This window comes from Elgaria multicarinata, chromosome 8, assembly GCF_023053635.1.
Source record: "Elgaria multicarinata webbii isolate HBS135686 ecotype San Diego chromosome 8, rElgMul1.1.pri, whole genome shotgun sequence".
Classification (NCBI taxonomy): domain Eukaryota; kingdom Metazoa; phylum Chordata; class Lepidosauria; order Squamata; family Anguidae; genus Elgaria; species Elgaria multicarinata.
Genome location: NC_086178.1, coordinates 16,639,428 through 16,711,516, shown reverse-complemented (window position 1 = coordinate 16,711,516; position 72,089 = coordinate 16,639,428). Strand labels below are relative to the sequence as shown.

The 72,089-nt window shown below is 44.6% G+C and overlaps 1 protein-coding gene across 1 annotated transcript; it reads left to right on the top strand.

The window, feature by feature from the left end:
* The first annotated feature begins 25,110 nt into the window (after positions 1-25,110).
* On the top strand, positions 25,111-52,576 carry KCNMB2 (potassium calcium-activated channel subfamily M regulatory beta subunit 2). Its single transcript, XM_063131952.1, has 5 exons — positions 25,111-25,210; positions 25,528-25,647; positions 34,647-34,796; positions 42,618-42,813; positions 51,002-52,576. Exons 1-5 carry the CDS (start codon positions 25,194-25,196, stop codon positions 51,284-51,286), a joined length of 768 nt encoding a protein of 255 aa, XP_062988022.1. The 5' UTR covers positions 25,111-25,193; the 3' UTR covers positions 51,287-52,576.
* Positions 52,577-72,089: the final 19,513 nt, after the last annotated feature.

Genomic DNA, 72,089 nt, shown 5'->3' with positions numbered 1-72,089 from the left:
GCAAAAATATTTAAACATATTCAGTCATTTAACTGACCTGTCACTCATAGCCAAATGAGCCAAAGACAGAAAACTCATGAATGTTGACCCTACATTAGACATTCAGTCATAGCCAGAACCATGTGAATATTTCTAGAAGGGTATCGGTTTAGTCTGTGGTGCCAGAACAACAGAGCCTCATGGCACTTCCTATACACACTTTTATAGAAGTAGCTCCCATTGACATAAATAGAACTTACCTCTGAGTTGACATGTATAGGATCACACTGTAATGGATTTCATTGTGGCATACATTTTTGTGGACTTCAGATCCTTAAGGTGTTATCCTCAGTTGGCAGATACAGATACACACACACACGGGGATAGAGCAGTGGTCGACAACCTTTTTGCCCCCAAAGGCCACATGCAGTGGTGGACTGCAGTTCAGGGGGGCCACATGCCAACAGGAAGTGGGAAGGGTCTAGGTTCACTCTCTCCACCCCTTTCTGTCATTCACCCATACAAAAAAGACACACCACTGGAGGTGAAGAAGCCTGTGATGGGATCACAGCGATCCCATTCTGCAACTCCCCACTCTTCACTGCCTAGCTGATTAGTATTGAGAACTGTGGAGGAGCGCACCAATTGGTTCAGGGAAAGGGGAACTGAACAATGAAGATACATGGAAATGCAATGCAGAAAACAGAATTTGCGACAATTGCACTAAAGCTTCAATGTATGTAAAATAAGCAGAGTGGCCATTCACAACAGCAGTCATTGATGAGAACACAAACATCCTAGCATTGAACGTCTTGATAGGCTATAATTGAGTAGTTTCATGTCAAAGTCTCCATATGAAATTCTTTTGTTCAAGAACAGGCACTTCCCAGTCTGCAACCGAGTGCGCTGCATGATTTAAATGTTCTCCTGCTGGTTTCTAAATATTGCCCATTCAGATGTCAGATTGTGTCCCTTTGTAGAGACTTGTCTGTTTCTGCTACATAAAATGCAGATGGGCATTGCTGGCAGATGACAGCATTTATCACAATGGAACACAAACAGGTGAATGGCTGACATTTTCAGGTCCTGTAATAGATATGGGGACAGAGGTGGCCTCGGGGTTTGTTGCAGCTTCTGTTGTCTGACTTTGTGTCACTGTTGGGTGGCCTGTGAGGACTGTCTGTAAGCAAGGAGAAGCCTACCACCTAAGGCCTGTGAGATGGATGTAACATTCTCCAGGATAGATTTTATCCCCTTGAAGTTCAGTGAAAAGCTGGACTTGGGGAGGGGCCACAAGCTTTGTAGGCAGAAGCTCCCAGCTTCAATCCTTGGCATCTCCAGGTATGAAGATCTCCTGAAACTCTGGAGAGATTCTGCCAGTAAGTTTTGATAATAAAGGGTTCAATGGGCTGACTCAGTATAACAACAGAACATAAGAAAAGCCATGCTGGAGCAGACCAAGGCCTCACCTACACCAAGCAGGATATTGCAGTATGAAAGTGGTATGAAAGCGGTATATAAAAGGCAGGAGTCACACTACTGCTTTATAGCGGTACTGAAGTGCACTGACAACTGTTGGGGCCCATGGACACAGACCATGTACCACTTTCATACCACTATATCCTGCTTAGTGTGGCTCCTGCCTCTTATGTACCACTTTCATACTGCAATATCCTGCTTGGTGTAGATGAGGCCCAAGGGTCCATCTAGTCTAGCACTCTGTTACACAGTGGCCAACTAGCTGTCGACCAGGAACCCACAAGCAGGACAAGAGTGCAAAGATGCTCCCACCCATTTTCCTCAGCAACTAATGTATATAGGCTTATTGGCTCTGATATTGTAGGTAGTTCATAGCCATCAGGACTAGGAGCCATTGATAGCCTTCTCCCCAGGAATTTATCCTACCCCTTTTAAAGCCATCAAAATTGATGGCCATCACTACATCTTGTGGTAGCAAATTCCACAGCTTAATTATGTGCTATGTGAAGAAGTACTTTCTTTTATCTGTCCCCTTTGGGTTCTAGTATTATGGGAGAGGGAGAAAAATGTCTCCCAATCTGCATTATCCATGCCACACACAATTTTGTATACCTCTATCAGTATAAGTCAGTACAAGTCAGCTTCCAACGCCCCAAAAAAGACAGAGGTAAACTCCTTGATCTTACCCCATTTCTCAAAGTTCAGTGAAAATGACCTTGTCTGTGGCCAGAGAGAGGAAATGAAATAGATTTTCCCCAGTTGGGTAATGTGTTTTGATCTAAAGACAAGTCCTGCTGTGAACGGAGAACATTACAACAGCAAAGAGGTTGGATGGAACAGGACTCTGATCGCTTAAAAGCTCTGGAAGCAACATTTTCCAATAGCTGGAATGTGTCAATACCAAACCACTTCTGATAGCACAGAACAAATGATCCTAACATCTAGCAGGGAAATCAGAGGGGGATGTACAATGAGAAGGATAAAGACCTGGGAGATCACAGTGCAAGAGTGTTGATTTTTGCTTTTCATTCCCTTGTAACTCTGAGACTCACAAAGTGCTTCACATTAAAATGTAAACATCTGGCAGAGACACTGAAATGAAAAAGCCATAAAATACTAACATTGATGGGCTGTACAGCTTCAGCTCCCATTGTGAGGAACAAAACAAGGAAATAGGGTCTATTTCGCAAAGCACTCTCTCTGGTTCTCTTGATGTCCTTGGCATCATTATGAAGTTATAGCATTCAGTGCTGTTGTTTAGAAAAGCTCTCTTTAGCCCCTAATACCACAGTGGTACATTTTCACTAGCCTTTAAAATCACTCTTGGGCCTCAGCTAGACCTACTGGGTCTAACGCGATGGAGGGATGAGGATCTTGCAATATTTTTATCCCGAGATCTCCCCCTCTGTTTACACGTGGCACGCAATGACCTCAGAGGAAGAGGACGCCATTTTGTTTTGTTTTTTAAAAGAGGAAGGAGCGCACAAGTGCTCGTGCACAAAAGGTAAGGGTTTTTTATCTTTAAAAAAAATTCCCGCTCCCCCCACGGCACCCCCGATGGGCACAGAGCTCCTCAGGAGCTCTGTGCCCCATGCGTGGTTCCCAGCTCCTCATGAGTAACCGCGAGGAGCCGGGACAAACTGTGACAGTGGGCCACACTTTCTGCGGTCTCGGGATCATCCTGAGACCATGGGAAAAGTGGGCCTAAAGTGTAGGACTATATCCTGGGGCAAGGAAGGGATCATCCCTCCCTGTTCCTGGGATCCCCTGTGCATCATGTGAATGCACAGGGACGATCCTGGGGATTGCTCCAGGATAAAGCCCCATCTATCTATGACCCTGATCTTCAGTGTTAAACTGAAATAGAATTTTAAAAAGTGTTTTCTGGCCCCACCCATGACATAGACATGGGTGAAAATTCAGTGTGGTTCATTTTTTATAGGAAAACTGGTAAATGTCAGGATCAGGCCTGTTCTCCCTAGTGTTGGGGAAGCGGTTTCAATCAGAATTTGAAGGAGGAAGAGGAGGACCACCACCAGAAATTTACCAGCTAGCACAGAAAGTGGGGGAGGAGATTGTCTAAGACACTTCAGGAGACAAGGATGAATCTTCCAAGGAGCTTATCAGTAAGAATGCCGATGGCTCAGAGACCATCCTCTCTCTGCCCCTGGAAACTCCACCTGGGAGTTTCATCGGACAACCCTAGAATAGCCACTTACAGGAAGCTTCTCCAAAAACACACTCCCTGAGGTAAAGTAGCTATTGGACTGCGGGGGAAATGTCCAATTTAGTTAGCCCCTTTGCTCTCAACTGGGAACTGAATACCCAAAATGGTATTCTTGTGTTGAGTTTTCCCTCTCCCCTGTGTAACTTGTAGGATCGAATGACCCATGTCATGAGGTCATCATCTTGTGTGTTTCCCTGCTGCCACCAAGAACAGCAATGGTATCAGGCAGGAAACACACGATGTGATGCCATCATGACATGGGTTAAATGATCCTACAAGTCATCACATGGGATAGAAAAGGACGAATCACCACATGGGATGCCCATTTTCAGCAATGGTCGTCCATTGAGCGTAACTTGTAGTTCTGCCTTCAGTGGCAGCAAATCCAGGTTTGCTGTCATGTATTGTATGCAAAAGGCCTGGGTTTTCTTTGCATAAAAATGAGGGGCTGCAGGCCACCTCTGTATGCTGACTGTGGAATGGCCTGCCAGGAGAGATTCGTCAATGTAACAGTCCTTTCAAATCTAAGAAGGCTATAAGGATAGATCTCTTCCAGCAGACCTACCCAGTCGAATTTTAAGATATTTGACTGTTATTTTAATATTGTATCAGTTTTAGATGTTTTAATCAGTTTTATGTATTTTATGATATTTGTATCTAATGTTGTTCCCCGCCTCGATCCAGACGGAGAGGAGGGTAATAAATAAATAAATATATTATTGTTGTTGTTGTTGGACTGCACTCACTGCCACATTTCTGGAGGCATATTTTGACAAGCGCTACTTAAAAAGAAATCATTGACGGTGTGCCCTGAGGAGGGGGAAATCTCTCTCGCTGCCTACCCTCTCTATTCCCCAATTCCCCATCCCCAGTGCTGTTTTCTCATCTTGGATATGGGCTCATATTAGAATTTAAGAGCTCCAATAAAATGTTAAAATATATTAGTCAGAGCAATGCATGAGGGCAGGCAGGCAGAGGGAGCCTGGAACCCCATATGTTTTCTAATGGGGTATCTGGAGGAATTAAGATGGAGTGGGCGGTGGGGGGGGTGATAGCATTGTTCAAATGCTTGAGGGGATGACTCCTAGAAGAGGGCAAAGATGTCTTCTCTGCTGCCCAGGGGGCAGGACTAGATCTAAGGAGCTTAAGTTACAGGAAGGGAGATTTTGCTTAGGACAAATATTTTAATGGTGAGAGCGGTTCAACAAGGGAACCATTTATCTAGGTGGGTGGTGGGCTTTCCTTCATTGAAGGTCTTCAGGCAGAAACTGGACAGCCAGCTGTTGGGAATGCAAGAGGGTGACTAGATCAGCCTTCCCCAATCTGGGACCCTCCAGATGTTTTGGGCTCCAACTCCCATTAGCCCCCTGCATATCAATTGTACACCATTTTGATTTCTCATCACTTGATTACTCTATAGTGCTGCCAAACTTGGAGTTTTATTTATTATTTTTAATATTCAACTCTCCCCAAATTCAACTTCCTGGATGGGAGAGCAAGGTTTAGCAGACAGAGGGAAAGAACAATAGGACCTAGGAAGAAACAAAGTCAGAGGCAAGGCAGCTGCAATGTTTCCACCCACTACAGGGAGAGTTGAAGTCAGAAACTCCATCTTAAAGAGTGTAGGTCAAAGGGAACTCACTATGCCCAACATAGGGTCATATTTTGTCAGTGTTGATATATCCTCTCTCAATCTGTGAGGCCCAGGGAAACTGAACCAGAGCCCTGCTGGATCAGACCAAGGATCCATCTAGTCCAGCATTCTGTTCACACAGTGGCCAACCAGCTGCCTGTGGGAAGCCCACATGTAGGACGTGAATACAATAGTACCATCCCACTCATGTTTCCCAGAAACTGGCATACATGGGCACACTGGCTCTGACACTGGAATTTCCTCTCATCTTCTGTAGGGATGTCAGAGGAATTTGTTTGTGGAGTGAAGCTCATAAGAACATAAGAAGTTGGTCTGATCCATATTGGATCAGACCAAGGGTCCATCTAGTCCAGCACTCTGTTCATACAGTGGCCAACCAATGGGCTTTCTTTTGTTCACCCTCCTTTGGTCCATTTTCTGCTGTGGAGCCCAAGTCAATTTGCATTGAGCCAGTTCAGTTTGTGGATTTTATGCATTTTTTATGGTGCACAAATCACAACTTACTTTTGTGGAAAGTTGCATAATTTGCACGAACTTCTGCCACAATTTGTGCAAATCTCAATTTGCATAAATTATAGGCTGCCACAAAAAATACGCAAAGAGTTCCCAGTGGGAATAGTTTGACCCTGTGGGTTTAGGTCAGAGGTAGGCAAATTGTGGGCCACTAGATGTTTTGGCTACAACACCCATGATCCCTCAGAATTGGTTACATTGGCTAGGGTGGATGGAGTTATAGGACAAAACATCTGGACGGCCGCAAGTAGGATGAGTATTATCCATCTTTCAAGGAAGCTGTGTGTATGATATCATAACAGAAAATATCTTAAAGCTGTATGTCAAACCCATGTCTCAAAGCTATATAAGCTGTGTGGGCAAGGTATAGAGTCAAATTTAGTACAGCTCTTCTTCCTTCTACATCTTGCTGTTATAATCAACAACTTAAGCAGGAAAAGAATATTCACTGATATGTCTAATTGGGAGCATGTGGTTTATACGTGCTAAAGTTTTTATATAAGGATATTGCTCTCAAATCCTTTGAAAGGGCTATGAATAAAAAATGAATCCCTACATTCCAAAAATGTATCAATATTTTCACAATAGACAATTGTGAATAGCTTTGACTAGGAAATATGGTATGATATGGAAGCCATCAGAAGTGGAAATATCGTTGCATGAGTTAGTTCAAAAAGGGATAATTAGTCAGCTATATGCAAACTTTAAGGATTTACCATTTCAAGAACTGCCACATTTATTTATTTATTTATTACATTTTTATACCGCCCAATAGCCGAAGCTCTCTGGGCGGTTCACATGAGAAGAAATGGGAGAAAGATAAAGAATGGCACTCATTGGAAGAAAATGGGGACGAGCTTTTATAAAATGTTACACTAATGGTATTTAATGCCATATAAATCAAAGTTTACCTGTAATTTGCTGTATGATCGTTGTTGTTATTGTAGAAAAGTACATGCAGATTATATTCATGTATTCTGGGACTATGAGGCAATCAAGAAGTACTTGTAATTGATACAACAATCTTTTGAGTAAATTACCGGTTATAATATATCTAAGACTGCTTTGAGAGTCTTAGTAAATCATTTGGAAGTGAGTGTTGAAATGATTGATGTCTAAGTGATTACTAATTTACTAGCCATGGCATTGCCATTGATAATAAATTGGCTTATTTCTGGGGGGAAGGGTTACAGCTCCTCTCTTTCAGATTTTTTTTATTTTAGGATTGGGGCATTGCTATAATGTTGAAATTAACTTATCTTTGTGCATGGCAGAAGTCAGAATATGTTGGTCAGTTTGTTAAGAAATGTTCCTTCTTGATCAGTTTCTGGAATGATAAATTTGGTGATAATATCCACCCCTTCATTATTTATCATGTTTGGAGATGTAACTGTAGCCATATTCAGCCATTCAAGCACAGGCAATGAAATGAAAATGGTACTTGCTGGCCCCACCCCTTCCTCACATCCTTGTCACTCCTTCTGCGTCATTCCCCCGACCACAAAAATGGCAGCTGCCATTAGTGTGGCGAGGTGGAATGACACGTTTTCCAGAGGCCCCGGAAAGTGCACTTTTCCCTCCTCTGCTCCAATCAGGAGCTGCCCCAATTGGAGTGGAGGAGGGGAAATCATCCCCCACTGCTCCAGTCAGGGCCTTTTCTATAATGTCCAGAAATGACATACTTTCCCCTTTAAGACCCCAATTGGAGCAATGGCGGGAATGACACACCTCTGGAAAGTGTGTCATTCCCCTGCCCCTGCCACACTAATGGTTGCCTTAAAGGGGAAAGCCTATAATTCCTTGACATTATAGAAAATTACAGAAAATCCCCCAACACCCAGGATAGAACAAAAGTTCCGACAAATCCAGAGAAATCCTGACGGTCACCCTAAAAAAAATTCCTCTGACCCCAATTTTGAAAGACTAAAAACAAAATGTTTGCAAACATTAGGCCTGTTCAGACAGGCTGCTAATTCTTTTGCAGTAAATGGTTAGTAAGCATCTTTGAACCATGATTATGTAGCCACCCTGGTTAGGAATGGTTCACATGACACACCAAGTTATGGTTCACATCACACACTAAGCTATAGTGTTCACAAGACACCTTAAACCATAGCTTTAACCATGGTGGTTAAGCCAGAAAGCCGGGCTGTGTTTAGAAGACACCTTAAACTTTTAGGGTGACCATATGACCCGGATTTGCCCGGATATGTCCGGATTTTTGTTGTAAACCGGCAGATCCGGGAGGGGGAGGGGAAATCCAGGTTTTTTGCAAAGAGCAGCTCTAATGGGAATTAACAAAAATGCTTATAACTCCGTCATTTTTTAAGATAAAGACATGGAACTTGGCACAATGGTAGCTCTTAGGAAGGGCTTTAGTCATACCAAATTTGAAACAGATCTGTTCATCTACTGATTTTTTAGGAATTTTTTAAAAATTAAGGTTTTAAAATTATTATTTTTTAAATCGTCATTTTTAAAGATAAAGAGATGAAACTTTGCACCATGAAAGGACTTAGGTAGAGCTTTAGCCACACCAAATTTAAAACAGATCGGTTCATCCATTGATTTTTTAGGAATTTTTTAAAAATTGAGGTTTTAAAATTATTATTTTTAAAATCATCATTCTTAAAGGTAAAGCGATGAAACTTTGTACCATGATAGGATTTAGGTAGAGCTTTAGCCACACCAAATTTGAAAGAGATCCGCTCATCCATTGATTTTTTAGGAATTTTTTAAAAAATGACGTTTTAAAATTATTATTTTTAAAATCATCATTCTTAAAGATAAAGCGATGAAACTTTGTACCATGATAGGATTTAGGTAGAGCTTTAGCCACACCAAATTTGAAAGAGATCCGCTCATCCATTGATTTTTTAGGAATTTTTTAAAAAATGATGTTTTAAAATTATTATTTTTAAAATCATCATTCTTAAAGATAAAGTGATGAAACTTTGTACCATGATAGGATTTAGGTAGAGCTTTAGCCACACCAAATTTGAAAGAGATCCGCTCATCCATTGATTTTTTAGGAATTTTTTAAAAAATGACATTTTAAAATTATTATTTTTTAAACTGTCATTTTTAAAGATAAAGAGCTGAAACTTAGCTTTTAGGTAGAGCTTTAGCCATACCAAATTTGAAACAGATCTGGGGCCAGTAGCAAACCCTGTTAACAACAACAGCAGCTTGCAATGAGTGAAGATACAGTCAGAAAAAATATTTGAGGGAAGGGGAGAATGTAACACTTTTTATACTGTTGTTTTTATACTGTTTTTATGTTTTTTAAATTTTTGTATACTTTTAATGTTTACTATTTTTAATTGTTGTAAACCGCCCAGAGAGCTTCGGCTGTGGGGCAGTATATAAATGTAATAAAATAAATAAATAAATAAATAAATAAATAAATAAATAAATAAATAAATAAAATAACACAAAGAGTATAGCAAAAGCTTCAAAGTACAGCAAAACCTACAAAAGTAGGATTGAGTGAAGTTAATTTCAGATACATTGAATCTCTCACTTGTTCTTTATTTCAGTGATTTTAACATTAAGATGTTATGAAGAAGAGATTTGTCTTAAATGTGTGCTGTAAAATCAGACATGTGACCAAGGCTATGTTCGGGTGGGCACGCCCCCTTGGTGCTGGACACGCCCCCTTGGGGACGACCATGTTGTCCTCCTTTTTGTTTTCCAAAATATGGTCACCCTACTTAAACCACGGCTTTAACAATGGTGAATTAAGCAAAAAGCCTTATTCACTGTGGTTAAAGCCATGGTTTAAGGTGTCTTCTGAATACAGTCTGGCTTTCTGGCTTAAGCACCATGGTTAAAGCCATGGTTTAAGGTGTCTTCTGAACATCCAATGTTTAGCTCACACTGCTTAACTACCTGTCAGGTATAGGTACAAGGCCGGCCTTATACCTAGTGGGTAGATTTATTAGGGAATGGTTTGAGAATGTCTCTGCAAGCTTATCTCTGTAAGACGTTCCCATGGGAGTTGTTTGTTCACTCCCTGTCTCCGGCCTTGAAGCTGCTGGTTCTCTGGGAACTTCAGAGTGTTTTGGAAAAGGTGGGGGCCGCTCTTCGAAGTGGGTTGTAACATCCCGCCCTCTTGGCACGTGGGCATGATTTACAGGTCACACAACCTGTCTGTCAAGTGGCTTTGAATAGGACCCAAATGCTGGTGCAAAGTTGAAAAAGCTTTGCTAGGTTTCATCTCTCGGCGCAACGCCTGACCTCCCTCCTGCTTCCGAGTCCATCTCTGCTTGGGACTTTGAAAGCACTCTGCACATGGACGCTTTGCTGTTTGGACTTTGGATAGCTAAGAACTGTGCCATCAAAAGTAGTGAGGCTTTTCATAGACTTAGGACTTGCATATGCTGTGGATTGTGTGTGTGTGCCCAGACTCAGGTGGCAAGGAGTTCCCAGTCCTTAGCAGAAGGATGGGACTCCTGGGCCTGAGGCTTAACCTTTCCTGAAGTCATGGTAACGGGGTCAGCTCGGTAGTGGTAGGCTGAGACTGACAAGTGCATGACGGATCTCTCTGCCCGGCTCTGGTGGCTCAGAACAACCTTTCCTGGGACTTTATTTTAGGAGATTGGCCATGTTCCTTTGAGGTGCCAGTGTATGGGAGGTGTGATTTCCTCAATAAAAGAAGCCTCACTGATGTGAGTGTTTCATGTCAGCTTGCCAGCACGTGTGAATGCGAGAGGGAACAGGCATGAACACGACACTATTAGCATGTTGTCTGAACAGGGTCGGTGCTTTTTGAGGTGAAAGATGAGTGTATATCCGCAGAAGCATTTATATACAGCTTTGGTGTAGGGCCAATTACGAAGCTGGGACCACAGACTGGGCAATGGACCCACGTTGCCCACGTTCATACGCTTTCTATGTTGTGTACAGGAATTCAACCAAGCAAGCTTCTGTCCTTGTTCCACCTCTGGCTGCCGTTTCATGAATGAATGAGTGATTATCCCGGCTCATGCCTCTCTACTATCTTCCAGCCGGCAATGCGCTTCTGTCACAAGATAATCTCTCTCAGATCCGCCCCTTTCTTTCTTCCCTGAAATAACAATGTCCACTCTAATGTCCTTGATGCTGACTTCCTGAAATGGATATTATTTGCACTCTGCATAGCTTGAATTTGTACATCTCTCTGCTGAATGCCAAATGGGGAAAGATAGTGTTTGTCAAACAGTGATGACTGATGGAGGTGGAAGAATCATTGAACAGGAGAAATAAGGTTGTACTTTGGGATTCGCTGCAGTGCCTCAGATGCTGCAGGAGGCACAGTCTAGTTACAAAACTTGAGAACATTCATTCATCTTTAAAAGTCCCCATGTGGCAGGAAACACAGCAGCTACAACTTCACCCTGGCCTTATTCCTCCCCTTCTGCCATGCTATTATTATTATTATTATTTATTTATTTATTTATTTATTTATTTATTTATTTATATAGCACCATCAATGTACATGGTGCTGTATTGGTTACAGCATAGGGAAGGACTGTAAAGCACATATGTTGCACACGGAAAGTCCTAGATTGAATCCCAGCAACTCCAGGTAGGGCTGGGAAAAACATCTACCTATAACCCTGAAGAGCTGCTTTAGGCTGTGTCTATACCAACCCAATAGTCCCGGCTGGTCACAGCCATCCCTGTGTGTCCATATGATGCACAGGGACTCCCAGGGGCAGGGGGCATGAGCACAGGTTTTCCCAGGGACAAAGAAACCCTGGGAAAACCTGATTCTTCCCATGGTCTCGGGACTGACCCAAGTCCATGGGAGGTGTGGGTGCCCATCCCACCTGGTGCCTGCTTACTCAAGAGAAAGTGCAGTATCAGAAATGGGCATGGAGTCACACCATGCAGCTCCATGCCCATTGGTGGTGGGAGGGTGAGCAATTCTGCAATCCCTGCAATGGCGGGGTGGGGTTAAGGGGTGCAAGTTTGGGGATTTTTCCACTTACTTTTTGTTGGAGCAGGGCCTTGCTCTTGCGCGACCGGCCCCGCTCGGGGGGGGGGGAATGGTGGCTGCGACATGCCTCTCCTTCAGGCACATCACGCACCACGTGTGCACCCTAGGGGAGGATCTCACAATCAGGATATTGTGAGTTCCTCCCCCTCCCTCCCAGAAGGCTGGGAGGTGTAGAAAGGGCCTTAGTCACTGTAGAAAACACTGGGCTAGATGGACCAAGGGTCTGACTCAGTAAAAGGCAGCTTCCTACGTTCTTATGAGCACATTGGGGAGGTGGTGCCAATCTGATCTCAAAGAAGTTCAGACTGGCAACAAGAAGACCATCCATAGACTACCAAATAGGGTTACAGACTATCAAATAGTCTGAACAGTAACCTGAAATACATGGATCTTTGGGAATTATTGATGCAGGATTCCTCCAGCCAGTCAGCACCCATAAGATTCAAGTTCTGTTGTTTCTTCCAATGATCAGATTGGAAATAAACCATGTGAGAGTTGCTATTCACTGAATGACTTTGCCAAATCATTGCTTTGATCTAGAAGTGATTGGCTGCTCCATTTTGCAGCTGCTGGGCAACCTTCAGGGGGTCAGCAATGGCAAAATGCAGACCAGAAGCTCAAAGGGCAGGTGTAGCAAGGTCAAAAAGAGTGGCTAACAGGTGGCCTCACAGCATCCCTCACAAGACCATCACACACTGGACAAATATCTCTCTTGCCCCAACATCTGGGCCAGTTCCATTTAAATGAACAGCACATACATTCAGAAAGACAAGAACTTGGATCCTGCCATCTGGATTGGCTGTTGTTGTTGTTGTTGTTGTTGACAATACAGATAAGACCGGGGAGGGGAAATAGAGATTTTCTCAGCCAGCAGTTTACTAAAGCCATTAAAGGTGAATCTCTGCATCTCATTGAGCAAAATGAAATCAAATTAGGTGATAAACGGAGCAGGCCCGGGGCAGCATGCAGGGCTTTTTATTTTGTCGATCATTCTGTGTCTCTCTTCATTTATTTATTTATTTATTTTCATCTCCTTTACATCTGGAACAAAAGCAAATTTATGTTTCAGTGCTTTCTGCTGTGGATGGTGGCAGTTTCCATTCATAAACTCCACATGAGAGCTGTAATTGCCAGCATGCTCCTCTCCTGTGTCTCTTTAAGGCTGATCCAAGCTGTTTTTATGCTCTTCGTGGTTCTAATTTTTGTGAACCGCCCAGAGAGCTTCGGCTATTGGGCGGTATAAAAATGTAATAAATAAATAAATAAATAAATGCTTGTTGAGGTGGACAAGTAATTCTAAACTGTTCAAATCGCCGCCGTGCATCGGCTATGGATCAACTTTGCCAAAGCTTGTCATCTTTGTAGCTCAGCGGCAAGCTTAAAAAGCCGTTTACCCATGCTGCAGAATAAGGTGTGAATGGGACGGCAGGAAGGACTGCACCACTTCCAACTGGAGATAGATGATCACATTTTCAAATGCCCTCTCATGTTAAAATTTGAGGGTGCCCATATGGAAAAGAGGACAGGGCTCCTGTATCCTGTATCTCTCCTGCATAGAAAAGGGATACTTTAACAGTTGCAAAGAAAAGGGAATTTCAGCAGGTGTCATTTGTATATATGCAGAACCTGGTGATATTCCCTCTTCCTCACAATAAAGCTGCAGGAGCCCTGCCCTATTTTGTATCTGGTCAAAACATCCTGAGGAGCTCTGCATCCCGTGCGTGGGTCCCAGAGCAAGATCCCGGGGAAAGGGAGGGATCATCTCTCCCTGATCCCAGGATCCCCTGTGCGTCATGTAGATGCACAGGGACAATCCTGGGTATTGCCCTGGGATAAAGCCCTGTCTAACTAAGGCCTCAGTAACTTAGTTGCTAGACATAGGACTGATGCCACCAATGGAGACAAGATGAACACAATTAAGATATTTATTAAGGGGATTATATACACAGGGAAAGAGTGTTGCTTTTGTTGTTGTTTTAAAAAAATAGGATGGGATTGCTTAAATATACTTCAATTATTAAATATTGTTGGTTACTGTTCCTAATGAGAGAATTTTCCCTATTTAATAAGCTTTCAATAGTTTTCCCTCAGAACAGATTTCCCTAAATCCTACCTCAGCCAATGCCATACAACCAAGAACAAATCCTGTACAGCAGTCATAGAATCATAGAATAGCAGAGTTGGAAGGGGCCTACAAGGCCATCTAGTCCAACCCCCTTCCTGTGCTTCCAGCTCTTCCTGTTGCCTCCGGCTCCTAGGATGATTCTTTTTCAGGGGCTACATGAAATGGTTCCCTCTAGCCAGAGCTCGGCCTGAAACTTCCTGGTACTGGGCTCTGCTGTCTGCTTGAAGCTTCACCACAACCACACAGCTTAGGCTCTTTTCACCTCAGCTACCAGCGCTAATATATTCAGACCTTCCACACAGGTTCTTTCAGACTGAGCTTTCTCCTTTCCACAGCTCTGAGCACTCCCTCTTCAGCCAACAACCATTAACTCCCCTCCGTTCTCAAACAGACTTCTTACTTACTTTTTTCAAATCTTCTGGCCACTCATGTTCCTTATGGAACTTCTAACTACCAATTCGTTGACCCACCTGGCCAACCCAAACAAAGGCAACTTCTCCCCTTAGACATTTTCAAACTAGACTTGAAGCTTCCCTTCCATAGCAACTGCAAACAAGGCAGCGACAACCACTGTTTTAGACCCAATACAGAATAGGAACGCTAGGCCTCTGGTCTACTCAGTTGCAACCCTCAGGGGTTACACAAAGAATATAAATATTACAAAATATAAACAAACAGGTGAAAATGCAGTGTTTCCTCACAAAGAGGCAGGGTATTTATCAACTATAAAGGATATTCCAACAATCCTCCATGAGTATTAACAACTGTTGATATCCAGTTCTGATGTTATGTTATTCTTTTGAGTTTGATGGAAACATTTGACTTTTGTGTATGAAGGGCATAGTAGAACATAAAACCGGCCCATTTTTACATCTGGCCCTGGTCTTCCAGAGCACCAGACAGCATCACAGATGATAAATACAGCATTCAACATGTCAAGTCTTGTGTCACTGGATACTGACAAGGCATGAAGAACTTTGTCTACCAAAACAAATCTGTTGCTATGAGGTGACAGTCAGAAGTGTCAATTATTTCTGGCTGTTTTGAGGGACAGTGATTCCAGTCAAGTGTAGCTTGCCGAAAGAACTGACCTCTACCTTGTGATGCAGTTGCAAAATTCATCAAAGCTGAACAATAATGGTGAAAAGACAAAGAGCACTGTTGGAGCAGACCAAAAACATATCTAGTCTAGCATCCTGATTGCCCCAGTCGCCAACCAAACGCCCCTGGGAAGCCCCCAAGCAGGACAAAGGGCAATAGCCTTCTCCTGCTGTTCTCCCCCAGTAAAAGGTATTCAGAAATATGTTACCTTTAATCTTGGAAGTAGCATTTAGCCACCATGACCAGTAGCAAATTATTACCTTATCTTTCATGAATTTCTCTAATGCCCTTTTAAACGCATCTAACTTGGTGACCATCACCACGTACTGTGGCAGCAAATGCCATAGTTTCACTTTACACTGTATGAGGAAGTAGTTCCTTTTCTTTGTCCAGAATCTCCCACTATTCAGCTTCATAGGATGACCCCAGGTTCTTAGAATAGGAGAGAGGGAGAAAAACCCACCCTCAACTAGGGATGCTAGAGTAATGCACCACAGATGCAAATGAGGCCGGATTCCAAAGAATCTGACCTCTGGAGTCCACAGTGGCCTGGCTGCCCTCACCTCTGCATCCACAAGTGTCCCCATGGGGGTGGCTCTCCAGCTTTCGAAAAGGCGCAATAGGCTAATAGCGACTGACATTAGCCTATCACAGGAAAATAACAGCTGGAAATGGTGTATTTCACACCATTTGTGGCTGTAAAGGACTTACTTTTATGTAAATACAGCCGTAAGGACCTTTTTATTTTCTCAGTATTTTAACACCTAATTTAACTTACATTTAAACTTTGCTGTTTTAATTCCATATTTTAACCTATATCGATTTTTGCTGTGTGGTTTTATCCTGGTTGTGCTTTTTATATCGTATTTTGTATTTGTGTTTTTAGATTGTTGGTTGGTTTTATGCTCTTCGTGATTTTAATTTTCGGGAACCGCCCAGAGAGCTTCTGCTATTGGGTGGTATAGAAATGAAATGAAATGAAATGAAATGAAATAAATAAATAAATAAATAAATAAATAAATGGCTGCAATTTATATAGAAGTAAGTGGTTTGTGGCCGCAAATGGCGTGAAATATGCCCCTTACTGCTGTAATTTTCCCATGATAGGCGAATGGTGACTGCCATTAGGCTGACAGCATCTTTTAGCAAGCCAGAAAGCTGCACCATGAAATCCAGTGGCTACGGCAGGGCTATGGGGAAATCAGCAGCGCCCCAAGGAGCCTGCATTTCCCTGTGGTGGACCATACACTGCCCAGACCAGACGTCGGGGGTTGATCCATTCCTACCCTCCCCCCCCCGCCCCCCGGATTTAGCTCCTAGCATGTAAAGCTTTTGCTCTGTCCTTGTTTCACTTCAGCTGATGATAAATGAATTATATTATTATTATTATTATTATTTATTTATTTATTTATATAGCACCATCAATGTACATGGTGCTGTACAGAGTAAAACAGTAAATAGCAAGACTCTGCCGCATAGGCTTACAATCTAATAAAATCATAGTAAAACAATAAGGAGGGGAAGAGAATGCCAACAGGCACAGGGAAGGGTAAGCAGGCACAGGGTAGGGTAAAACTAACAGTATAAATATATAAATAAATATATAATAAATAGTACTTATTTTTTTCCTTGCACATCCAATTAACTGTTTACCTCAATGCTCTGTCACTGGGGATGAATCACTTCCTCTTTTTTGATGATGCAATTCCTGTGTTGTTGGTTTTTGTCAATGCATAAGTGATCACCCTAACTGTGGCCAAGCTATCTCCATCCAGGTACGGTCACGGCTGGCATACCATCTGTTGCTACCTGTTCCTTTTAAGTGAAAATTCCAAGGATCGAACCAGGGACGTTCCATGTGCAAAGCATGTGCTATACTACCTTGGGTCTCCTCATCTCAGTTAGTTCAATGTAGAGTGGCCATATGAAAAGGAGGACAAGATTCCTGTATCTTTAACAGTTGTATAGAAAAGGGAATTTTGGCAGGTGTCATTTGTATGCATGCAACACCTGGTGAAATTCCCTCTTCATGCCAACAAATGACACCTGCTGAAATTCCCTTTTCTATGCAACTGTTAAAGATACAAGAACCCTGTACTCCTTTCCACATGGCCACCCTAGTTCAATGGGATGCCTAATTATGGAAATCAGAGTCTTGAACTCTGGAGGATTATTTTTCGTCTGCTTGCTTTGCAATATATGCTGACATTAAGGTAGTGTCGCACTTATGACATTGCTTGGGCCACTACAGAATTTAGTGCTCCACTACTACTTGCTAAACATTCCCAAAGTGGTTGCTGTCATCCACTAATGTAGAAGCATCGACTTCTGTGGCTGACCTTGTAACTGCTCCTCTTTTATCAAAATGAGCTTTTCTTAACCCCATTCCTCATCGTTTTTCTGATTTACTGGAGCGTTTTCTTGAAGTTATTTTTCCTGACTGTACAGAATGCAATATTGTTGCTATGACCCAATCCTATGCATGTTATTCAGTTTAATGGGACTCCTTCTGAGTAGGTGTGCATAGAATTGCAGCTTTGGTTGGCCACAATCTGGAAAAGGATTTTGCCTCACGCAGGTTGAAGGGCTTGTTCTTTTGAGCCTAGAAATTCTGGTCACTCCTGTGCTCTTAAGCAGCTCATATTCATTTTAATGAGATTTCCATAGAAAACTAATTCTGGTCACTTCTGTGCTCTTGAGCAGCTCATATTTGTTTCAATGAGATTTGTGTAGAAAACTTTCCTAGTGGATCACGCCCAGTGCCTTCTGAAGGCACTCTCTTCAGGGGATCACAACTAAGACAGTCATGATTAATTGGGTGATTTGCAGCAAATTGGCAAAGATTTCTGACTCCAATTTTTTCATCATAGCGACAGCAAAACGCCACTTTTGCCAACATCTACATTTTACTGCTAAGATGAAGGAAACTGGGATGGAAGTGGAGGTAACCAGGAGTGGATTTTTGTGTGCGGAAGGACTATGACCTCTGTTCAGTTCTGGTATTTAAAAGAAATTCCTGGGCTCTAAATTCTTTAATTCTAAGGGCATGTGTTTTGCACCTGGCTCTAATTGGTGAATCTCAAAGTTCCAGTAGATTTTGCAACCCTAAATTTAGCCTTCCTGCCCCAAGAGGTGCATGCTTTACAGCTGGCTGCACCTTGGGGTCTGACCTTCGTGTTTTTCCAGAAGAAGAGTGTTCTACAATTGCAGCTCAGCCGCAAAGCATGCCTCTAACCAGGCCTTACCTGTCCAAGCTTGGCACACAAATGCTGGGTTCACACAACATGCTAAACCACACTCATTGGTTGAGTGTTGGTTGTTTTGAACCATAGATTGTTTGTTCAACCATGGATTAGCGTGTTTTCTGGAAACAGGTCATTTTCTGCAGGGTAACTTGTTAACCATGCAGTGTGGCTTATTTTTCTTGAACAAGCCACCTTGAGAACACATTATTTGTTTTGGGGTTGCTCAGGGTGGCTAACAAGCCATACTGCATAGTTAAATCATCCTGCAGAAAATGTCCTGGGTTCGGATGACATGCTGACCCACAGTTAAACAACCCATGGTTCAAAACATCCCACACTCAACCACAGAGTGTGGGGTAGTGTGTTGTGTGAACCAAAAGTTATAATGCAAATCCAGCTTGATATTCATATTGTGATAGAGTAAAAGGGAAGAGACAGTCTTTAATATACATTGGGCCAAAAGGATTTTAAATATATAAAATATATATTCTTCTCTCTCACTCTCTTTTTCTCTTTCTCTCTTAGAAAAATAAAATAAACACACACACACAAATTCTAGTCCTCCTACTGTTATCTAGACAGTGATGTCTGAAGGCTCACAAAATAAAAAGGAGCCAGGATAGGAGTACAAAGCCCTCAAAGGAGATAGAGAAAATTGGCTCATTTGCTTGCTTAGATGCAGAAATTTGGGACCATTTACTATTTTGCAGAAAAGAGAAAAATCACTGCATTTTGGCAAGGTATAATTTATATTTTATTATACTTTATCAGGGTTTATGCTTTTCTTTATAGGTGTTTTAATGCATGATAGAGCTATTGATAGTGTCGATTTAAAACAAGGGTACAGTTTTTCTGCCACCCAGGGAGTGAAATGCCACTCAGAAAGAGCTGTCATTATCATTCAATAGTAAAATGCCTGTCATTATGACGGACATGGGCCTTGTATATTACATAGGCTCTTGGGGAGCGCAATACTGCCTCTCAATGTGATCTACACACAGAGATGCATTGCTGCTCCCTGCAGGATTTGCCTCAGTGAAGGCCAAGCTGTTTAGTATCAGTGGTGACAGGTATGTTTTGCCCTCTTTACTATAGTAGTTGAGTTTTCTCTGTAGGGTTGAAAGGGTGTTACAGAAGAGCCCAAGTGCACAGTTGTTTTTGAAATATGCCTTTCACACCTTGACTCTGGAATCTCCATTTTCTCCAGAAGGCTGGTTAAACAAGAGCTCAGGATCAGCCTGAAGAAGAAAGGTGTCATTTACTAAGGATGTCCGTGGCTGTGAAATCCAGTTCTTTTTTGGCCCAACGGATTTCCGCAGTGTATACAACTTGATTTCCATTTGCGAGATGAGCTGCATACTTTCCCCCCAAACTCCAGGAACTGGTTTTGCGCTTTGGGGTGGGTGGGTGTCAAGCCCATAATTTGTGCAAATTGTTCAGAAATTTTGCGAAAACTGCTGAGAAATTTGCACAAACTGCTGAGAAATCTGTGCAAACTGCAGAAGCTGTGAAAAATGCATCAAATTCCCAGAAAACGTGACTCACTGTAGACCAAGGCCTTAGCTAGACGGGGCGATTGTCCCTGTGCATCCACATGACGTACAGGGGATCCCAGGATCAGGGAGGGATGATCCCTCCCTTGCCCCAGAATCTCGCCCTACACTTTAGGCCCGCTTGTGTGCGGGTGTCGCAGTTTGTCCCAGTTCCCCACGGTTCCTCATGAGGAGCCAGGACACGCGCACAGAGCGCAGAACTCCTCAGGAGCTCTCCGCCCAGCGGTGGTGGGGTGGGGGGAGCGGGGAAAATTATTTTTTTTTAAAAAAAACTTACCTTTTGCGCACGAGCGCTTGTGCGCATCTTGTTTCTTAAAAAAAAAAGGCGGCCACGACATCCTCTCCTTCCAAGGCCATCCCGCGCCACGTGTAAACAGAGGAGGGATCTTGCGATAAAAACATTGTGAGATCTTCACCCCTCCGTCGCGCAATAACCGGTAGGTCTAGCTGAGGCCCAAGTCTGCTCCCGCAACAGGAACCAGAACAAAGAACCAGAACTCAGAAATCCCATCAACTCCACCCCGCAAATGGATTTCTCCAACATCCCTATTATTTACACTTGCTTACAAATTGCCAAGAGCCACCCTCATTGATATGGGAACTCCGGATCTTGCAAATGTCTCTCTGATTGGTGTGTGACAACTGGCTGCTCTAGATGAATTATGAATTGGCCAATCTCGAACCCTGGCAGGAACACAGGAGAGCGGGGGTGGGGGCTAATTTTAAGAGGAAAGAGTTAAACATCCTCTGCTACTTTCTGTGCTAAAATGCAGCCTCCCAAGTTGGCTTTTACGTGTGAGTTGATGATTTGATAAGATTAGTTTAAAATGTGTATATAAATGCATGGTAGTGGACACTGTTTTCCTCAAACCCTTGAGTCCAACACAGTTCATAGTTGAGAATTTTTGAAAATGTTGGGAGAATATGGAAGAATTGGCTAATAAATTCCCCACACACCCCTGCTCCTCACCCACATGAACTAGGGTGCTGTCTCAGTGAGTATATTAACCAGTTCACTGAGTTAATCCTATCGTTTCTGGCTGTTTGTAAATGTTTCAAGCCACAACTGGGTAAGCCCCAGTATGCCATGCAGTCTTCTTTACAGACCACACAGAATGCAAAGAACAGATAGCTGAGTTAATGATTGATATCTCAGATAAAAATGTGACAAACAAGTATGAAGTCTATTATAGATCACCCCGTGGTAAATCAATGGAACTAAATCTACCTTCAATCCAGGCAGCTTTCCATAATTGATTCGTGCTTCATAGCTTTCATGCATAAACATTATCATGTTGTAGCAGGAATATACTTCAGTTTCTCCCACCCAAGCTGGGTTAAAAGGGCATCTCAACAAGTAAAGCATCTCCCACAGATCAGGTGTTTTGGGACTTGTCCATTAGACGCTTGATGGGGTGGAGTGATGGAGAACTACTATTTAAGTTTTCCTCTTCTCTCCTCAACCCTTTTTCCTCTTGTGTTGTGTGTTTGAAATTGTAAGGCTGCAGACAGAGAGAGAGAGAGAAGGCTATGCTCACTCAAAGGCTACTGCAAAGTGCCCCTGGTGAGTAGCAAGCAACAAGCCTGATTCAATGGCTGTTAAGGCCTGTCTACATATGCATGCAGAAAAAGTAGAGTCTTTTCCAGCAGGACTTGGTTTTAGCCAGCAGTAATCGTATTACACACGGCCGGGGAAGGCAACGGCAAACCACCCCACTATAAAGCCTGCCAAGAAAACGTCAGCGAAAGCTGGCGTCCCTCCAAGAGTCAGTAATGACTCAGTGCTTTCACAAGAGGTTCCTTTCCTTTCCAATCGTATTACAATCCCAGCAGGGTGAAGTGGTAAGAATGAGCTGTTATCACTTCAGTCTGCAGCAGGCAAGTGATACAGTTTTTGAATGATGCCCAATTTAGTTGTTTTATTTTATTTAAAGTATATTTTTCTTCCCCCACTTCAGCCCAAAAAGGACTCCCAGAGCAGTATCCAATCCAGAGCAGTATCCAATTAATAAAACAGCCCGCCTGCAGACTTGCAATTTTAAAAAGGCACAACACACAAGAAAAAGGAGATGGGAAGGGAAGAAGAAAAATTAAGCAGACTTTCATCAGGGCTGGTGGAATGGCCCTGCTGCATCTCTCATGTCGGTCTTGGGGGGGAGGGCAGTTCAACCATAGCAAGCCCTGATGTTCCCTTTGCCTGCTCCTGTCTCCTTCGCGCCTTCTTTCACACAGGGCAGTTGACATCAGTTAGCCCAGGAAGCGGGATCCAACTGGAGCAGGCTCTGATGTTTCCTTTGCCTGTTCCTGCCTATACAGAAAATCAGTAAAGCTCGCAAAGGGCACGGATGGAAACTTTCTCCCTGCTGGGCTAGTTGCCTATTTGCAAGGAGGGGTGTGGTTTTAGTCCTCCCATCAGCCTCAGTCAGCATGAGTTGTACTCCAAAAACATCTGGAGGGCACCAGGTTGGGGAAGGCTGGTTTAGAATGTGACTCTTAAGCTCAAAGAAAATACTGTCGAGAGAGGGCCATACTCCTGACCTCTGGGCATGGCTGCATGGCTGCCATTAGCATTATGATTTTACACGAGATTAGGCACGAAATTGTGTCTTTAATGACGAAGTTCGCCGTTGCTCACCCTGCTAATGAAGCAGGCAGCATTAATGACATCGCAGATGGACAGCTCGATGGCACTGGGGTTGTGAGATGTAACAAAGTCCTTCACTTTCATAAAGAACTCACCTTAAACACTTGCTCTCGTCTTTGTACTGGCTTGGCCATTTAGTAAGGAACTGGGAACACAAGGATGATCCCAGCAATCTTCCATCGCTATAGAACACCCTTTCAGGGATGGAATACAGATGGGTGGGGGCAGGATCCAGAAGACATGGAACATGTTTTCTTTGTGGCAACTCTTTTCCAGTCGAAAGAAAGCTAATAGTATCTAACCTTCACCAACTCAACCATTGACAAAGGTAGTGGTTTTAAGACCATCGTTGCACTATCACTTCCAGCAGACGAACACAGAGAATCAAGGGATCCCATGCCTATGTTCTGAAATGGTACATGTATCACGATTTTCCTACCTCTAAACCTTCCAAGGAGAATGGTTTAAGGACACACACAACTCCAATCCCACCACTGTCCTATTTCGGGCTATAGTGGATCCGGGTGCTCAAAGGGGAGAAGGAGAACAAGTAAAGCGTAACATTGTTGGAGGCATCTTCTTAGGGATAGGGGAGATGACATTTTCTCTAGGCTTTTGTTTTGCTGAATAGTTGAAGATGCTTCTCGAACGGTCACTGATTGATAGGGTGACCATATGAAAAGGAGGACAGGGCTCCTGTATCTTCAACAATTGTATAGAAAAGGGAATTTCAGCAGGTGTCATTTGTATGCATGAAGCACCTGGTGAAATTCCCTCTGCATCACAACAGTTAAAGCTGCAGGAGCCCTGCCCTCTCTTGTATCTGGTCACTCTAGTATAGCTCCGTGTGGCAATGAAACTTGTTTTCCTAAGCTTCATTGCCACATGGAGGGGGGATCTGGGGGAACACAGTGCACAGGGAGGGGATAATTAAACTTCCCCTCCCCAACCATGATACACCTGACACACACACACCCAGCAATTAAGCTTAGAAAAAGAAACTCCCACTGGCTGTAATGAGAAGTATTTTTTTAAGTTTAATTGTTATACTTGGAGATGGGGGGAGAGTTAACCCTTCCCTCCGCAACTGCAATCCCCCTTGAAAATTGCCCCTTTCATGGCAACTAGGCCATTTCTACACCAGCCCGAGGCTGATCATGGCTTAGTCCCTGTGTGTCCAAATGATGCACAGGGACTCACGGAGGGATAGATTTTCCCAGGAATAAAAAAAACCTGGGAAAACCTGATTCTTCCCATGGTCTTGGGATCGTCCCGAGCCCGCAGGAGGTGTGGGCACCTGTCCTGGCTTCTTCCCTCCTCCCCACAAGTAGCGGGGGTCAGTAGAGGGAAGGAACCACGCTGGGGGCTGTCCAGGGACATTGGGGGTGGGGTGGGGAGCAGGGTCGGAGCTTTTTTTAAAAAAAACAACTTTTTTTTTTTTTTTGCTGGAGTGCAAGTGCACTCCAGCTCCTATTCCTTTAAAAAAAAAAGTGGTGGGCACGACGGGCGCGACGTCCCTCTTCACTTCCAGGAAGTTGCACGGCCGTCGGAACGGAGGGCGACAATCCCGGGAGCTGGAAATCCCAGGATCGTCAACTCTGTGTCCCTCTTTTCCCTGTAGGTGTAGAAAGGGCCTCAGCTGAAAACTTAAGAGGACTGGGGAATAGATCCAGGGCCCAAGGAAATAAATTGGGAGGGAGGCTCCCCAGACCCAGACCCAGTAACACATGCGCCACTTGGCCATGAAGCTCTCTGGATGACCTTGAGCCAGTCCCAAACGCTCACCCTAACCTACCACACAGAGTTTTTGTGTGGATAAAATGAGAGAAGAGCCTTATACCCCCCCATCTTGAGCTCCTGGGAGGATAGGCAAGATATAAATTAAGTAAATAAATAAAATAAAATCAGACTTCTGAGCCTGCTTTTAGTTTTTTTTTAAAAAAAAAAACTAAAGATGAAAAGGTATGTGCAGCTGTTTAAATAAATAGCCACGCGTACCTTTTCCTCTACAGGTTTTTGTGTTGTTTTAACCAGACGCAGACTCAGAAGACTGAATTAATTTTATTTACTATATTGTACAGTTTTAACTATCTTCAGTTGTAATTAGAAGTTGGAGTCGGTTTATGTCAGTGCCTTTTGCTGCAGGAGCTGCGGCAAAAGAAGCAACTGGGGCGCAAAAGGACAGCTGGCCAAGAAGGAAGGCCCCAGGAGGGATTAGGCAGTGATCCTGCGTGAGAGAGTAGGAGACTTACAAGGACACAGGCGTGTCCTTCTTTTCCTTTGTGAAATGTCAGAACGTTCGGAGATGTGGTTAGGGAGAGACCGAGGAGAGCAAACGGCCTTTAACGTTTGCCTAGCAGGCATCACAGGCGACATCTCCCTCCAGTAGTCATGGAGCACCTGGTCAAGTTGCTATGACCTGCCCGCCCCGCCCTCCCCACAAAGCCGGGCCAATCAGAGGGACCTCCAGAAGGTGGACTTTAACCGCGGTTTAAAATTAACCACAGGTCTGGTAACGGCTGAGCGCATTCGAAATACACAGCCGTCCCAGCGTAATTGTTGGAAAGCGTTTGGTTGCTTGGTGCAAACAGAGGCGTCTGTCGGGAAGCTGCAGGGAGAGGAAAGGCCTGCAAAGACTAGTGGAGAAGCGAAATGTTCAGCAGGGTTATTTAACCGTGACTGGGCTCGCAATGCCAAAAAATAAAAAGTAAAACACCGCACTTGAGAAGGCAGCGAAATGAGGTTTTGTTAAGTCTGATAGAAGTTGGGGCAGAGGGGAGGGGAGAAAGGAAACAAGAGAAGAATAAGGGCTGGGGATCACTTAGTGTCAAGTGAACCTCCTGGAAGGGAAGAGAAAGGTCATCACCATTGGCTTGCACATCATCTGAACGCCACCTTCCAATGGAGCATGGCCCGCCATGTGTTTGATGAGGCAATCGGGATTAGGCCCTTGGGTTGCACTGCTGCCATGCGGTCTGGCAGGTTTCCAACACATCGTGACGAAGACTATCTGTTTCCTCTTAGGTCCTACCGGCATCCCTCCAAGACCTCCACGGTAAGGAGAGGCAGTGGAGACCAATCCTCTAAGATGTTCATTTGGACCAGCGGGAGGAGTTCCACATCCTACAGACATGACGAGAGAAGGTACGTGGCGTCTGTGTTGCTGTAAAAGCCTGCTCAGACCTATTTGCATAACAGCAGTAATACACTGGCTGCCCTTGAAGGCGGGCCGGGAGCATGGAGGCCAAGGAGAAACTACGCTGCTTTTTTGTCCTGCAATTATGAAAGTGATTTCGTAACCAGCACCTATTGGCTAGTACTGGTGACGTCAGTGCTGACTAGCAAGACACTCCTTCCCTTCTTCCATGCCCACACCATTTTGAAAAGTCATTTTTAAAGTTTATTTTGTTAGTTTTAAATTTCAGCTCACTTTTTAAGAGGCAGAAGATCCCTGCTCTATAACTGCTTAATAAGTTAAACTGATCTGCTGTCTATCGCCACAGTAATCCACATCCATGCACAGCCATTTCAGAAGTGTTTTCTTCAAGGGGGATTTTGTTTTGCTTTGTTGTTGATGGGAGGGGCTGTTCATGCCCTCTCTTTCTCCAACACTGCAAACCATCTGTTAAGATGTAATTGTAACGGTATTTGCATGATAACAGAACTGAGTCTCACCCAGAAGAGGCATGGAAGCCCACTAGGGATCTGCCTGACTATTTTGCCACATTGGAAAAGGTCTAAGTTGGTCTGATCCACACCAAGCTATATTTCGGGAGGAACATGCGCTTCTGTTAATAATTGCATTATTTATTATTATTTACTAGTAGGGGTCCAAAAATGCAGTCAGCAACTTGCCAGTGAGAAACATAAATCTCTTTCTAGTAGCACTGGAATGGCTGAGAGAGCTCCTTCTCAGAGTTTTCTTGTCACTGGACTTGGAGGAAGGAGGTGTCTTTCTCTTTACTCCGGGGGTGGGTGGCAGAGACAGAACACACACACACACACACACACACACACACACACACACACACACACACCTTTTCTGACAGCAACAGGAGGTCAATCCCTCATTTCACACCAGACTCTGGAGTATCCTTCCCCAACCTGGTGCCCTCCAGATGGCCATGCTGCCTGGGGATGATGGGAGTTGTAGTCCAAGACATCTGCACGGCGCCAGGTTGGAGAAGGCTGTTTTGGAAACTCTCTGAAACAGCAGGAGTCTTGCAGCACAAAGTAAGGGACTGTGCCCCCTCCCATTGGCCAAGTCTTCTGCACATGCCAGAGGACATTGGTGGCGCCAGTGCTGGTGCCAGTAGCGCATGGATGAGGCCTACCAAGGCTGACCAAAATGCATGGACCCTTGTTCACTGACAAAAGGGCCAGCACATTTGACAAGTGGCAGATGAGACAAGAGTTCCAGCCCTTCCCAGCTCTGCTCCCCACTCTAGTGATGGATGAGAACTTCATTTCTCTTCACATATCATGCAAATGCATCCCATTCGCAATGCCAAGGGGCAGGTGCGAGCACGAGCGCTTTTTGTGGGGGGGGGAGAAATGTTCGCAAATTCTCAAATTTGCAGTTGTGTTCAAAAAATGCATTTGTTTCTTTTAACGCGCACTCCAAAACAAGCATTTTTAAACAAAAACAAAGCAAATCAGCGTGTTTTCAAGCTATGGTCAAATGTAGGGGGAAATGGGCACTTTTGAAAACTGCGCACAAACAGGTGCACTTCTCCCATTAGAATGAGCTGGAAAAACAGGTCAAAAACAGGAGTTTGATGAAAAGAACTTCCAAGTGATTTCCAGAGAATTTAGGTGAGCTCCAACATTGCTGGTTCTCCAATGCCTGCCTCCCTCCGCACACTCTCATCTCCCAGTGCAGCCATCCCTGCAGACTGTGAGGGTAAAGGGATATAAATGCAATAATAAATAAAAATAAAGACTGAGTCATTTTGCTATCTAAGGCAGAGTAGCAAACATCTCCCAACACCATTGGGGCATAGTATCAAAGGCCAGTCACGTTATTTTGGCATCTGACCCTGGAAATCCCTCAAGCACTTCTTCCCCTCCACGGCAGTAAAAACTGCAATAATAATAATAATAATAATAATAATAATAATAATAATAATAATTTAAATAACCAATAATTTGCTGCCCTTTCATGACACCCCAAATCAGCTGCCTGCAGCAGCTTCCCTGCTCTGCCAAATAGTAGGGCCGGCCCATCTCAGGCACTAAGAATTCAGTTCGTTCCTGCCTGCCTTGCCCTCATGTGTACATACCCGTTCTGGGCTTTATTGCTCATGTGGGACTGCGAGAGGAAGACGGGAACTGGCATTCGTCTATATAAATGCTGTCTATTCGCCCTGGCAGGATGCTTCCGGGAGGTTACAATCAAAATCCCATTGAAGTCACATGACTAATTAAACAGCTACATCCAGCAAAAGGCAGTTCATAAAACAGCAGACGGACAGCAGCTTTCCTGAATGGGATCTACACTAGTATATGAAACGTTGTTTTTACTGTCATTGAACGTTTTGTTTTTGAACGATTTAAAACATAGCAGTTTTTAAAACATTTACTTACTTTTCTCTTTCCGTGGGAATGCATTCCTTTTGGCCACACTAAGAAAAGAAATCTGTTTGTTCTTTTTCCCCGGCTGCCAATTTCCCCTCCCACTTCCTCTTCTCTCCGAGAATCCCCCACTTACAAACGATCCCGCAGCCTCTCAAAAGTGAAACTGGAAGTGGCTTGAAAGAAGAGGCTTGAAAGAAAAAAACAGCTCCAACTTTGGGCGCGGAAATTACATAAACATGCCCCCCCCGCCCCCGGAATGCGATTGGCTAATTAAGAACCACAGGAAACCCATTTAATACGATGAAATCAGCCACATCATACCAAATAGAACGACTTATTTCAGAGAAGTTCAAAATAAAAACCAGAGAACAGACAACAATAAAACGTCACAAACTGAACATCAGGTGGCAAAATACTACCAAACGCACACTTAAAAATGGTAAGACACGTTCTAACTTGACTAGTGTAGATCCCCTCCTGGTCCGCTGCATCAAAGGCCGCTTCAAATAATGAAGTCGTATGACCCACCTTCTAAAGCTAAAAGGGAACAAGGTGAGCCTCCCTGATCTGCTAATGGAGCCATCACTGAAAAAGCCCTGTTCCTTGTAAGTATTAGCCTGCTGTTGGCCCCAGAACAAGGCCTCATCAGATGACTTGAGCACACAGGGATATTCCTTCAGAGGAAAACAATACTACCTCTGGGCTTTTGATACCTTATGTATTTCCACTTTCTTTTCTTCCCCCACCCCCAAATACAAAGCCGGCTTTAGGAGTTCAGTTTGAAGATTACTGCAGCTTTTTCACAGGAAACCCACCTTGCAAAGCCTGCCTTAGAGTTCTTTTCCATATTCATTCACACCTTCCTTTCCAATTTAATCAACTAGCTCAATTTACTCTGGTTGCCATTAATCCTTTTCACACCTGCACCATAGAAAACGCAACTCTGCTGGAATGACACGATATAATGCACTACAAAAATTCCAATACAGTGTATAATGCTAGACTATAAGCCAAAAATCAATCGCGCCATCATTTTGAATGACAGATACAGTAAACTAAGTGAGCCTCGACAGCCACAGAAGTGACAATTTTGTTTAATTTCATTCAGTCATTGATTTTATTGCACTTAGCAGTTGCATAGCAGATGAAAATGAGAGGATTCTGTTTTGTTGTGTTTTTAACAGTACCAAGCCAAATTTGGCATGGCGGGCTTCTCAGAAAACTAAACTCAAAATTAAATTCTTTCTGTGAGATTCACCAGGGTTTTGGAGGCTTCCTATTCCTAACACCTGGCAAAAAGCTAATGGAAAGTCACATAATCCTCGAAACCCAACTCTGGTGGTGCAGCTTGCGGTTCTGTGGCAGGAAGAGATGTGCGCAGTAATGCGCTCGTGTGGCTTTTTTGGATCCAAGATGTAGCACGGTGCAGAATTGATCTGTGGAATTCACTGCTATAAGACATAATAAATGGCCACTAGGTTCGGCACCTTTAAAAGGGACTAAAGTACAAACTCAGAGCGATGAGGTCTATGATTCATCCATGTCTATTAGTCAGAAGAAGTCAGCCATGGAATACCGGGTGCAGGGGAACAACTGCAATAAAGGGCTATTGCCATGATGCCCTGGCTGTGGGCTTCCCAAAGGCCTCTGATTGGCCGCAGTGGTAAAGAGGATGCTGACATGGATGGACCATTTTCCAGCAGGGCTGCAATTATGTCCTTATGAATTGGAAGGGCAAACACATTCTGGTAACTTTTGTTGCCATACATAGGTGTCAGGAGTGCTTGATTTAGGGTCCGGTCCTATCAATCGCACCCTCGATAGGAAGCCTCCAAATCTGGGAGTCTTCTGATCATCCAGCACAGTACAACAGAGGCAATCTTCACCTTCCTGCGTCCTGCCATGCATATTTTTGCTAGATGGACTTTTTTAGCCCATCTAGCAATAGTGCTTCAGAGGGGGAGGTAACGAGGCTGGCAGAGGCTCAGGATAACTTGTTTCCTGGCCTCTCCAGTTTCTCCCCTCCCTGCCACCAGAACATCCCCTTTTTCTCCTCTTTGAGGTTGAGTTTCCAACCTTGGAGGGCAGCTTTCACAGTTCTTTCTGCGCTGGCTGTGACGGGGAGGGGGCAGTTCTCTGACTCCCCCTTCCAAGGTCGGAGCTCAGTGGCAGAATCCCCAGTATCCTATGGCCCCTCAAACACTGCCCATGGGCCACAGGATTGCTCCCTCTGACTACTAAACGCAGGGCTAATGTACACACTATGTTAAATATGTAGTATGCAGTCAACAATCCTAACCCTTTTTTTTTTACCTTCAAGTAAACGTGGAGGGCCCCAATCAGGATCAGGACAAGAATGCACAAGTAGGGGAGGTTTAAACTTCCCACCCAGCTGGTTGTTCCTCCTGACTTCACACACACACACACACACACTGCATGGGGGCTAAGAATGGAATCCAAAGGGAAAGGCAGGCAAGAAATAAATTTTTTATTATTATTATTATTATTATTATTATTATTATTATTATTATTATTGCAAGAAACAAATTAATTAAAGGCTCTTGGGAGCTCCCAGTCCCCATCCCCAGAGGAGGCTGCTCCCTTGGCATCCCTGATAATAGCTGAAATCCTCCCCTATTTATAGGGTGGTCACTTGTGAATTGCCCCAAAAGAGGAGATGTATCACCCAAAGAGAGAACCAAACAGGATGCCAATTTGCATAAAATTTGCCTAGGCTAATTTACATATATAAATGCAAATTTACAAAGGGTTATTATGGTTTAAATAGAAGTACAGTACATCTCACCAGAGACCGGAAGACTAGGGCCGCATCTACACCAAGCAGGATACTGCACTGTGAAAGCGATATATAAAAGGCAGGAGCCACAGGACTGCTTTATAATGGTATTGAAGTGCACTGACAACTGTTGGGGCCCATTGAGGGATTCCTGCATTGAGCAGGGGGTTGGACTCGATGGCCTTGTAGGCCCCTTCCAACTCTGCTATTCTATGATTCTATGATGCATACCATATGCCACTTTCATACCACTCTATCCTGCTTGGTGTGGCTCCTGCCTTTTAGATACCGCTTTCATAGCGCAATATCCTGCTTGGTGTAGATGAACTGTAGGACCAGAGGAACTGTGAGAGGACAGCTCAGTCTGCTGCTGTCCAGGTGATGTCGATGGGCAGCTTTAAGGCCCTTTAGCTCTTCCTTCTGACGGTCCTTTATCTTTAAACCAGACTTGGGCTGGACAGCCCTTCAAATGGAGGAGGCTTTCAAACGGAGGACTGTCCTCAGCCCTTCAAACAGAGGACTGTCCTCCGTAAAAGCGGACATATGGCCACCCTACGCCTGCAAATGAGGTGCAGAAATGGAGCAGGGGCATTTTGCCCTAACCCTACACACATTCTCATAGAGGAGTATGGTGGAAACTCGCGTCCCCTAGTTATCAACTCGGTGTTCCAAAGACCTCCTCCTACAGCTATTTTGATTAAATGCTTTTCTTTCATTTATGTATTTGTTAATTCAAACGTATAGCTTGCCCAATCCAGAGCGCCCACGGTGAGTATCAGTAGATCAAATACTAATAGATCCTACTAAAACAGATTTCAAGCAGCTACAGCCTAATGACCACTAGATCCCAATCCTTTCTGACCCCAATCCTCTTCTGGCTTCCTGCTTCTCCAGCAACAAGGCAAAGCCCATCTCCCTCCAATCCCACAGCCAGAGCCCTTGCTCCCTCTGTGCATGTTTCCTGCTCTTTGCCAACCGGGTGGCCAAACCGTATGTTTCGGGGTGGGGTAGGTTTGGCTGAGGAGCTGCCAGTTGCAGACCCCTATGTAGACACTCAGCCCATAGGCTTCAGCTTTGCTTCTAAGGCGTTTCATTTCTGAGATAACCAATCAACAGGTTACTTATAGAGACCGCTCGGCTCCACAGGGCCAAACCAGACATAACTGTAGCACAGGCATCTCTTTAAACACGGGTCTTGTCAACAGATGGTTTCTTGCCTGTTAGTTCATCTTTTCATTACCGTTTCTCTGTTCGTTTCATGGCTCATAGACTCCCGTAGAAGGACGCTGGCAACCCCTTTTCAATTAGCAATCTTATTTCTCGATCTTCCATTTGAACCACATTTGCGTCCTGGTGACACTGCTGACTGATTGCGTCGTGCCCATTTTATGTCTACAGAATGACACAACTTATGTCGCGCGATGGGCTAATGTTCCAGAAACAGCGTGTCAGCTGCTGCCTTTCCTGCCTGCTCTCCTTTGGCGATGATGCGCGTTCCGATAGTGAGCCATCACAGTTAAATACATTTTGATAAATAGCCAGCGCCAAGTGATGCTTGCTTATTCTTTCACATCATTTCTCTGAACGCAATTAAGCTTGCCTCACACCGTCCAACATAGGTTGCAACAACAAGAACAACAACAAAATAAATTCCCACGTAGCCAGTGGAAATAAACAATCTTGAAAGGATTTTGTTTTTTTCCTTTCCACCAGGGAAAATATCAGCAATTTTTTAAAGACTCTGGTATTTTGTTTTTAAATGAATTCCAAGACATCCCTAGTAACTAGCAGTAAATTGGAAATGAAATACACCAGTCTGGTGGAGATAAGGGAAGGGAAAATGTGATGAAAACTAATTATCATAAAAACACGAATCACCCAAATAATCATAAATATCTTGGCCACAGTCCTATGTCAATAAAAGCTGCAATCCAATGTGTACTCTCCTGGAAAGAAATCAACGAAAGACTTATTTCCAAGTAAACAACTTGGGGCCAGGATATCTAGCGGATCGCCTTCCCCTATATACACCAAATCTGCCTGAAGTCTTCCAAGGAAGTCTTGTTGATCATTCCATGACAAACAGTGTGATGTCAGACAACAGCACATAAGCAGTTCTTTTCGGTAGTGGCACCCACTCGCTGGAACACTCTCCCATGTGTGGTTCAAGAGGCAGAAACTGTAGTTCCCTTCAAACACCCCCTGAAAATGCATTTGTTCATCCCAAGAGCTGTATTCCGGACCCTGGCATGATATTATTCCTGTAATCTATGTCCTGCCTTCTGTATCAATATAAACTCAGGGCAGCTCACAAGGATTTAAACTACAACAAAATAGAATAACAGAACTAATCAGAGCAGTAAAATAGGAATCATTAGAACGCTTCTGTCAGTTTTAAAATGCACTAAGAGCCGGAACCAGAAACAAAACAAAAAATCCCCACTGTAATAAAATTGCTTTCAACGCTCACCTAAATGTGGGCAACAAAGGGAGAAGCTGTACCGCTTTCAGAAGATCACTCTGCAATATGGGTACCACTACTGAAAAGACTCTAACCCTTATCACTAGGACAAAGAGAAGAGTCTTCAGATGTGGAGAGATGTTTCCTGTTGTATTTGCTTGGGAAGAGTTGAATCCTAATATTCTGATCCCAAACCACTGCAAGCTTTAAAGGCAAAACCCAGCACCTGGAATTGAGCCCAGAAATAGATTGGCAACCAGTGAAGTTGCCAAAGGACCAATGGAATATGAGTCAATTGGTTGGCATCATACAAAACCCCAAGAGCTGCATTCTGGAGCATTTGAAGCTTCCAAACTTTCTTCAAGGGCAGTTCAAGGTAAAGCACAATACAGTAATCCCATCAGGACATTCCTAAAGCACTGACAACTCAAGCCAACTTTTGAGGATTGTAACGTCAATCGTGTAACGAAGTTTACTGGATACTCCCATAAAGTTCCCCTGGTGTGGATGATTTAAGGTAGGGTGACCATATGGGAAGGAGGACAGGGCTCCTGTATCTTTAACAGTTGCATAGAAAAGGGAATTTCAGCAGGTGTCATTCCTATGCATGCAGCGCCTGGTGAAATCCCCTCATCATCACAACAGTTAAAAGTGCAGGAGCTACGCTAGAGTGACCAGATTTAAAAGTGGGCAGGGCACCTGCAGCTTGAACTGTTGTGATGAAGAGGAAAATTTCCCTAGGTTCTCCATATATACAAATGACACTTGCTGAAATTTCCTTTTCAATACAACTGTTAAAGATACAGGAGCCCTGTCCTCCTTTTCATATGGTCACCCTATTTAAGGCAAGGGTGGTCAATTTGTGGCCCTTCTAAGGTTTTGGCCTTCAACTCCCATCAGACTTGCCGGTATATAGCCAATGGTGAGGGATCATGGGAGTTGTTGGCCAAAAACATGTTACCCACCTCTAATATAAGGATTGCAACCTACAGTCTACTTCAGGTTTTGCAGATCTATTCCTCTAAAGCTGAAATATTTCCAGGCATACACACACACACAAAAGTCCTCCGAAAACATTTCACGCTATTCATCCTCTTGTGTATTTTGGATGTCAGTGGTTTTTCCCTACCAGGTCCGAGGAAATTGTTTAGAAAAACATCAGCTGTGGAAAACTCAAAGCCCTGATCTCCCATGAGACAGGCCTTGGCAGTGGAGCAGTCAATCCTTTCAGAGGGTTTATTGATTAAGTGTGAACTCCACATAAGAATGTATTGTTTTCAACCTCAGAAATATTTACCAAAAAATCAGGGATCATGATCTACTGGACAAAAGGAAAACAGTCACCGCTCTCAAAGCAGGAGAGGACCGGGCGATACTCCTTGGACTGACAATGATGGTGTGCTCCATTATGATGTACTTCCTCCTGGGAATCACGCTGCTGAGGTCATACATGCAAAGGTAATTCTTCTTTTCCCCGTGTATAATATTGTTCTAAGCGCAGCTGAATCGAAATGCAAAAAGAAAACACTGGACCTTCGGGCCTAGAAAGGAAGAGGCTGCCAGAAATATTTATTCCTTTCATTATTCCATTCAGTCTTATTATCCAAAATGTTATTCATTTTACTATTCATTTGTTAACATGACCTCTCTTTTTTTGGTTATTCATATTCAGGGTGGGTGTTTTTGTTTTTGTTTCATTTTATCTGTTGGGTGTATGAATGGCAGAAGAGGGGCTGGTTTGAGAGGCCTCCTTCTCAAAGCAGCCATTTTGTTTTCTTAGAATGGCTTGGATGCTGCATCCTTCCGGAACATTCTGAGCTGGGAGGGACTGACAACTACCACCCCCCAAAAAATCACATTTTCCCAATTGTCAGCCACCATTTCCCCCTAGAATTCCCTGGGAAGACACAATGTCTAGGACAGTGTTTCTCAAACTGTGGGTCAGGACCTTGGCCAATATTTAGGTGGGTCTCAGTAATGTGTGCATTATCACACCATACACCCTGCAAGGCAGATGTGACAACATGGGTTGGTTAGAGAACAAGGCTAATATTTTAAAATAATAATCTATATAAAAATACATTAGTGTAATGGTTATTACTAGAAATCCACCAGGCTGATTTTGCAAATTTTTGTTTTAAACTGAAGCATGAGCAGTGTAGAGGTGCAGAAAATTTTGAAAGTTCAAAGAAGTTCAAAGCTTGAGCTTTAATAGCAAAACAATAAGTTTATTTGCTCCATGCCAAATGGTTCAGTGCTGGTTTATTTGCTCCGTACCAAACACCACCTCATTTGACATCATGTGTTTTCACTCCGGTTACAAGGAAAACGGCCAAACATACTTTCATCCAATCATTTTCAGACTACTAGTGCCATGGCAACACAGGATTTACAACAACAACAACAACAACAATAATAATTTTAAAAACTGGGAATAAAGAGGAAGGGGTTAAGAAAGGAGGAAGTGAAAGTAAAAGCGAAAGAAGAGGAGGAAAGAATCTGACAGTTGAGAATAGGGTACAAGTTAAGTGTGAAAGAAGAAGGGGAGAAGTAATGATAGAAGATGGGTAAAAAAAAACTTTGAGAGCAATATGGGGGTAGGGAAAAATATAAAATAAATAGTTTTCTCTACTTACAGCAGGGGTCCATAACCTTTTTGTGTTGGAAGGCATTCTTGGAGTTCTGAGAGAGAGTTAGACGTCATTCAGAAGACACCTTAAACCACAGCTTTAAACATGGTGGTTAAGCCAGAAAGCCGTGGGCACCATGTTGGAAACCTCTGGAGCCTCTAGATCAGCAAATTCTGCCCAAATGGGAAGCCTGAGTAATGATACCTCCAAAACCACTGTGTGAATTTAACTTGAGTAAAGCTGAATTATGGAACTCCCTGCTACATTTTCAGAGAGAGATTAGATATCAATATAAATGATATCAGCAATTGCCAGCTGATTATGGCGAACTCTGCTTCCATCTTTACCCCTTTGTGACTGGTGGGCCTGTTATTTTCAGCTTTCTCAAGCGGGCCCTGGGAGTAAACTTTGAGGACCCTTGGTCTAGGATATCCTAGGAAAATACGAAAATAAATTCAGTTCCTGTATCAATGAAAGAAAAGCCACCCCATCCACAAATCAACCGTGAATGGGCAGGAAAAAGATAACAAAACCAAACGCAGTTGTATGCAAGACATTTGATGTGTAACAAATGAAAGTTGAACTGAATGAGTTCCATTTAAAATGAATGCACACCCTGTTATCCATTTCACACAGTTTTATAGGGCCAAGCTTTAATCAGCTTCACTGTAAATTAATCATCTAAACTTTGGGTGAATTTCTTTCAGACAAAGGGATGGATTCAGTTTCGAAGAAGTGCGTGAGGGATGCATTCCAGTGATGGGTGGAGTCAAAGGCAAAAGGGGGCAGGACCAAAAATACAAGCATATTTTAGCTTAAAGCTTTTAATGCCAGTTATTTATTTATTATTACATTTATATCCTGCCTTTTTTCCTCCAAGGAATCCAACATAACATAATCCTCCTCTCCATTTTATCCTCACAACAACTATATATAAAAAAATGGAAAGTGCAATACAAAATCCAGTGGTGGGGGGAAAGGGAAGGAAAAGGGGAGTAACCAGGGTTACCATACTGGCATCCAGTTGTACTCTTTGTTGAGTCCCTGAGGCAGTATTGTCCTTAGGATGTAAATCCAGAATATTTCCCTCCTTCTCAGTTGATGGTGTAGCCTGGTCCCACGTCCCTGAATTTTTTCAGTTATCCAAAAAGTCAAGTCCTTATCCTCATGCCCCATGTCAAAAAGTTCTTTAACAGAGGCACTTGAAGACCTGAAGATGCTGCTTTTATGTTCACAAATTCAAGTTAATAACATAAGAAGAACCACGCTGGATCAGACCAAGGGTCCATTTAGACTAGCATTCTGTTCGCACAGTGGCCAACCAGTTGTTGACCTGGGACCTTCTCACCAGAATGGTTGTCTGGGACAGGCTGAGAGGCAGCATGTTCAAGAGAAGAAAGGAACTCCAAAGAGCTCTTGTCAGTGAGCCCGTGCTGGGATGTGGGCCCTCACCATGCCTATCCTTAATGTCAGCCCTGTTGCCATTTGGGGGTCCGTTTTTCTCTTCAGTTTCCACCCTAAATTTATACCAGACCTGAATGACTCAGGAGGACCCATCTATTGTGTCTTTTTAAGTGGCACAAGAAGCAAACCAAGCAGCTTGCTACAGAAACAGTACTGAGCTCCTCGTGAGGGGATTTAGTGTTCCGGGCCTAGCTTCATATATATGATCGCCTACTCTTGTCGTTGTTGAGCCTTGGATTAATCGGAGCAGCAGAGAAATGAAAAGATTTTGCAGCCTTTTCCCTTCGCAGTATGGGTTTCTGACTAATATCCATATCGGCTAATCTGCGAAGTCCATAAAATACTGAGCATCTATCACTGCAAAACACTGCCACCGCCTAATTCAGCAGGGAGCAGCAGCAATAAGCAGCAGCCTAAAGAAAACATAAGCTTTCAAATGAGTAAGATAACATAAAAATGAATGGAAGTTTAATTTGTGCAAGAGACCAAGCTATTTTACAGCACTTTGAGGTGTTATTTTTCCTTTCCTTCTTGCGTAGAGCTAATACCTTCCTCCTCACAAGTGGAAACCCTGCTGATCTATCTAATAACATTGCTAGGAGTGAGATATTATCAATTGTATTTCTTGTAGCTACTTCGTGTAATTTTTCCCCAAACTTTTGGTGCTTCCCTTTTCAGTGAAAGAGCAGAAGGCTTGGTCTGTGGCCTGTGATTCATTACATGTGCTCTAAGCATCTCTTCCGCCTCAGCCAGGCTGCGCAGGCCCTGCTGTGTATTCCTGGGCCTAATTTACACCTGGGCCTAATCTACACCAAGCAGGATATTGCACTATGAAAGCTGTATATAAAAGGCAGGAGCCACACCAAGCAGGATAAAGTGGTATGAAAGCGGTATATGGTATGTGTCAGTGGGCCCATTCCGCTATAAAGCAGTAGTGTGGCTCCTGCCTTTTATATACCACTTTCATACCGCTTTCATAATGCAATGTCCTGCTTGGTGTAGATTAGGCCCTACAGACCATTCGCAATGGAAGAGGCATGCTCCCGAAGTTTCCTTGCTTCCAGGATTGCCCTTCACGAGGCACACAGGACTATTCCCTCCTGCAATTAGAGGAGTGCCATTGTGTGCCCCGTTACTGGGGTTCTGCGTGTGTATTGGTAGAAGTGGGTGGGGCTAGGCAGATGGCTATTGGGCACAGGATATTTTTTTAATTACTCATGAGGGATGCGCATGAGCGCAGATATGCAGCAACACATGGGGGGATAGGAACTCTGTTGAATACATGCTCCTGTGCACAGATTTGTTTGTATTTTTTTAAAAAAAACACTCGGTGGTTAAACATGCAGATACCCATGCACACGCCCCTCACAGCTAATTGGCTGTTCACTGAACCCAGAACTCATGACGAACACCAATGACCTCGCAAAGGGGGGACACACTGCAAACGTTCTTTGCAATGGAAGTGAGAAAGCCGGAAAAAACGTGACAAAAGCAGCCAGGGATATTCCGGTAAAAGTGAAAGTTGGAGACAAGATCACCGCGGGAGCAGCTGAACATCATGTGGCCCATAAGTGACGACTACAATACAATCCTGCAATAAATGGCTGGTGTAGACTCCCCCCTAGAGTTGCGCTGAGGCTAAAGGGAGAAATTATAAAACCATAATCAGTTTTGGAGATGCATCCCATACTGAGTCAGTTTAAGTCAGCCTTTCCCAACTTGCTGCTCTCCAGATATATTGGACTTCATATGGGGGTCCCCAGATTTGGGGGTGGGAGGGTTAATGGGCACATTGGGAATTTTGAGAGAATGTCATCAGTGCTCTCACAAAATGGCTGCCATGGTGAGCATGGCCATTCACAAAACACTCCTTTCCCTAAAGTGAAACTGATGAGCCCAAAGAAAAGTAACTTGCCCTGAATAACCTGACAGAAGTGGGGTCTGAGGTAGAAAATACAAAACCACTCTTTTGAACTCAAATAAAACCACTCTTTTGAACCCAAATCAAGATGGCACTTCAAATTTGCAGCATACCAGCCACCCAACTTAAAAAAATAAAATAAACAAAAATACCTTCAGAAATAAAATGAAAGTCAAGGGAGGCAGAGAGCATGGTGGGCACCAAGGGAGGTATCCCCAGGCACAATGGTGCCTGTGGGCACCATGTTGGAGATGCCAGAACTAAAGCATTGATTTGCTTACTTGCTGTGGCTTCCAGATCCCGGTGCACATGAATGATGTCATACAGGAGGCCCATGTCGCAAATGACAAGTCCAAGCCTAAAGGTTTTCCCCTCATCCTCCTGCCCCATAACTAGAGTAAGGTTTCTTTATTTATTTCTGCAATGGTTAGTAGGAATCATTGTTTGCCTCAGAAAGAGTTAATTCTTTGGCGAGAAGCCGGATTAGAAAGCCAGCGTGGGGTATTTCTTTACATTTCAGAATCTCTATCTTGTCAGGCACTCTTAATTATACATCCCCTCCAATTACAGTTAAGGTCAAATTACTCTTCTGGAATCACTGGCGATGTTGCAGCCCACACACCGACCATGAATATCAAAGCAACGAAGTAACCTGAAATTAATTGAGCCTGACAACACTCTAGAGAGATAGAATATTGCAGGCAACATGTTTTGATGGCTTTAACAAGGGAGGGGGGCATTAGATAAATTTGTGGCCTATCAATCAATATTACCTTTGCCCACTCAATAGAGCTTCCATGTTCAGAAGCAACGTACCAGTGAATTCCAGATGATGAGGTCATGCAACAGGAGAGAGCTTGTATCTTCATATTGCTGCTCAGGTGAACTAGAGAAGCCTGTTTCGCAAACATGTTTGCTGTGTAAATGGACCCTCTTTTTGGCAACTTTTCATACATTTGAGAGAAAGAGTGCTAAACTACACACAAATGGCGGTGGGTGGGGAGAGTGGGTACTCCTGTTGCCAAGACATCAGTGCCGTAGGCCATAGCTAGATGGGGCGAATCGCGGGGCAATCCCCGGGATCGTCCCTGTACGTCTACATGACGCACAAGAGATCCCAGGATCAGGGAGAGATGATCCCTCCCTTGCCCCGGGATCTCACCCTCCCCTTTAGGCCCGGTTTTTCTGTGGTCTCGGACTGAACCCAAGACCACGGAATGTGTGGCCGGGCGCCACGGTTTGTCCCGGCTCCTCGCGGTTCCTCGCAAGGAGCCGGGACCTGCACACGGGGTACAGAGCTCCTCAGGAGCTCTGCGCCCATTGGGGGTGGGGTGGGGGGCGCAGGGGAAATAAGTTTTTTTTTAAAAAAAAACTACCTTCTGCGCACGAGCGTTCGTGTGCATCTTCCCCTTTAACAAACAACAAAATGGTGGGTGCGACGCCTCTCCGTCTGAGGTGAACGCCACGTGTGAACAGAGGGGGAGATCTTGCAATAAAAAAATTGTGAGATTTTCACCCCTCCGTCCCGCTAGACCAGTAGGTCTAGCTAAGGCGTTAGTTACATCCAGACTAGACTACTGTAATACAATGTGGGGATGCTTTTAAAGACAGGTCATCTTCAACCAATGCAGAATGTAGCCACCTGGTTGCTTGCAGAGGTGACCACAGCACATAACCCTGATTCCATACCAGCTACACCAGCTGCCAATGACCTCCCGGGCCCAATTTCAAGTGCTGTTGGCCATGCTTAAAGCTTTGAGCCAGGTTTTTTTTAATAACGAGCTACATTTATATGAACCTGCCTGGGCCCTAAGATCAGCCATAGAGGAGGATCACATGCCTACCAGTGAGATCTATTGGGGTGGTGGGCACATGAAACAGGGCCTTTTTTGTGATGGCACCATCTTTGTGGAATGGTAGTCTGCAGGTTGTGCATATAGCTCCCTCTGTGACTGTTTTAAGCAGGACTTAAAGACCTAGATGTTCCAGTCTGCTTTTAAATGATTTTCTATTTTAAAAATTTGCAAATTGGAGTTGTTATTTCAAATGTTTTATGCAGCAGTTTTAGTTCATTGTATTTTATATTTTATTGTGGTGTGTGTGTTTTAAACATATCCTTCTGAAACCACCTTCAGGAGACTTTGCCTCAAAAGGCGGTAGAAAAACTTTTAAAATAAATGTATTCTTGTTGTTGTTGTTTGTTAGGCATTCTTCAGCCATAGTTCTCAGAATGGCTTTCAGAACAAAAGCATAAAAATACATTTCAATAACAATGCAAACAAATCACACCAGTTTAAAAAGCCCTCAACAAATCCAAGAGGCCTGGGCACATTAAAACAAAAACTTTCATCAGCATCCAAAAGGAAGATAAAGACAGGGTCATGTGACCTTCCTTCAGAAGGAAATTCTAAAATTGGGGTGCCAAAACTAAAAAGTCCCTGTCCCAGGCACAACCCCTTATATCAGATGGTGGGCTGGGAAGAACTCAGAGCAGGGTTTCTGAGGCTGAACTTCAAGTTTGGGCAGGTGATCCCTCCCTCAGGTACACAGGCCCCTCAGGTACACAGGTTAGGTACCCAGGGCTTTAAAGATTAGAACCTGCACTCCAAAGTGTACTCAGAAAAGGACTAGAAACCAGAGGACCTGTTCCAAAACTGGCAAGGTGTGCTCCTTCGCGTCCAGTCCCGGTTAATACACACGCAGCTGATTTTGTTTGTGAATAGCTTGTTTGTGAATAGCTTGTTTGTGAATAGTCTTCAAAGGCAACCCAAACTTACAACATATCGCAAGATCCTACTCCATTCTTCCTCAATCTGGGGTCTTCCAACATGTTGGACTATAACCCCATCAACCCCAGCCATGCTGGCTGGGAATAATGGGAGTTATAGTCCAATGCCTCTGGAGAGCTCCAGGTTGGGGAAAGACAGCCATGATGACTGGGGGGGAATCTACACTACTGCTTTAAAGCGCTTTATAACAGTTTTGACAACTGTTGGGGCCCAGGACACACTGCATATACAGGTTTCAAAACGTTTTCAAAGTGCTTTAAAGCACTTTAAAAGCAGTAGTGTAGATCCCCCCTGGGAGTGGTCCAGCCTGCTGCCACAGTTTTAGCAGGAAGGGCTCTTGCTAAGATTGGACAATTCTGAAAAAGACCAGTGTCTGGAACCCTCCGCTAAAAATGGCGTCCCAGTCCTTTTAGTCCTTTCTCTGAGCGTCCAAACTCTCATGCTTTCACTCTCTTTCTCTCTGTTTCCTCGCCAGTGTTTGGACGGAAGAGGCACAGTGCACGTTGCTCAACGCCTCCATCACAGAAACCTTTAACTGCTCCTTCAGCTGCGGCCCAGACTGCTGGAAGAACTCTCAGTACCCTTGCTTGCAGGTGTACGTCAATGTATCATCTTCGGGGCAAAAGTTCTTACTGTACCACACAGAAGAGACAATTAAAAGTAATCCTGAGGTAAGGACAAATTCCATAGCAAATCCATTTTCAAAGCAAATGGACCGTGTGTTGGTGGATAATTCTCAGAGCTGCTCTGTATCTCCAGATACAGCCTTTTAGATCTTAAACCCCATGCAGATGGGATCAGTTTATCTTTCACACATTTTGATTCCTGGGAACGTTGGGTTTTATTTATTTATTTTAAGGGACGTTTCTAGCCCTCATCGTTATAAATATGGAGTGGAAGGTGAAGAGCGTGGCTGAGAAAGGGCCCTGATGGCCAAGAGCACCCTACTTCTGTGTTTTGCACAGTGATTTGCCCCTCGGTCAAGACCTCCCTTAACATCCCCTCTGCCATTACACCCTGTGATTCCTCATTGCCTTTTCCCGCCATGGCATTTTTATTTTTATTTTTTTGCTAAAATGAATAAGTACTCAAGATTCTGAAAATGCTCCACTATCAGATACAGGCTAAAGCAGAGTACTTGTGCAACTTTATGCATCGCCAGCACATTTGCTTGAACATATTTTCACTGGGCAAAGTTTCCCATTTTCATCTTGTCCACACGGATTGGCAGGAGCTCTCTGGGATTTCTGGCAAGGTTTTTGCAGTGGAGGCTGGTGGCTCTGATGTCAGTGGGGCAGTGAATCTGCTCCAGGTGTAGAGGAGCTGCCCCAGGCACTGAACCTATTGCCAAAATGTTTTCCAGCACCTTGGGTAGCTGCATTAGAGTTCTGATTGGTTCTGACTGAAACCCAGAGCGGATTTATCGCCCCGCTGTCATCGGAGCCACCAGCCTCCACTGGGTCTTTCCCATCTCCATCTGGAAATACCAGGATGGAGCCTAGGACCTTCCGCCTGTTGAGCTGCAGCCCTGTTTCCTTTCATACTGAAAATGAAATGATTATTACAAATGGAGAGAGAGGGAGGGAGAAAGAGCTTGTGACCCGTCCTCCCAAGCTGTGCCTGCAAGTACATCTGTGCCAACTCTGCATCGTTGCCGGGCGCATCACACCTGCATCCTGTAACGTGCAGTTTTTTCTCCGGACGGCTGTTTGTCTTTCTTTATGTAAAGGGGCACTGGAGGTCTCTCGACTTTGCATGGATGACATTCAGGCAAATATGTCTGTTCATTATCAGGCTTCAGTCACTCAGTGATACAACAGTCCTCGTTACGTAGGGAATTTAATTGCCTGAGATAAGTCGTAATCAGATAGCGGAGCCCAGATCCCAGTGATTGCCATCAGATGTGCCGTTGCAAATTGCCAAGCAGAACAAACGTGCATAACGTCCCGTTTCATGATGTTGTACTGGCACACAGCAGGTCGTCTGCCCCACGAAAAGCACGTATGAAGGCCGGAGGTCATTTTTAGGGCCTTTCCAAGCAGTTGGATGGTTATGCAGTAATAGGTCAGTTGTCATACCATGGTTGCAGCAGCTTCAATATCTAGGGACAGTGTGGTGTAGTGGTTAAAGTGTTAGAATAGGACCAGGGTTCAAATCTCTGCTTCACCATGAAGGTCTCTGAGTGACTTTTATAGAATCCTAGAATAGTAGAGTTGGAAGGGGCCTATAAGGCCATCGAGTCCAACCCCCTGCTCAATGCAGGAATCCACCTTAAAGCATCCCTGACAGATGGTTGTCCAGCTGCCTCTTGAATGCCTCTAGACCTCCCTAGGTAATTGGTTCCATTGTTGTACTGCTCTAACAGGAAGTTTTTCATGGTATCCAAACGGAATCTGGCTTCCTGTAACTTGAGCCCATTATTTCGTGTTCTGCACTCTGGGAGGATCGAGAAGAGATACTGGCCCTCCTCTGTGTGAGAACCTTTCAAGTACTTGAAAAGTGTGATCATGTCTCCCCTCAGTCTTCTCTTCTCCAGGTCTAACATGCCCAGTTCTTTCCGTCTCTCCTCATAAGGCTTTGTTACCAGACCCCTGATCATCCTCGTTGCCCTCCTCTGGACCCCCTCCAGCTTGTCTGCATCCTTCTTGAGGTGTTGTGCCCCAAACTGGACACAATACTCAAGATGAGGCCTGACCAGTGCAAATAGAGGGAAACCAGTGCCTTGCATGATTTGGAAGCTATACTTCTATTAATGCATCCCAAAATAGCATTTGCTCTCTTTATTTTTTTGCCAGTCACTACCTCTCAGCCTAGCCGAACTCACAAGATAGTTGTGAGGATAGAATTTGGGAGTGGGAGAACTCCCTGGAGGGTGGGTGGGATAAGAGCCTTCAGTGTGGTGGCCCCCTTTCTATGGAACTCCCTGCCTCTGGAGGGCAGGGAGGCGTCAACACCGTGCTGTTTCCGGCACCTCCTGAAACTTCTTTGTCCCAGGAACCCTTCCTTAACTGCCCAACCACGATTTTTATTGGTATTTTATTTTTGTTTAAAGTGTCTGAATCTTTTCCCCCACTAGTGGCAAACCAACTGGGGGCAATTTTGAGTGAGAAAAAATGCCAGGCACGAAGTATTTAAGACGCAGTTTCTTCCTCTCACACTTCCTCGACTTACATTTGTAGCCCCCCAATACAAAGCCTTCCGGTATAGAGGCTGCTTTAAAACAGTGTCCAAGAAAAGAGGACACCCGGCTGTGTGAAATGTCTTGTTTGGCCCTTAGCTACAATGCTACATTAGCTCTGCAGATCTGGAAGAGTTTTGCCTGTTTTATATTCACACTTAAAGCCTCCCGTGCGGCACTTCCTCTTAATCTAATGCAGGTACAGTTAATGCTTGCTTGACTCAAGGCTGTTTTACAGGTTATGATTGCCTCTCTGGGGTTTTCTGTATATATATTTTCTCTCCTGCATACTGTTGTGCAGACTGAATCCCCAATCAGTTGTATTAAACGCAATGGCCCTTGATGGTAATACTTTTGTTTCTGACCGAGAATGGAATTGAAATAGTTGGACCTTAAAGACCTCTCAGTTTACCAAAGCAGAGCCGTTCCAAGGCAGAGCTGGTTTGTAGCCTTCTCCCAGATGAGAATCTTCATACCGAGGAAGTGGCTGGCAACAACCAGTATGGACTAATGCTGCCATTGGTTCCCACCCCTTCTGGGCCCTGCCTACTAGCCAATTTCCAGGGGTGGAGACTTTGCTGTAGGACGACGCCCACAATTCCCAGCCAAGCATGGCCATTGGTCACAAAACTACAGCCCCATCCTTTCCGGCCTTCTTCTCCTCACTCAGGCATTTTTCTTATATTGACCATGCTGGCTGGGGATGATGGGAGTTGAAGTCGAACACAGCTGCAGAGCCTCCAATTGGGGCAGGATGCTGCAGAGCCTAATGTGACAACGCACAGCTGACAAACACACAGCCCATCGTTGCTTGTGATCATCGCATAATCATATGATCATGGGATTATAATCATAATCATAATCACGTGATCATCGTTGCTTGTGATCATCGCATAATCATGGGGGCCTGGTAGAGATTTGAATCCAGTACCACATCACATTGATCCATAAAAATATGGGAGGTGTCCAAGTAAAAACAGAAGTCCTCCAAAGCAGACTGAGACCTTCGTTAGATGGGGTGAAATCCCAGTGCGATCCCCGAGATCATCCCTGTGTGTTCACATGATGCACAGGGGATCCCGGAATCAGGGAGGGATGTTCCCTGCCTTGCCCCGGGATCTCGCCCTACCCTTTGAGCCCGTTTTTTCCACAGTCCCGGGCTGAGCCCGAGACCGTGGAATGTGTGGCAGGGGGTCGCAGTTTGTCCTGGTTCCTTGAAGTTACTCACGAGGAGACAGGACCCACGCATGGGCCACAGAGCTCCTCAGGAGCACTGCGCCCATCGGGGGTGGAGTGGGAGGAGCGGGGAAAATACTTTTTAAAAAAAAAAACCTTACCTTTTGTGCACGAGCGCTCATGAGCATCTTCCCCTTTAAGAAAAAACAAAACAGCAGGCACGACACCTCTCCCTCTGAGGTCGTTGCATGCCGTGTGTAAACAGAGCGGGGATCTCACGATAAAAACATTGCGAGATCTTCACTCCTCCGTCGCGCAATAACAGGTAGGTCTAGCTAAGGCCCAAATCTAATTTGAACCTTTCCAAAGCTTCATCAGTGATTTGGGGAAGACAGAGACACAGACAAGTGAGCCTGTCTTCATGACGCCACTTTGCCGCTCCTTCCCCCTGAAACCCTGCAGTATTGCTGCTGTGAGGTGGGGGCAGGAAATCCCTATGGCAAGAGGGAGTGCAGGGTTTCCCAGCAGTCATCCGAGTACTGGAGCGCACCTCCCACCCACTTCCTGGCTTCCAGCAAACAATCACCGGTCGCCATCTCCCAGTAATGCCCCCGGAGCAAGGTCACATGGCAGAAGGGCCGTGGTGACCTTGCTTCTTTGAAAAAAGTCGGACAAAGTCCCCGACCTTTCCAATGCACAGCTTTGAAGGAAAGCCCCCACAGTGGCTGTGAATGGTTGGCTGTGTCGTATAACTGATGCAGCGCTGATTCACAGCCACCGTGGGGCTTAGAAGACATTTAGACAGCCCCAGTGTGTCTGAAAAAAATAATAATGATCCATTTCTCCCCAAGCTCTCCATATAAGAAAACGCCCTAGGTGGGGAGAAGAAGGGGCAGGGTTTTGTGGCTCTGTCTTTTAATCCTAGTGAATTATTTTGCCAAGGCTTCAGGAGAGGGATGTTGAAGTAATGCATCAAGAGAGATTGTTCCAGTGTTCCATGTACTTTGCTAGTTCTCTCTCTCGCAGAAGCAAGAATGTAGAAGAGTTTTTTTGGTGGAGGCGGTGGAGGTTCTTCTTGGCTTGTGTGTTCTTCCTAAAGTTTTCATTCCTTACCAATTCATAACCTAACCATTCCACAAAATGTAAAGGCTGCTCTTGTAAGGGTCCCTCTCTACAGCTATCATTCAGAAACTTTGCAGGCTTCATGAACTCACAAAGGACAACTATGCCTTCAAAATTTTATCCGTCTTAACAAGGAGTTTAAAACTTTGTCAGCAGTTCCCTTTAAAAAAGAAAGAAATGTAAAGGCCCCTGATCTTTTCCTCTGAACTTTGCAGCTCCTCAAACGAAGCTGCTATGCCTTCAAATGTCTTCAAATTCTGTCAAAACACAAAGACAATTGTGGATTTCCAATGACAGTCAGTGGGAGGAATGAAGCAAAATCCAGATTTGAACCCAAGTCTAATCAGGTGGGCACATGGCGGGGCGGGGGGAGCTTTTAAACCATCCCACAACCTATGGCTTGTTGCAAGGGTTGTGGGGTGGTTTAGAAGCCACCCCTGCTGCACACCTCAGCGGGTTCGTATAACATCCAAACCCGCACCACGTCATGGGTAATTAAGGGAAATGGCGGTCACACAAGCAGCATGCGTAGGGTGGGGAAAAGAAGCCACGGTGGCTTGTTTTTTCCCCCTGTGATTGTCTGAACCTGGCCTGTGTGGGACCCCCTTTCTCAGTGGGCTGCCCTCTTTCTCACCAGCTCTTGCTGCTGCTCCTCCTCCTCGCTGTTGCTACTACCCACTTACTTGCTGGACAGTGAGCAAGCTGCTGTTTTCATGCTGCTGTTATTCACTTCTCTGTCCGTCCGTCCGTCCCCTAGGCCAGACAGAGAAAGCAGATGAGAAAGGAAGTGGTGACGAGGAGGAGGAGGAGGAGGAGGAGGAGGAAGGGGGGGGGCTTTTGACAGCCAGGCCCCTGCTGGCCTGTGGGCCTTGGCAGGTGCCCTGTCATACCAACCCTGATTACCCCAGAGAGTGAGTTCTTGCCATGTGTTCCAGGGCTTCCATTTAAGCCGACAGCAGCACAGAAAGACATGGCACTATAGTGACTCCCATGCAAATTTTGAAAATGCAGCATGAAAACATGTTGCCCTAAGTTTTAAAGGTATTCCCTTTTTTCCTCTAATAGCAAGGTAAACAGAAAGAGTAAAATGTTCTTGTCAGAGGCAGGCAAGAGCAGCTGATGGGTACATCCTGCTGTTCAACTTGACAAGCTGCCATCCATTCTGCCAGCTGGAAATACAGCCCCAAAGGAAAGCAAGCATGAACCCAGAGCCAGGGACTTAGCATGGGCCCCCTGGGATCCCGGTTGTCACATTCCTCTCACCTCCGAGTGAGCAGCCGTCTCAGTGCCGGTGATGTTACTGACACTGCTGGGGAGAGGGTGGCACTCCCATCCCAGAAGGTCAGTGCTAGCAACCCTCAAGAGGTCAACAGAGAACTGGTGTGACTGTTCCGGCTCACTGGTCACACCACCCTCGTGGAACTGGGCACCGATGTCTCCCACTGACTTCTGCCTCTCACGATCGTGGATGCAAGAGAACGCACTTTGATTTTCAGCACTAATTGGACAAAGACCTGCTAATCGAAAAGAGCTGTCCCCACCCCCATGTTGCCCAATTAGAGAGGGTTGTATTCATTTACCCTGAGATACCTCTATGACAAACACCTGTCGGAACCAGAGAAAAATAGGTGCCCAGTTTGATCTGATCGGAACCATCTCAGAAGGGTTCTATACGGCCTGTTCTTGGGCATAGCTCATCTCCAGGTTTTAAGACCTTTGCTCAGATTCTTGTCTGTACTATAACTCTAGTTGTTATACCTCTACTTTAAACTCCTACATTTGCTCTTCCCTGCTGCTATGCTGACTGATCAGGACTCGGGGAGATGTAAGGAGATCGAATTTGTCTTGCTTTCAAACTACCAAGCCAATCTTGTTGAAATATTTGCTTTGCATGCCACAAGGAAGTGAGAGCTTCCTGTTTTCATACTTCTTCTGTAATGTCTGGAGAAAGAACTTGTAAATCTTCCCAGGGGAGAGCGGTATGTGCCTCCAATATGGGAAGAGCCTGCATATCTCCCCACAGGTTTACTGAAGGTAAGCAGGTATGGACCTGGGCCCTTTCTACACCGGCCTTTTCCCCCAGGATCATCCCTGTGCTTCCAAATGATGGACAGGGGATCCCAGGAGCAGGAACGGATGATTCCTTCCATTTCCCTGGGATAAATGAGACCTCAGTTATGCTGGTTTTACCCACGGTCCCGGGACGATCCTGAGGACTGCGGGTGGTGTGGGCTTCCATCCCAGCTTCTTCCCTTCTCCCCGCAAGTAGTGGGGGTCAGCAGAGGGAAGGAGCCATGCTAGGGGGCGGGGAGTCTAGGGCCATCAGAAGTGGGGTGGGGAGCAAGATAGGGCCTTTTTTTTTGTACTTACTTTTGCACTGGAGTGCAAGTGCGCTCTGGCTCCTGGGTTTTTTTTTTTAAATGATGGGCACAACATGCGCAACATCCCTCCTCTTATACAGGATGTCGCGCTTCCATTTAGACACCCAGGAACTATCCCGGAAGCAGGTAAGTCCTGGATCGCCCCCTCCCTCTTCACCCTTAGGTGTAGAAAGGGCCCTGGTCAATAAGCTCCTAGACTTCCATTTGTAACAGTGATATTGTAGAACAAGAATATGGGGACCAGAATTCCAGCTGTGGGTATTTTTGGACTGTCCTTGAGGGTATGGTTATGGAGGCTGTAATGATGAGACACTGCACTTCAAAATTTACCACTACACCACACACACACACACACACACACACACACACAGTTAGCACTGTATGCTAACAATATTCTGAAGAGAAGCAGGTGTTCCTTTGAGCACAGACATGCTAAAAATCCTCCTCACCCAAAACAATCTCACAAAGTTGGGCTTGCTCATCTCCCCTGTAAGAAAAAGGGGGTGTTTTCCCCACTTCAAAAAAACCCAAAAAACTATTTAAACAGCATGATGTCTTTCAAGGAACTCTTGAAAGATTTTGTAGGGCACCAAACATTTTATTAGAGCAGTGGTCTTCAACTGGTCCAGACCTGAGACCCTTCTTGGACTCCCATCCTGCAACATGAGATCCACTCATGACCCACCAGTTGAAGACCATTGTGTTAGAGCAACCTTCCTCAACCTAGTGGCCTCCAGATGTTTTGGACATGAAGTTCCATCAGCCACAGCCAGCATAGCTAATGATCAGGGATCCTGAGAGTTCTACTGCAAAACATTTGAATGGGGAAGGCTGTACCAGAGATTTTTCTTCACAAAACTACCATTCCCAGGCATACATCAGGAGAAAAGCCATAACAGTTAAAGTGGTAGCCTTCTGCATCACTTTCGGAAACACCTTGAGCCTTCGGTTCAGCTGGAGATGCACTGTCTTTCCTTTTTCATCTGTCTTTTCCCCCCACAGTGTTCCTATATACCTAAGTGTGGCAAGAACTTTGAAGAGTCACTGTCCCTTGTGAATGTCGTCATGGAGAACTTCAAGAAGTATCAGCACTTCTCCTGTTTTTACGACCCAGAAGGCGTTCAAAAGAATGTGCTGCTAACCAAACTATACAGTTCTAATGTGCTGTTCCACTCACTCTTTTGGCCAACGTGCATGATGATAGGAGGGCTTGCTATTGTTGCCATGGTCAAGTTGACCCAGTACCTGTCCCTTCTCTGTGAGAGGATCCAACGGATCAACAGATAGAACTGGCAGTTCGCTTTGGGGATTGATTTACAGCTGAAATACTGTTGTTGTTGTTTTCATTCTTCACCAAAGAACCTTAAGTTTGTAATGTGTACGTCTGTTCTAAGTTCCTTATATTTTTATGAAGTAGAGCAATAACGAAAAAGGCTGTTCTATATGCAAACGGGATGCTATTATTATGCAGGTGATGAAAGAAGGATTTACCGTTTGCGTTGGCCGTCTACATGATCTTGATTTATGCTGCAAATTAGTACTTCTTTTCTTCTTCTTCTTCTTCTTCTTCTTCTTCTTCTTCTTCTTCTTCTTCTTCTTCATCTCCTTCTTTTTCTACAGCCAAAATAGGGCTCAGTGTGACCATTTGCCAAGCCTTGTCAATGAATGCATCAACATTTCTGCACAAATCCATTTTGGAGGGATGTATTACATTGCCACATGTGTTTTCATATGAATCATTTAAGTTCCACTTAAGCCAAGAGGTGGAGGGAAAAGGGGTGCAGAATGGAAGGAAATTAGGAGACAGGTAAGAGCATCAATTTGGTCGGCTGAAGTGAAACCAAGATGGTTGCCTTTATCCAGAAATCTCTTGCAGGCCTGGAATTCCCAGCTGCCTCCTCCCCTAAGACCAAAGGGTAAACACACAACATCAAGATGTGCATTGCTGCACATTCAGGCCCCAATCCAGAAAACATTCATCACACTTAAATCCCATTGAAAGCTTTAGGATAATTTTGTCATGGCTGATTTTAATGGGATGTAAGCTAAACTTGTTTTCTTTGGATTGGGGGTGCGGAGGCTCAAAATTCTGGATTGGGGCAATAGTCTTTATGTTGTCCTCATGCTCGGGTAAGTTTTCCCTTTTGGCATTTTAGATATCTAGCAAAACATTTATTTACCATATTTTTTACTCATGGATCCTTATTTACCACAGCTACAGCCAAAAAAGAAAGAAAAAAATTCCCACAAATCTAAAGAATTTGTCAACTACTTTTCATTTTCTACTCCAACCTGAGCCCTGTTGGCAGCGATGGGACCAGAAAACACCTTAAGTACAAGTTTATTATGTGCATTCTTTCTTGTATTTGCTACCATATCACTGTAAAGAAGAACTAAAAACACACACACAGTCAGCTATTTTTTCATTTTTTACTTCCAACTATTTTAGATTTTTTTACTGGATATTTAAAAAAAAGAATACTAGACAAGAAGACAAAAATGCCTATTATACCTAGTGGTGTATTGTAATACGAATATGTTATATTTTATTATTTCTTTTATTAACTGGAAAGTAAGCAGTACCCTTCTTGTATTTTGCTATGTCCAAACCTGGATATAATCGTAAGTAAGAAGAGCAGTACCGTGGGCAGGGGGGCAGGGGAGTCTTAGATACCATTCATAATAGTATTTCAACTCAAATAAACTTAGTTGATACTTAGCTTGGAATGCATCTTCCAATTTTAGAGGCCAAGATGGGTAAAATATAATAATAATATTCCTAGAGAGGATCTTTTAAAACCAGTACACAGCAAATTTTATTCCAAAAGCATTGGAGGCATGGTGGGGGGGGGAGTTCAGATGAGTCTCTACATATGCTGAAATCCATGAAGTGAATTGGAAGCATTAAGAGCATACATGTTTTATGTGTGCCCTATGGGACCTGTATAAGCCCTAGAGAATCCTAGGTGGCTATCTAGGACAGCATCTTGAAAGTGGTTTCAATGCCCCACTAGGGTGCATGCACTGCTTGCTACTCAAGAACAGTAGGAGGCAAAGAAAAGATGGAAGTCATGATGGTACAGAGAATTGGGAGAACCGTGAAGTCCCCATTGCCCAAGGAGAGTCCAAAATTGTCGCCAGCTATGTTGAACCATACCAACAAACCAGTTCTAGCAGTCCATCTCCAACAGGACCAGGTCTTTTGTAAAGCCAATGGGTCTTCATTGCCCATTCAAGACCAGGCCACCCAAAAATACTTTGCATTATGATAATAGACAGTTCCTGGGAAAACCCAGTTCCAGCAAAAGTTACTGTGAGGACTGCAGCTAAGCTCAGAGGGAACAGGGAAAGCCCAGGAATGTTAACACACCCTCCACTACGCCACTGAGAACCATGCAACACGTGAAAGACCCAAACAACTTTATGAAGGGTAGAGGGAAGCTGAGTAAAGTGTGAGTAGCTGGCATGTCAACGGGACTTGGGGTTGGGTGCAGGATCATTGGGAAGAATCAAGTAGAAGGAAAGAAAGAGGAATATCAGTAGTCTGGCATTTGACTATGCCAATGGACAATGAGTGAAAAGCACTTTCGAAGCCCAACCCGCCATTAGGATAAAAAGAACAGATGAGGAGGGGCACAAATTATTGCATTTTTCTACCCCTCCTCTGCATAATCATGAATAGTATTTGCAACTTTCTTAGGTCATAACTACAAAGACAATCTTAACAGGTTCTGATACTGGACTTTTCTCAAAAGGCAAAATGTAAGGTACTTGCTGATCACCCCTTAGTATTACCATAGAATTTTCTGAATGGGTTATTTGAAGGCGTATTGGAAGTAAAGGTTATTACTTCTTCTTTTGCCAAAAGGAGAAAGCACATCGGAACGGTCCTGTTCATCCATTATCTGAGTACTTCTCTACTCCCCACAGTGTAATGTTGGGAAAAAAAATCTTTATGGCGTTACAAGATTCCATGAACTGTGCAAGTGTCGTCTGAGCTGTACAAATGAAGTCTGCAGCAGTGAAATTAATCTTTGATCTTGTAATCCATAATGCACCTTTTTTTTTCTCAGGCAAATAAATTCCTGGGGTGTGTAATCAGGACTTCAAAACTGTGTGATTTGGTACAAAAAATATTCAATTAAACCTTTGAGATTTCAATATGCCTGGCAGTCAGAAATGGCTTTTTTCTCCACAAACACACACCAAAAAAAAACAATTTAGTGGGATTCATTTTTCAAGGTTATTTTTTTAAAAAAAAAAAAAATCTTGAAAAATTCAGTGTTTTATTACTCTGTTATGTGCATACCTAGAGAACTTATTTATTTATTTGTTATATTTATATCCCACCTTTCCTCCAAGAAGCCCAAGGTGGTGCATATTATCTACCTGCTCCTTTTCATTCAATCCTCACAACAACCCTGTGAGGTGGACTCGGCTGAGAGTCAATGAATGGCCCAAAGTCACCCAGCAAGCTTCATGGTGAGTGGGGAATGAACCCAGGACTCCTGAGCCCCAGGCCAAATCTCTAACCACTTCACAACACTTGGAGTCAGTGGGCCAGTTCACACATCGTGACAAGCCACAGTGGGTTAATTAACCCTTGGGGTGCTGCAGCATGTGCCAGCCACCATTTTGAATATGCAAAACTCAGCCAGTAATTGCTATGGCTTGTCATCTCATATGAACCCAGTCATCAGGGGTTGTCTGAGGACTTGTTTTAGGGTTATTTGAGGGTTGTCTAACCCTCAAACAACTCGGCTGCCCAGGGTCAAACAATTCAGCACACCTGGTGCCCATGGACATCATGTAAAAATGATGCCCATGGGCACCTGGCATGACACGAGAGCCCCCATGAGTAAATTAAGCCACGGTGGGATGTTATGCTATGTGAACCAAGTCAAAGGGTGCTTCCAGACGGACAGCCTTTAATAGTCAAGGCATTGTACCGCTAGCCCCTTCCTTAACCGATTTTCCATGGAAAGAAAAAAGATGGAAGAAGTGGTAGGAAAGCACAGGAGGGTTATGATCAGAAGACACTGGACACGGACACACACACACACACCACTAAAGTTCTGTGAACGAGGCAGCACAACAATAGCATGATAAATGCCTTGTCTGGAAGCACCCTGACTTCAAAGCAAGGGACAAAATGCACATTCACATATAGCCTGCAGCTCTATCTCCACTTTCCCCTTAATTGGACGTGTACGGGGCTGCAGTTCTTGTCAGGATTGCAGCATGTGAAGAGGAAAGTTTTATCTCTTCCCATTTGACCACCCACCTCCAAATAAACTCAGAGCCTTCATGCTGCTCAGGACGTTAGAAAAAAAAACTCCCAGGGGTGTCACTGGGAGAGTTTTCTTCTTCTAATGTTCCTAGCTACAGTGGGTGGTCAGGGGGAGTTCTGGGAGATGGTCACAGCTGGGGGGGGGGATGGAGAAGCCTCCTGTCCCTTCATGCTGCAGTCCTGACAATAATGGGGTACCACAAGGATGGCACCTTGTAGTACGCCATATAACAGCTCCTTCTTTGAAGAGCAGCTATCCCCAAGCATCGTCATCTGGAACCTCCCTGAGAGATAGGACCGGAACCACTGAAGCACAGTGCCCCCGATTCCCAAACCTCCCAGGTGTTCCAGAAGGATATGGTTGATAGTATCGAAAGCCGCTGAGAGGTCCAAAAGCACCAGCAGGGACACACTCCCCCTGTCAATACTCTTGTGAAGATCATCCACTAAGGCAACCATAGCTGTCTCAACTCCGTATCCTGCCCTGAAGCTAGTTTGAAATGGATCTAGAAAATCTGTATCATCCAAGACCGCTTGGAGTTGGAAGGCAACTGACCTCTCAATCACCTTGCTCAAAAATGGAAGATTTGACACTGGTCTGTAGTTATTAAAGTCCAGGGGGTCCAGGGAGGGCTTTTTTAGAAGCGCTTTTATATATTAAGCAGTATATAACTATTACAAATAAATAAACCTATAATGGCTTTCTCTGGAATGGCTGGGGTTTTTGCCCAAGTAATCTTAGTTCCAGAAAAGTGTAAAAAGGGTCAAAAAGGCAGGAAGGATGGAATGGTGGCCATGATTTAAAAAAAGAAAAGCTGTTTTTCTGACCAGGATCTAAGTCTTGTTTGTGAGGTAGCAAAGCTTCTGTAATACTCAACAGAAGTCGAAATGCTAACACTCCAGTCGGGATAAGGAGGGGGCGACGGAGGTGAAGGACTTAACTGTTCCAGTGCTCAGGCTGGTAATTCAGTTTAAATTATTGTTTTACCTCACTCAATCCAATTACTCCGAGTTATTTTGCTGTCCCACCGTTCTCCGTGTTAATGGCAACAAAATGATTACAGGCTGCAAACGTGGCGAGATGTTTCACCCACAGGAGCGCCGGTAAAAATGTTTATGGCCCTACATATTGGAAACAGCATTTGATGTGTAAATGTCAGGCATAATCAGCTCTCCTGTCACTAACAAACAAACAAAAGCCGGAAATATGCAGCCGCTAAAATGTCATCCGTGGAACTTAAAACGCTGCGTTCTTGTCAGCCGCGTAAATCCTCGAGCAAATGGGCAGTGGTTTTGTCAATCATTTTCCGGAGGGTTATATATGATGAGAGCCATTTCCTTTCTTAATGGATCTCAGAAATGTAATCGAGATTTCCAGTGTAGGCTGGTGGCTCCGATGCCAGTGCAGCCATGAATCCACTCTGGGTTTCAGTCAGAACTCTAAAGGAGGTGTTTTGCAGGCCCTCCGTGGGCTGGACGAAATCAAGAGGCATGGCCATGATCACTAGAGATGACAGTGGAAATCAGAGATATTACTACGGGTTCCCCCTGGGGGGTATTCCTCCAGGGGTGGAGCTTGGAGGCCAAAACTCACTTTCTGAAGGGGCCCCAGGAGGCTTAGGGCCAAATTGGGGAAGCTTCCACCCTGAAAGACTAGTAGGGGACCAAACAAGATGTTATATATCTGGTAACCTCCAAGTTAGACTACTGCAATGCGCTCTACGTAGGGCTGCCTTTGAAGACGGTTCGGAAGCTGCAGCTCGTGCAAAATGCAGCAGCCAGATTGATTTCGGGAACCAGAAGGTTCGACCATATAACACCTGCTCTGGTCCGCTTGCACTGGCTGCCTGTATGTTTCCGAGCCCAATTCAAGGTGCTGGTTTTGACCTATAAAGCCTTACACAGCTTGGGACCACAATACCTGACGGAACGTCTTTCCCGACGTGAATATACCCGGTCACTACGTTCAACATCTAAGGTCCTCCTCCGGGTGCCTACTCCGAGAGAGGCTCGGAGTGTGGCAACAAGGGATAGGGCCTTTTCGGTGGTGGCCCCCAGACTGTGGAACGATCTCCCTGATGAGGCTCGCCTGTCGCCAACGCTGCTATCCTTTCGGCGCCAGGTTAAGACTTTCCTCTTTGCCCAGGCATATGGCGGCACATCCTAATTACCCACATGTTTAGTTTTTAATCGGTTTTTAATGCTTTATGTGTGTAAGTTCTGTGTTTTAGAGTTTTAAATTTTGTATACTTGCTTTTACCTCAATTTTAGAATTTCTGTAAACCGCCCAGAGAGCCCTGGCTATGGGAGCGGTATATAAGTTTAATAAATAAATAAATAAATAAAAATAATATAATACTTGCAGCTACCACTGAAAAAGAGCAACTCTGCCTTGGCCCCCAGCCAGTAGCAGCTAACAGGGCCAGCCCTATTATAATATGGTGTGAGGCAGTGCTTCAGGTGGCAGGTGCTGTGGAGTGTGGAAGAGGCAGCTGTGGCAGCCTCCTGGTTGTTGCCCTCTGTGAGAGAAGAGAGCTGTCTGTTCCAGGCACCCTGCCCTGCATTCCTAAGCCAGCCTGTTCCCTCAGGTGAGATGGAGGGTATTGTCACCAGTGTTGAAGTAAGATTCAACTGCCAGTCCAGTTGGCTTCAATAAGTGGAATAGGGGACACCATCTTGTGCTTTGCCTCAGGTGGCAAAATATCTTGGGCCAGCCCTGGCAGCCAATGATGTGTTGGGAAGTGGAAAATTACAGCGCCTCATGATGGCAACACAAAGGTAAGTTCTTCTACTAGATATTACAATGAGGGAGGAGGGAAGTAAGGACATGGCTCGTACTTTCAGCAGCCATTATGTGTTGAGCACAAAGACATGTTTGGCCCTAAGTCTTGGGTTCTCTTTTTCCTCCTTGAGCTCAAAATTCACAAATCATGCTTCTGTCAACTTAACTAGATGTAGCTTTTCTTGTAGGCCGGACTGTACAATGTCCATCCCAATTCTGTCCAATATTTGTGGATGGAAATGAGAGTACACCTCCCTGCTTCCATCCCATCTAGCAAGCCTGCCCCACCTTGAGCATTCCTGCACATCCATGTGAGAGTTCAGGGTTCCAGTGAGTCTCTTACTGAATTGACTCCTCTTAGGTATGTGTACAAAAATGCCGACATGCTACAAGATAAACTTCTGCTGAAATAATGGACCTTCAGACATTGGTTATGGGTTGTCTATGGCAAAAGAGGCAAGCCAAAGTGATACATACACACACACACTTCACGCCTATCCCTAGTGTTCAGTAGCTAGCAGCCACCAGACAGCATTGTCCATCAATAACCATTAACGAAGCATCATTAACTGCATCATTAGCTAACAGGATAGAAAAAAAGGTAATCTCCTCCTCCTTTAACAGCAGTAACACTATGTTTACAGGGGGAAATATCCCAAATATCTGATATATTTTCATGTCAGAGCTGGACCCCAACAGTCTAGGAGAATAAGATGGCAATTCGGAAGTTGTCCTGTACCAAATCAGCCCAGTGGTCCATTTAGCCCAGTATTGCCTATTTTGGTCAGCAGTGGTTCCGTAAGGTCTCGGTCAGGAGCTTTTCCCAATTCTACCCGGAGATGCTGGGAATTGAACCTGTGACCTTCTGCATGTAAAGCAGTTGCTCTGCTGCTGAGCTACAGCCCTTCCCACTGCAAATTCTCTTTTTCCAGCAGCAGCAAGCCATCCCCCCATTGGGTTAAGCATCACGATAGGGCCCAGACTGCTGCTTTTTGCTTTGTGTGCTGCGAATGTGCTTGGAGATTTCTCTGGGACTCCCCATAATCATTGGAGGCGCCTCACAGTACCCTCTTCATTAAACAAAGGCGGCAGCCTTTCAGTATCTTTGATCGCTGGGACAACAAGGCATTAATTAATTCCACTTCATGTCCAAATATGGGGGTGGGGAGTTCCAACATAAGCACAAAAGAAGAGGTGCATGCTGGTTAAAAGACAAACAAAGCAAAATCATAAAACATTCCCTGTCAATTGGGAAACGTCTTCCAGCATTTCTAAATGGCTCTTCAGCCAGGATCTGAGGATGTCAGCACCATTAGCACAGCACAGCTGAAAGGCGTAAATGCGCTTCACAGCTCTTGTCTTCCGTTGCGATCAGCCTGTGAAATAGATCACTGCTTCCCCCATCTTACAGACAGGAAGCAGAAATGGAGAGGTTCCTTGGAAGCAGCTCTTTCACGGTGCCCCTTAGCAGTAGAGAATTTCTGGAGGCCCCACCTTTTACACACACACAGTTGCCTCGTAAGTACTGGAGACTTAATGGCACTGTTGTGTAGGGTGACCAACTGTCAGGATTTCCCCGGATTTGTCCTGGGTTTTGTTCTTTCCATGGTGTCAGGGGGGATTTTCTATAATTTTCAATAATGTCCTGGAATGACACACCTTCCCCTTTAAGGCTGCCATTAGCATGGCAGGAGGGAGTGACATGCTTTCTTGAGGCACATCATTCCCCCACCCCGAGCTCCAATTGAGGTCTTAAAGGGGAAAGTGGGTCATTCGTGGACATTATAGAAAAGGCCCCAATTGGAGTGGATGGTGGTGGTGCAGAATGAAATCTTTTCCCCTCCTCCACTCCAATCGGGTTCTTTAAGGTGGCGGGGGAGTAACGTACTTTCTGCAGGACTCAGAAAGCTGCTTCCCCACACACACAATAGGTGTCCTCTCTTTTGGTTTCCCAAATATGGTCACCCTACTGTTGTGCAGCTTCTTTATTGACAAATATATACAATGAGCAGAGGAGGTGTCTATAGAGCCTATTAACACCGTAGTGGCTACGCAGTGGCACTGCGTTGTTTATATGATGCAACTGCCAAAGCACAGCCACATCGGGCTTCTACCCCCAAAACTGCGCTTTTTTGTGGTATCCCTTTACTGCAATATTTTTGTGGTTGCTCTGAAGTCATCGGTCTGTCAATAGTGGCCTTGGTTTGGGTTGAGCCAGTGAGCATTGCTGGAGGCAGATGCAAGTCCCAGGGTACATCGAGGTGAGCACGGGAAGGCAGGGCAAGGGGTAGAGGCGGGCTTGATGAGCCAAGTGGCCACTGGGGCTGCAGTTCTTCTGGCCAGGTAGCCCACATTCCCTCCTGCCACCTGAATTTATCATTCCCGCCTCACACCCCCTAGGAGTAGGTAGACACGCATTCAGAAAGCGCTAGTTGTCGCAATGTTAGATCAATGTTCTTTTCACCCAAGGATGAAATCCAAACAGCCCTTAAGCACGACTCCACCATTCCAGCGACAGAGGGTTCAAAAGCGCTTTATTGATTAGTAATCAAGGCCTGGTCTCTTCAAAGGGAGCAATCAGACCAAAGACATAGGGAATACAGTACAGTATTTGAGCTTGCAAGGGGCAGGGCCCTGTTGCAGCATTAACCAATCAGAACATAACACTGGGGCATAGCTAATTATGCTAAACAATTCTCTCTGTTCTGTAAACAATACCTTTGGCCTGACAGTAAGTTACAGAAGTTAACTTTGACACAGCAGCACTGGAGCCAGCTGGAGCCAGAGCTCTTGTTTATGTTAGATAAGAAGGATGCAGTCAAGGAGACATTCTTGCATACAGGACATCATGACATTTTGCCTGCAATATGATGGCTACTTTGCAGTTTCCTGTTAAAAATGGAGGTGGTTGTGCTAACAGCAATGCACCAGAACCTCCCGAAACAAACAGTATACCCTCCCCCAGCCACCTACAAAACTCAGGCCTGTGACTCTTCTGATGGCTGTATTCTAACTGCTAACCCAGTCAGGTAGGTTGCACTGAGGTGAGTGTGTTGTTCTAGCTAGTAGCTACCAGCCATCAAGAAACGTATTTTCACCAATTTGTGAGCACTGGTAGTAACCATAGATAGTGTTCACTCCGAAACATGGAGGGTCTTCAAGGGGAGGGTTCAGGCAACCCCATGAACCCTCGTAATCTGAAAGGGGTGGCATCTGCAAACAGAAACTTCTCCCACACTGCCTCTGGCTTTGAGTGCTCCAAGCAAAGTAAGAATTTGGGAGAAGGGCCATAGCTGAGTAGTAGAGCCCATGCTTTGCAGAAGATCTCAGGGGAAAGCACCCCTCTCTGTAGGGCAGAAGGTGCATCTCCAGATGTTTGGGACTTCAACTCCCAGGAGCCCCAGCTAGTATGGCCAATGGTCACGAATGCTGGGAGTTGAAGTCTGAAACGTCTGAAGATCTTCTTTCTGTCCACCCCTGCTGCAGATAATCCTGAGATACATGGACTAATGGTTGGATTTGGAGTAAGGCAGCTTCAAGTGTCCCTTTGCCTAAGATAGATGTCACTGTTGAGGTAGCAAACCCTTTGCCAGTTTTGGGCCCTGAGAAAAGTCATACCTTGCCGTTCTCCAGAGCTTGTCCTAATCAAACCACCACCAAGAAAGGACCCTGTTCAAAGATAACCATATTGAAATGAAATAAGATACCTATGGACTGATCATGTAGCCACAACTGCAAATAAAATTAAGGACTTAGCGTGGCCATCTGCCCTACTTTCCAGAGGACAATATTCAAAGGGCTATCCAAAGGCCATCCTCTTTTTACAGGCATCCTCTATTTGAAGGGCTGCCCAGTCCAAGTCCAGTCTGAAGATAAAGAACCACCAGAAGGAAGAGCTAAAGGGCCTTGAAGTTGGCCATCAACAGCTAGCACCTGGAGAGAAGACTGAATACGCACATGGGTCACCTGGTCACAATCTTCTCCACTATGCTGAGATGGATTATATTTCTATCAATTAGCAGGTGTGCTTTTTATGCAAAACTGTGTCCTCTTTTGGAGCTGTCTGTAAGTGGCCACTCTAATCAGACCAACATCCAATCTCATCCAACACTCTGTGTCCACGGTGGCCAACTAGATGCCTATGGGAGCCCACAAGCAAGGACTGTCTCCCAATGTTGCTCCTAAGTACCGGTATTCAGTATCATACTGGCTGTGAACCTAGAACATCCATAAAGCTTTTCTAACTAGTAACCATTGCTGGATTTATCTTCTATGAACTTGTCCAATTCTATAAATTAATAACCAAATCTATTACCAGCTGGAAATACTCATGCCTTTTTGATTCTGAGGTTCATTGGACAAGCATTTTATCACACTCTCACTACTGTCCACTTACAGATGTGTGGACAGTAGTGTCCACGTCCACTTTAGACGATGACGTCCACATCCCGCGCACCTCCCACTCCTTCTGCTCATTTTTCCATAGCAAAATAGACCCCTTTTAATCTGACTTTTTAATAATTATTAATAATAATAATAATAATAATAATAATAATAATAATAATAATAATAATTTATTTATTTATTTATTTATTACCTGCCTCTCCCTCTGGATCAAGGCAGGGAACAACATCAAATACAAAAATACTATAAAATACATAAAACTGATTAAAACATATAAAACTAATACATTATTCAAATAACAGCCAGACATCTTAAAATTCGACTGGGTAGGCCTGCCGGAAGAGATCAGTCTTTATGGCTTTCTTAAATTCCAGAAGACTGTTAAGTTGACGAATCTCTCCTGGCAAGCCATTCCACAGTCTGGGAGTGGCAGAAGAAAAGGTCCTCTGGGTAATAGTTGTCAGCCTTGTTTTCACTGACTGAAGTAAATTCTTCCCAGAGGACCTGAGAGTCCAGGGCAGATGGTATGGGAGAAGGCAATCCCGCAGATAACCTGGACACAAACAATGTAGGGCTTTAAAGGTAATAACCAACACTTTATACTTCACCCGGAAACTAATTGGCAGCCGGTGAAGTGATTTTAAAATTGGTGTAATATGGTCACCCCTATGTGCAGCCAGACCAACCTGGCTGCCATATTTTGAACTAGTTGAAGTTTCCAGACTAGGCACAAAGGTAGCCCTGTGTAGAGTGCATTGCAGAAGTCAAGCCTCGGAGTTACCAGTGCATGCACTACCATCTTTAGGTCTTCCAACTCTAGGAATGTGACACCATTTCTTGCTGTGTGCAGGAAAAGCAGCACAATAAAAACAGCTCCTGAATGGGTCACGTGGTCTTTGTTTACTTCCTCTCTCCCCTCCAGGTAGAAAGAGGAAGTAATGAGGGACATTCCCCCTGTGTGATGATGCTCATAGTCTTCATGTTCAGGCACTTACATAGAGATGCATTTGAGACAACACACAGCCATTCCCTAGGGAACAACCTGTCAGACAACTTGACCCAGTTTGCATAGCATAGCAGGACAACTCACTGTAGCTTAATTTAGTTGCAGGGGCTGCCATGTCATGCCAGGCACCCACTGGCACCCTTTTTGCATGGTGCCTACAGGCATCCCTGCTTGCTATAGTTTGCCATGTTGTCCAAATCCAACATTGTACATTCTTCCAGGGGGCAGGCAACCCTCAAATAACCCTAAGACAAATTATGGGTTATTTGAGGGTTGTTTACCCCCTCAAACATTCCATGATGCCAGATTCACATGCTATGGCAAGCTATGACCTCACTGCCACTTGCATATTCAAAATGGCAGCTGGCACAGTCTGCTAAGCCCAATGGGGAAATTAACCCATGGTAGCTTAGTGCTATGTGCGAAGAGCCCCAATGGCTGCTTTACAATCACCTCCCCAAAAGCTTTGACTTGGAGAGACCCTGGAAAGAAAGAGAGCTGGTCTCTTAAGGCAAGGGCGGCATCAGAGGGTGGCTATATGCTACCTCCAATATCAGAGACAGTATGCCTATGCACACCAGTTGCTGGGAAATATGGGCAGTAGGGTGCTGTTGCACCATGTCCTGCTTATGGGTTCCTGGTTGATATCTGGTTGGACCCTTGGTCTGATCTCGCATAGCTCTTCTTATGCTCTTATGCTCCAATGTTCTTACTGGGAAGAAATTGACTCACATGTGGTATATTTACATTTGTTACTGTTCATTGTACATTGAAAAATTCAATTAAAAAAAAACCCCACTTCACTGAGAGTCTCTACCACTGCCCCACCACTGAAATCTCTCTGTGCCGCCTACAGAAGCCTGGAATGGCCTGCCGTTTCGAGACAAAAACAGCACTAGACCAACATTTGCTCACATCCATCCAGCTCAGAGAAATCCTAGGAAGCCAAGTCTGATGACGATGCAAGAGACATGCACTCAGTCCCCGAGCCAAAAAAAAGAGTCTGCCGTCGACTAACATGGCAAGGCAGATGTAGAGCGTAATAGAACGGCGTGAAAACGGCTGAATGCGGCAAAGCACAGCTCAGAGGGGGGTCCTAGCTTATCACACTGTCACTTCCCTTCTACTGCCTTGCCATATGGTTAAAGACGAAGGGGATTAGCACCAGCCATAGAACAACATGCCCAAATGTAAATTGGCCCCTCTCACTAATCTATCGCTCACTTGTGCGGCTGGCGATACATTCGCGAAGTACCTTCAAGAGCTTTTGAATAATGAAAGGAGTTGGTGCAACACGGAGCTCTCTGACATGGAAAGCCAAGAGGCCCCTTTCGAGGAGGGAACTTTCATTAAGTACTTGCGCACTGTGGGCACTGGTCAAAGCAACATTAATCATGACTCTAATCATGTGGATCTGGTGAAAGCAGACTTGGCCAAGGTTCTTTGTACGCCTTCGCTGCATCAAGATTACATTACTGCTATGGGATGAGCATGGAACTGCCTTTGCCCAAGCCTTCAGAAACTTCAGCTGGTACGAAATGCAGCTTCCCAAGGTGTGACCAGGGTTACGTGTTTCTGGCAGGATTGAGATACTATCATTATGGTGATGGAAATAAGCTACTGTGGCTTATTTCTCTCGCTATGCGTGCTGGTCGCTTGCTGGCTTAACTACCTTTGCCAGCACAGCTTGCCATGTCTTGCGAACTTGTAGATGGTGGCTTGTTGCCGTCATTAAAAAACCAGCCACAGCTCATGGGCTGTTGTGGGACAAGCCACCCTCCCCAGGTTTGCAAGACACAGCAAGCCATGCCGGCAAGGGAAATTATTCAAATTCCCCTGGCACCCTCTGTGATCATGACAGCACAGGCACTGACTGGGTTTGCACAACACACTAACCCACATACAGAGTGGAATGTGGATTGTTGTTGAACCATGGGTTGTTTGTTGAACCGTGGGTTAGTGTGTTGTCTGAACCCAGGACATTTTCTGCAAGGTAGCTTATTTTTCTTAAACAAACAACCTTGAGAACCCATGGTTTGCTGTTGGATTGTTCAGTGTGGCTAACAAGCCAGTCCCACCACCCATTTAACCAGTCCACCTCTGGCAGATTTTATAAGTCAGAAAGACCAAGATTCAAGCATGTTTGTGGTACACCTCATCTCTGCTAGGAATCCTGTCCACATTCTCAAGTTGTTACAAATTTGACAGCATTCTCAAGTTGTTACAAATTTGACAGCATTTGACTCAAATAGTATTTAGTATTCAGCACATTTGCCTAGTTTACAATGTTTCATACTAGTTTACTTTTAATTGCTGTTATTAGGATTTAATGCTTTTGCCTGTGTTTGTTTTTAATCATCTGGGCTATTGTGGCATTTTCTGCTGCTATCTGCTCAGTTCTGCTATATGGGTGTTTTTAAAAGTTTGGTATATTATTTTTGTAGGAATTTGCAGAGTTTTCAATTTGCTTTATTAATTTCCTTGGAGACTTTTAGGTTATAAATGTTTTAATAAATGAATAAATTATGGTTATTGGAATGTAAAGTTTTTATTTGTTTATTACAATATTGTAAAGATTTTCAACTGCTTTACATCACTTCTGACACCTCCAGAGAGGTGCCTGCCTCATAAACACAAAGAGTAATCAATACCAAGTTTGATTTTAGCAGTCAAAAGAAACCAAAACATCTACAGGCACAACAATCCTATACATGTCTACTCACAAGTAAGCACCGTTAAATTCACTTAAAATGGGACTTACTCCTAGGTAAGTGTGTATAAGTGTGTCATCAGACGGGGGGGGGGGGAATTGTGTTTCCCTACGATCACTTTTTCCCCCACTTCTGTCCCACAGTACTTCCTCTTTCTTCATACAGGGAAGAAAGAGGAAGTAAACAATGACCACTTGGCCCATTCAGTGGGCATTTTTATTGTACTGCTTTTCCTACACACAGCAGGAAAATGGTGAATGTTCCACTTAAGGAAAAAAAATCGGATTTACCAGTTTGTCCTGGAAAAAGGATCAGAAGGAGTGGGAGACCTGCGGGAGGTGGACGGTATCTTCAAAAGGACCCGCAAAAAACCGTGAGTGGCCAGTAACGAGCATGCGACAAAACTCTCGTCTGATGACGCACTAGGATTGGAGCCAAACAGCACAAAAGCAAGTCGTACACCTCCCTTGCCACATGTTGAACCTTCAATGGAAACCTGGTTGTGCTTTTATATTGTATTTTATATTATGTTTTTATTCTGTTTGTTTTATACTTTGAATGGTTTTAATTTTTGTGAACCATCCAGGGATCTTCGGCTATTGGGCAGTTTAAAAACGCAATAAATAAATAAGAGCAATTCTGGTGCGTTCTGCTGGGCTTCAGTTGTTTATTCATTTCAGCCTTACCTTTGGCATTTCCCTTTGGCATCACTTATTCAGAGCATCTGGAGGGAACTGTCAGCTCTCCAAATTCCTGGCTGGCTGAGGTGCTTTCTGCTTAGAGGGTCAGGATAACATTTCTTAAACCATGGGGGAGATAATGTATAAAGCAGTCAGCACGGAAGCAAGAAATAGAACATTCCCTCGCCCTGTGATTCTCGGAGTTAGGTTGTTGGTTTTCTTAAAGAGCAACCCGTTAGGAAACCACACGCTGTATCCGCTATCTGTCAGTGCTCAGCCCTACGTTTATTATGATGATAAATGGAAAGCGAACGAACCAACGCTGCCTTCATGAGCCGGCCTATAGAGATATATCACAAAGAAACAGGAAACCACAACGAGAGCCAGATTCTCTGAATGCCAAGCAAAAGAAATCAAGCTGGCCTGAGTGATGTCACCTCTGAGAGGGCCTTTCTTTCATTTATGTTTGTCACTCTGCGTTTCAGGCTTTCTGTGTTGTGTACAAAAAGTATAGAGTGGGGTTTTCGTCCCCCCACAAGGCATTTGGCTTAAGCTGTTAATCCTCATTCCCAGCAGTAGGAAGGCTTGTGCATGCATCAATGCATTTGTCCAAAGGTAGAGGATGCAGCCACCTTGCTGACACAAATCCATAAGAACATAAGAAGAGCCCTGCTGGATCAGACCAAGGGGCCATCTCGTCCAGCATTCTGTTCACATAGTGGCCACCCCACTGCCCATGGGAAACCCACTCTTAGTTCCATCTCTGTCCCTGGAGGCTCAAGTGGCCACTGCAGCTCCGAGTGCCTTTTACCAGCTTCACCTGGTTCACCAGATACGGCCTCTCCTGGGCACTAGTAACCTCAACATTGGATTACTGCAATGCGCTCTATGTGGGGCTGCCCTTAAAACTGCTCCGGAAGCTGGAGCTAGTGCAGAATGCAGTAGCTCAGCTGTTGACCGGAGCTGCCCCTTTCCAGCATGTACCTCCTCTGCTGAGGGAACTGCACTGGCTGCCTATTCGCTACCAGGCCAGGTTTAAGGTCCTTGTACTAGTGTCCAAAGCCCTAAACAACTTGGGACCAGGATACCTGAGAGAGCGCCTTCTCCCCTATCAACCTGCCTGGTCACTGAGGACATCAGAGGACATGCTCCTGATGGTTCCATATAAACCTTTCGTGCGAATGGAGTGCACTGTGGGAAGAGCCTTCAGTGTGGTGGCCCCCCTCCTATGGAATTCCCTACCTCTGGAGGTCAAGCAAACACCAACTTTATATTCTTTCCAGTGCCTCCTGAAAACGTCATTGTTCCAGGAAGCCTTCCCTTAACGACCAGCCACTATTTTGCACTTGGTTCTTTTAACATGTGCTTTTAATGTGTTTTTATTCAATTTTTATTTTGTCCATTGCTCCAAAATTTTGAATGGGGAGCAGTATATAAATATTGTAAATAAAAATAAATAAATAAATAAATAAATACCCATAAGCAGGGCATGAGTGCAACCAATCTGGATCTGTCCGTGCTTGGGTAGGAGACTGCCTGGGGACCCCATGAATGCAACCACAAGCATCTGGAAAGGAAATGTGGGATATAGGTGCAGTAGGTACAATGGAGGCTGGTGGCTCTGAAGTCAATGGGGCAATGGATCCGCTCTGGGTTTGAGTCACAACCAATCGGAACTCTATTATTTATTTATTGAATTACATAGTGTAGGGTGATAGTACTAGACCCTGTAGCTGCTGGCTGCCCCAGAACAGAGGTGGCCCTGTAGATGTTGTTGGATAGCAACTGCCCCCAGGCCTAACTAGCACAGCCAAAGGTGAGGGGAGATTGGTGTTGCATTGCAACAACATCTGCATTGCCACAAGTTGGCCACCCCTGCCTTAGGACCTCATACTATTCAGGGAAGCAGGAAACATCCAAGCAGAAGAATCAAGAGCACATCTTAGATCTCAGTTTAACCTTTCCTTGGAAACGGCCCAGAAAACTCATTCCACAGCATCCACGACCAACAACATTCCAACACCCATACCTGGGACCTGGTCTGGCAGTAGACAACCAACCTCAACTCCAATTTCTTGAACATCTCTGTCTCACTTCAATGAGTGTATCTGACGTCTGATGGGGTCTCAGCTGCCTCCTTCCCTTCCATATGTTAATAGGTTTCAGTGGCCATCTGCAAACAGTTCTTGGCAGGAGGGGATCACCATTTTTCTGTAATTGAAGGAAAGGTAGAGATGGAATTGTAGACAACCAACTTGCCTGTGAGAGATCCCCAATCAGAAGTCAGATGTCAGCTGCCTTGGTACAGCTAGCGGTACTAGGACTGTATGGTTCTATAACTCAGGGTTTCCATAATACTATTGGGAAGAACCCCAAAGCATTGCTAAGTAATTTCAAAGACGGGGAATGAACTGGAATTTTATTTATTTATTTATTGCATTTATACTGCCCCATAGCTGAAGCTCTCTGGGCAGTTTACAAAGATTAAAACAATATTAAAAACTAATATACAAAATTTAAAAGCATAAAAAGCATAAAAACAGACAAAATCCATTTAAAACAACTATTCTGAGGTCAGTTTAAAAAAACTCAACATGTGCTGTTAAATGCCTGGAAGAAGAGAGAGGTCTTGACCTGGTGCCGAAAAGATAACAATGTTAACCCCAGGTGAGCTTCGCTGGGGAGATCGTTCCATAATTGGATGGCCACCACTGAAAAGGCCCTAATCTCTTATGCCAGGGGTGGACAATGTGGTACCCTTCAGAAGTTTTAGACTACAACTCCCATAGTCCTTACCATTGGCCATGCTGGCTGCGGCGTATAGGAGCTATAGGGAATTTCTACATGAGGCTTTTATCCCGCACTATACCAAGGCTTCTGTTTCCAGATTCTTTGTGAGATTAAGACTGGCTCCTTTTCACATGATTTTTTCGGGGGTGGGGAGTTTTTATGTACTTGTTATATGCTTCATTATACAATCACTAGATGGCACTGAATTGTGCAATTACATGAGACTCTCATTCCACCATTTCTAATAATATCAGACTTTGCTCTTATTGGGGCTGAAGGAATGCAATAACGGTTGAAGAGGATTACAATGTTGTATAAAGAAGAGGCCCTGGAGAATGACAATGTTGTGTAAAGGACCTGCAAAGTGCAAAGTACTGTGAGTGAGCAAACATGAGCACACAATAAAAGCCTTGTTTAGAAAAACTCATGATATAAAACAACTGGAGGGCACCAGGTTGTGTTATGTAAGGAATCTTTCTTATTTATTTATTTATTTATTTATTTATTTATTTGTTGCATTTCTATAATGCCCAATAGCTGAAGCTCTCTGGGTGGTTTACAAAATTGAGCTGCTCAGCATAGTCGCGCAGCTGCCAAGATCCACACCACAGGAGGGTCCCACTGCCAAGCCGTGGGGCCTCCTAACTCTTCTGGGCCTCTTCCTTGCTGTGGCTGCTGGTATACCTCCCCTCTCCAAATGAGGAAGTCATATGGGGAGCCAGGTGTAAGTCCAGTACCTTCTGCAAATTTGTCCCTCTCTTTCTTCAAGCCAAGAAAGAGGAATGGCTAGCACCAAGGTTGCAGGGGCCCTGAGCTAGGGTGACCATTTGGAAAAGAGGACAGGGTTCCTGTATCTTTAACAGTCATATAGAAACGGGAACTTCAGCAGGTGTTATTTGTATGCAGGCAACACCTGCTGAAATTCCTTCTTCATCACAACAGTTAAAGCTGCAGGAGCCCTGCCCTCTTAACCAGATACATAAGAGGGCAGGGCTCCTGCAACTTTAACTGTTGTGCTGAAGAGGAATCTGGTCCAGGTATCAGTCAGAACCAATTAGAATTCTAAAGGAGTTATCCAAGGTTCCTTTAGAGTTCTGATTGGTTCTGACTGAAACCCGGAGTAGATTCACTGCTTCACTGACATCGGAGTCACCAGCTTCCACTGAAAAACAAAAAAAAATTAAATTATAAGAAAGTAATCCTGAACGCACCTTGCCCGAGGGTCTTCCAAACCCTGAAACCAATGCTATGGGAAATGTAAATCAAATGAATAATAACAATTAATGAAATACCAGTGCTTCACCTTCCTTTGCCTGACATTTAAACCTGATTGCATATTCCTTTTTCTAAGAATTTTCTCATATGCAGGGCTGACGTGCCAAGTAAATGAAATGCTAGCTGCCTGGACGGGAGGGAATAGACCATCTCCCAGATAAAGCATGACTCTACTCTCTTTCCTAGGTCATCTTCCACTGCAGTACACTGCCCGCGACAGCCAGGCCCTCCTAGCTGCATAGCAGATTAGCTGCGTCACTGCACATCAGCAGAAAGTCGTTCACCGAGGAAATGAAATCAGTGCACCTCAGGCAACTCCTCCAAAAGTGCTTAAGATGTTTAGGTCATTAGGCAGCAATGAGAGAGCAATGAAGGAGCGAGCTCCAGCATAGTGAGGAGTAATGGCAGAATGTTTGTCAAGCATCTCGGCTATCACATTTAAAAACTGCAGATGAAAAAGACAGGCTGAAAAAGAACCCCATCCAGAGCTCTCTCGCTCTGTGTGTGTGAGTGTGTGTTTTCAGGCTGCTGAGAACCCAAGGAGGAAACCGATGGAGAGCAAAGAGAGAGACAGGAAGAAGAAAAAGAGTCGGCAGTTATGAGTTCTTCATTGCTTTTGCGGTGGCAAGTAAGATGGAGAGAAGTTTCCCCTTATATGAACAGGGCCAGCGTCAGTGGTTGACATTGTTGGCAGCTGCTGACGGAGTTGGCCTTAAAGGTGGGCAAGCTGGGTGGTGGTCCAGGCCACCGAGCTGAGGGGGCCACCGAGCTGAGCAGAGGGGGCACCAACCTTAATAGCAGGGGGTGCCAAGTTGAGCAGAGAGAGGCAACAAGATGAACTGAAGAGGGTCCCAAGCTGAGCTGAAGGGGGCACTAAGCCAAACAGAGGGGGTGCCAAGCTGAGCAGAGGGGGTCACCAAGCTGAGCAGAGGGAGTGCCAAGCTGAGCAAAGGAGGCTCCAAGCTGAGCAGAAGGAGCGCCAAGCTGAGCAAAGGAGGCTCCAAGCTGAACAGAAGGAGTGCCAAGCTGAGCAAAGGAGGCTCCAAGCTGAGCAGAGGGAGCGCCAAGCTGAGCAAAGGAGGCTCCAAGCTGAGCAGAGGGAACGTCAAGCTGAGCAAAGGAGGCTCCAAGCTGAGCAGAGGTGGTGCCAAG

Coding starts and splice junctions, on each gene's coding strand:
- KCNMB2 (XM_063131952.1), top strand. Junction 34,797..42,617: donor CTGAGGTCATACATGCAAAG/GTAATTCTTCTT, acceptor TTTCCTCGCCAG/TGTTTGGACGGAAGAGGCAC. Junction 42,814..51,001: donor CAATTAAAAGTAATCCTGAG/GTAAGGACAAAT, acceptor TTCCCCCCACAG/TGTTCCTATATACCTAAGTG.